General features: G+C 48.7%; 2 protein-coding genes and 1 long non-coding RNA gene across 3 annotated transcripts; all 3 read left to right on the top strand.

The window, feature by feature from the left end:
* Positions 1–6,301: 6,301 nt before the first annotated feature.
* URAD (ureidoimidazoline (2-oxo-4-hydroxy-4-carboxy-5-) decarboxylase) lies at positions 6,302–14,168 on the top strand (the record flags this gene model as incomplete). Its single annotated transcript, XM_081214968.1, has 2 exons — positions 6,302–6,476; positions 13,809–14,168. The coding sequence occupies 2 exons, from the start codon at positions 6,302–6,304 to the stop codon at positions 14,153–14,155; spliced, it is 522 nt and encodes a 173-aa protein (XP_081071094.1). The 3' UTR covers positions 14,156–14,168.
* Positions 14,169–22,678: 8,510 nt separating this feature from the next.
* Positions 22,679–28,115, top strand: CDX2 (caudal type homeobox 2; the record flags this gene model as incomplete). Its single annotated transcript, XM_081214899.1, has 3 exons — positions 22,679–23,216; positions 26,765–26,910; positions 27,885–28,115. The coding sequence occupies 3 exons, from the start codon at positions 22,679–22,681 to the stop codon at positions 28,113–28,115; spliced, it is 915 nt and encodes a 304-aa protein (XP_081071025.1).
* Positions 28,116–35,333: 7,218 nt separating this feature from the next.
* Positions 35,334–49,194, top strand: LOC308605067. The gene is made up of 3 exons (XR_014013596.1): positions 35,334–35,644; positions 36,899–37,064; positions 47,627–49,194. It is a non-coding gene; the product is annotated as an uncharacterized lncRNA (long non-coding RNA).
* The last annotated feature ends 11,754 nt before the right edge of the window (positions 49,195–60,948 follow it).

Below are 60,948 nucleotides of genomic sequence, written 5' to 3'. Positions count from 1 at the left end.
ATTTTCCATTATGGTTTATCACAGGATATTGAATATAGTTCCCTGTGCTATACAGTAGGACCTTGTTGTTTATCCATTCTCTACATAATTGTTTGCATCTGCTAATCCCAAAATCCCAATCCAAGGAAGGATGGCGTTTAAAATCCTCTTAGGGGAGCAGGTAGGGAGGGAAGGATTGGGTGTTTCGAGACCCTGCCGCCGAGCCCTTGTAAGAATTTTGCCAGTAGGTGGCGCCCTGGGACTACTGTTTTCATTACCGCAGCCAGACTCCAGGACTCCAGCCTCTCCCTGGACAGACAAATTGTAAGAAGCAGAATTAAAGAAAAGGCCAATCAGTTGATTAGAAGGAAAAATAACCCTCTATGCAGACAACGTCAATTCATTTATTCACCAACCGTGGGAATGATGGTGCATTTTATGTGCATTATTTACACATTCCCGACCGTAATGGAGCAGCCTGGGGTCAGATTCTTTCCGAGGACCTGGTATTTACCACTCTATTCTACACTGTGCATTCACCTGCGCAGGGAATGCGCTTTTGAGCTTCTTCTTGGAGCACCTTCTCTGCTTAATGTTATCTGAGCCTGGACTGGCTTCCTATACTGAAAACAAAGACTGTTTCCTAGAGATTCCCAGAATTAAGAAAAACACCCTGAGGGGCTGGCCTGCAGCAGGGAGATACCTGGGTGACCTCTTATCACAGCTGCAGCGCTTCTTCTCCCACCACGGCCGCTTGTGTTCCTTCCTGATGGAGCTTCTCTCTCTTCAGCTCCTCATGAAGGACCTTCTCAGGAACAGATTTGTCTGAACTCGCCTGCCAGGCCCACCGTCGTTTTTGTCAAGCATAAACGACGTATCAGAATTCACATGTGCTACTGTCTGTGCCACAATCACCATCAGCAACAGAAAAAAAAGGAGGAGCTCTTATCACCTATAAAAACACATCTTTTTAGCTCTTGGAGACCCAACGTGTATTAAATTTCAAATTAAAGAGGCAGAAAAGTCTTTGATGATTTTTTTTGCACTAAAATATACATAGTATAAAATTTACCACTTTATTTATTTATTTCTTGCGGTACACGGGCCTCTCACTGTTGTGGCCTCTCCCGTTGCGGAGCACAGGCTCCAGACGCGCAGGCTCAGCGGCCATGGCTCACGGGCCCAGCCGCTCCGCGGCATGTGGGATCTTCCGGGACCGGGGCACGAACCCGTGTCCCCTGCATCGGCAGGCAGACTCTCAACCACTGCGCCACCAGGGAAGCCCAAAACTTACCACTTTAGCCACCTTATAAATTGACGTATAGTTGATTTACAATGTGTTCATTTCAGGTGTACAGCAAAGTGATTCAGTTGCATATATACGTATATATACTCTTAAAAAATTTTTTTTATATTGGGATATAGTTGATTAACAATGTTGTGTTAGTTTCAGGTGTACAGCAAAGTGATTCGGTCAGTTATATATATGTATATATATTCTTTTCCAGATTCTTTACCATTATAGGTTATTACAAGATATGGCCTATAGTTCCTTGTGCTGTGAGTAGGTCTTTGTTATCTATTTTACATATAGTAGTGTATATATCTTAGCCATTTTTCAGCGTGCAGTTCAGTGGCATTAAGCACATTCACCCTGTTGTGCAACCGTCACCACCATCCGTCTCCAGAACTTTCTCATCTTCTCAAACTGAAACTGTCCCCATTAGATACTAACCCCTATTCCCCCTCCCCCCTCCCCCAGCCCCTGGCAGCCCATCCTACTTCTGCTTCTCGGAATTTGGCTACTCTCGGTACTTCATATAAGTGGCATCGTGCAGGATATGTCTTTTTGTAACATAATGTCCTCAAGGTGCGCTTGGATGAATTCTTTATATTGTTTTAATTTGTTGATAACACACTATATTCCAGAGCTGTGCTAAAGGCGTCACATGGATTTTCTCATTTAACAAATTGTGAGGTGGTAGCTTGTTCTGTGGCAGTTTAATGGTGAAACGGAGACGTAAGCCTAAGAAGGGTTAAGTCACTTACTTAGATCCGCAGAGACACTAAATGCAGGCCTGACCCGTCACCCACGCTGGCCACCTCCTCACCATCTCACCATCCACTTCGGCCCTCTGGCCTCCTTCTGCTAGGACTTCATCTTGCTTTGGCTCAGTCCTCAGCCAATGAAAGGAGTCTGGTAACAGCAAGATCCCACGAGTTCCAACTCCCAATTTGCTTCAAATTAAAAATGCATGTGTAGGGGCTTCCCTGGTGGCGCAGTGGTTAAGAATCCACCTGCCAATGCAGGAGACATGGGTTCGAGCCCTAGTCCGGGAAGATCCCACATGCCATGGAGCAACAAAGCCCGTGCACCACAACTACCGAGCCTGAGCTCTAGAGCCCACGAACCACAGCTACGGAGCCCGCGTGCCACAACTACTGAAGCCCACGTGCTTAGAGCCCATGCTCTGCAACAAGAGAAGCCTGCACACCACAACTAGAGGAAGCCCACGCACAGCAGCGAAGAAACAACACAGCCAAAAATAAATAAATAAATAAATTAGTTTTTAAAATGCATGTGTAGGAAAGTAATTTGCCTTCCTGGTATCTTATTGAGAAAACTTCTGCATAAGCTCTGCTTGTGAAAAGGTAAGGGCTACAGTTGAAGGGAGCAGATACTTGAAATGTTTCAACGAAAAAACTAAATAAAAATTTGTGCCTATTTAAGAATTTTCTCTATGTACTGCTAAAGGTCTCTTAAAAGAAAAATTATAATGAAGTCTGATATAATATATTCAGCAGCCAAAACATAAGAATCATAGCTTGTATGGTTAAACACAAATTACGAGGCTACAACTCTATATCAATTAACGTAAGAAAACAATAGCTTTATCGATACATAATTCATATGCCATACAATTTGCCTGTTGATAGTGTACGATTCAGTAACTTAACTTTTTGCTTGGTTTGCTTGGATGAAAATTGCCTGACTTCTGACCACCTTACATTTCTTTGATTTGACTGGGAAAGAGTCAAATAGGATTCACTGAGCACCAGAGTGCTTCAGTGGCCTGGCTTGCCAGGTTCCGTATCAGGAATTTTTAGTTAGGTTTTTTTTTTTTGCTGGATGTTGCTTCTCTATCCAGGACTATTTAATACCTTAACCTTCTGTGTCTTAAAGGTTCCTCTGTTAGTAGTGGGCTATTTGGAGTTCCTACTGTTATGCAATAGATAACACAGAATAAAAGCTTAGGCTCCTGGTCTCCTATCAGTGGCAAGGCCCTTCCCACCGTGGTATCAGCATTTCCATGAGCAGAGCAGTTTCCACTTGCAAATGCAGATGTCTATCTCTCCCGCAGCTCTCAGAGGACCTGAGAACCGCCAGGCTCCAGGTCCAGGCTGGAGCGCCTTGGGGGAGGGAGACCGTCCACATGCAGAATAAGAGGAGAAGGTAGGTAAGGGTCGCAGGGGACGAAGAGCAGTGGAGCCTGGACCCCTTCTCCCTTGGTTTCTGCTCTGCCTTCTGTTCCCCCTCATCTGCTCATCCGAGAGCCTGGGACCAGGGAGGGAATAAGGCTGAGGGGGAGGCGCTAGACAGACCTCGCCTTCTCTTCCTCACGGTTCTGTTCTGAATTGCGATGCTGCATGGTCAGCGCTGGAATGAACCGAGGCTGAGGGAGCTGGTGGAGGGAGAAGGGCAAGCAGTGGACGTTGGCCATTAACTGGGTCTGCGGAAAACCTGCAGGGACGGGAAAGGGCTGTGTTGACTCTGGTGGCAGAAGGAAGAATGGAAGAACACTCTGTGGCTGGTCCACTGCAGAGACTGTGCACAATGTTATATTGGCCGACACCTCTGCAGTGTTTTGTAACAGGAGCACTTTGGTACGTTAATTCACTTCATCTTTGCAAAAATCCCATGAGGTCAATACTCTTTTTAGCCCCGTTTTGCAGACAAAGAAATTGAGGTGCAGAAAAGTTCGATAACTTGACAAATGCCAGTCTGTAGGGGGCAGAGCCTGGACCAGAGCTCTCCCGGGTCCATGCCCTCCACACTGGGCCCTTTGCCTGAAACTGCAAACACACTACAGGATCCAGTGTGTTTTCACATACCTATGTGAGGTATACGATGTGCAAATGTTAATCATATATCTATACCTTTTTTCATATTTGAAGACATGGCCTGTAGTGGTGGTACTTCTGGCCCCAGATTTACCCCCTTTGAAAAGCAAATTTCATCAACTTCTTTTCTGTCAGTCCTTCAATCATGACCCTTTGGCCCAGGCAGTCAGGGTGAGACCCGGGATGGGAAACGTCACAGAGTCAGGACAAAATCTGTGGCTGCTGATAGATTGTCACCTGCCTCTCACAGACTGTGCGGGCCAATGTGACTGATATATTAATGCTAATGTGGTTGCCCTCTCATGGAATTTTTTTTCTTTTTTTTTTAACATCTTTATTGGAGTATAATTGCTTTACAATGGTGTGTTAGTTTCTGCTTTATAACAAAGTGAATCAGCTATACATATACATATATCCGCATATCCCCTCCCTCTTGCATCTCCCTCCCACCCTCCTTATCCCACCCTTGTAGGTGGTCACAAAGCACCGAGCTGATCTCCCTGTGCTATGTGGCTGCTTCCCACTAGCTATCTATTTTACCTTTGGTAGTGTGTATATGTCCATGCCACTCTCTCACTTCGTCCCAGCTTACCCTTCCCCCTCCCCGTGTCCTCAAGTCCATTCTCTACATCTGCGTCTTTATTCCTGTCCTGCCCCTAGATTCATCAGAACCTTTTTTTTTTTTAGATTCCATATATATGTGTTAGCATACGGTATTTGTTTTTCTCTTTCTGACTTAACTTCACTCTGTATGACAGACTCTAGGTCCATCCACCTCATTACAAATAACTCAATTTCGTTTCTTTTTATGGCTGAGTAATATTCCATTGTATATATGTGCCACATCTTCTTTATCCATTCATCTGTTGATGGACACTTAGGTGGCTTCCATGTCCTGGCTATTGTAAGTCCTCTCATTGAATTTTGATTCAGATGAAAGCCAGTGTGGAGTTAGCATGACTCTTGGAAAAATGTTTGCATTTTCAGTTCTACAGGGAAATAGCAGCAATATCTTTATATTTTAAAATTCTGACCCCTTCTTTCCTTTGACTTTATCTTCCACAGTATTTTTTAATTTTATTTTTTTAATTGAAGTGTAGTTAATTTACAATGTTGTGTTAGTTTCAGGTGTACAGCAAAGTTATTCAGTTATATGTATATATGTATATTCTTTTTCATATTCTTTTCCATGATGGTTTGTCACAGAATATGGAATATAGTTCCCTGTGCTCTACAGTAGGACCTTGTTGTTTATCCCATTCTCTATATAATAGTTTACATCTTCTGACCCCAAACACCCAGTTTTTCCTTCCTCCACGCCCTCCCCCTTGGCAACCACAAATATCTGTGTTCTCTATGTCTTCTTCCACAGGATTTTTGTTTTGAGTATACATAAAAGGTATCAGGGTGAGAAATTTAATCTATGTGGTCATCTGGTCAACTAATTCACCCCATGGTGTTTATTACATGCCTCCTGAGGGCTCGGTTCTTGGCACCCAGGATGCAAGCAAACCAGACACACTGTCTCCAGGCTCATAGAATTCACTGTGGCTGAGAGGTGATACGAAAATCAATACAATAAGCAAGGTGATTTCAGATAAGGATAGATATATTCAGGAAGAAAATAACACATAACGGTGTCTGGGCGACAACCGAGAATGGGGCAGAATGCTTCCTTAGCCACTGCTTCTTGTTGAGTGAGAGTTTATCAGACACTTATTGTGTGAAGCATTTGAAATGCAGAGAAAGAGCAAAACGTACTACCTGTTCTCCACAGCAGTAGCAACAAGACGGGACTTGGAATTTCAAGGGGGTCGACTTGTGACCTGCCTGGGTTACCAGGGAAAACTTCCCTGGGATAGCATTGACATTAAAAGGCTAATGGCACCAAAAGTCTATCGGGCTTGAATGCTGAGAGTGAATGTGGCCCCTGCCGGCTTAGGTGGTGGGAAGAGTTTTGTTGGACACCCTCACCCCTTTGCAAGACCTCTGCTCCCTGGATTAGACCTTAAGCCTGTGTTTGTTGATTGCACAAGTACTCTGGATCGGCTTCTCCCAGAGGCGTTTAAAACATGCCAAGCTGGTGTTGCATAAAAAACAAGCCTATGCATTCAGCAAATATAACCCTGCCAGCAGAGACGCGTCTCTCACTCACCCGGAGGGGAGCCCAGGTCCTGCCGCCGCCAGTGGAACACAGGCGATGGACACTGAGAAGGTCAACTCCATGGACTCTGGAGAATTTGTGGATGTGTTTGGGAATGTCATCGAGAGATGTCCTCTGATTGCAGCCGCCGTTCGGTCCCAGCGCCCGTTCTCTGACTGGGAAGATTTAGAGCGGCACTTTTTTGCCTTTACTGATGCTCTTCCACAGTCAGGTAAGGCTTTGGTGTTAGACACTGAGATTCTCAACAGAGAGATTTCAGATATGCTTATCAAAAAACAATTGGGGAGGGATCATGTGGATTTTTTTTTAGTTTTTAATTTTAAAAGTTTTAATAGTTTTTAAAGGTTACTTTCCATTTAATTATTACAGAATATTGGCTGTGTTCCCCAATTTGAAGTGTTGTACACTACGTCCTTGATCCTATCTTACCCCCAATAGTTTGTACCTCCCCCCCTCACCCTATATTCCCCCCCCAAAAGTAACCACTAGTTTGTTCTCTAACCTGTGAGTCGGCTTCTTTTTTTTTATCAAAATAATTTTAGATATTTGAGCCCAGTTGCTTATCGCTGGTATATATATTTAGCTCTCTTTGCTGTAAGGGTCAGTAAGTTCCTTCAGACTCTGTGAATGAGAATCAAGCCCTTGCAGTGTTAAGCGGAAACTGGAGTGAGAGAACGTTCGTTGGCTCAGGTAACATGGCTGTTAAATACTAAAGCTACGGGGTTAGCAGGAAAGAGGGACAGGCAGCGGTCTCAGGCCTTGCAGCGGCTCAGGGGCCAAAGGTCAGGCTGGGGGCCCACCCTCTCCGCCGGCCGTGGGTTCGTTTTGGGAATGTCCTGTATGCAACAGAGAAGACAGCTCCATATCAGACTATCTCAGCAGCCCAGGGGAAAGAGCAAACGGCTGACATTTTTGCCAGAAAGGGCCGGTTTGGACCAGATGGCTGAGGAAAGTAAACTGCCTCAGATCAGCAACTCCCTGGGGCAGTGAGGGGGAAAAAGACAAAAATCTGAAGGACTCCCTCTGCAGAAAGGGAAAGACATTGCTGATGTCTTTTGGGTAGAGAGAGAAAAGGAGGCACTTGTGGGTGTGGAGTGGGGAGATGAGGAAGTTTCAGGTCAGGCCAACCCCAGGTGACTAGGAAGGGCACATGGCCTCACGGCGTCCAGAGGCCGAATGTTAGCGGCCAAGGCTGCCTCCTGGGCTGTCTTCACGGTCCTTGGAGAAGCCTGGATGGGCTGAGGGGACGTCGAGGGGACGGGCTGCCTTCACAGAGGGGCTTCCACAGGGATCTGGGCTGAGAGAGAAGCACTGTCTCTTCTTTTCCAAACACTCCTCACCTGTGCGCCCCGGGCTTGGACACCGGGCATGGTTTCTACTTGTCAGGGGATTCTCCCAAATAAGGAACTCATTTTAATTCACTATAGGCACATATAGATTGAGGGGAGGCTAGGGGGATAAAATCAAGCTGACAGGAATGTGGGCGCCCTGTTGATCCTCACCCACTTCTCAGGGCCTCTCGAAGCCGAACCCTCAGCTGCCCCGTGGGCCTCAGACACGAGGGAACCTCTGAATCCTGACCAGTGTCAGAACCCCACACCACCCCGTGGAGAGGGTGTTGGGACTTGATAAAGGTTTGCTGAGTGAATGAATGAAATTGCTCCTAAGAGTATTTTGAAAGATGATCAATCTTGGTATTACCCCTTCCCCACACATTTTAACTGGGATGACTTTAGTGGCAGGTCAATGGGACAAAATAACTGGAGAGAATTTGGACCACCTGGGTGTTTGTTTGCGTCTATACTCGACACAGGTCTTTGTTGGGACCTCCCTGCTGGTCGAGCCTGCTTCTCAGCCCTAGGCTGGCATCCACACTTGCCTCAGGCAACTGGGAGCACAGTCTGTCTCTAATCACCTTCATGGCATTAGACAGCTGACACTAGCAGCAGAAATAATAACAGTCACTAAAATGCATTTGACCCTTACTCTTGCTGTTTCAGGCACCTTTCCAAACACCTCACATTTGATTCATTTAATCCTTGTAATAATCCTATAAAACAAGGATTATCATTATTATCCCCCTTTTACAGATAAGAAAGCTCAGGCACGGAGGGATTAAGTAACTTGATCAAGGACACAGCTAAAAAGTGGCAGAACTGGGATTCAAAGCCTGACACTCAACCCAACAGCTTTTGAAGGATTTTCCAGAGAATCAAAAGCAAAATCTAGAAACAGTTTCTAGGGGTTGTATTTATTCATTCACTGATTTATTCAATTAACATTAATGCTTGATGTCCCAGACTTTTTTTTTTTCTTTTTACTTTTTATCCTTTTTTTCCCCACCCCCGGCCATGGATTCAACCAGGGATTGAACCGCGGCCGTGGCAGTGAAAGCGCCAAATCCGAACCACTAGACCACCAGGACACTCTCTGGTTTTTTAAATAATCAAGCAAAATGGGATTCACTGCATAGTCTAGCTTTACTCCTGGAATAGTAAGCAACAAACTGGGTGTAATAGAGTCTTTGAATCCTAAAACTGAAAGGGACCTTAAAGAGATATTCAGGATATGATGATCTAACTGGTCAGGGACTTGTTTTAGATGATCTAAGAGAACCCTCTACCATTAAAAGAAAACTGGAAACTCTGTTTCTAGAGGAAACTAAGGTTGACAATCCATTTAGGAGACGCTATGATGATTATTGACCAGTAGGTGGCAGTCCAGGACTAATATTTAGCTCCAGCACTACTTGGCAAAGTACCCTTTCAAGCCAATCAATTCTAATTCCCAAGCCAGAGGAATGGCATAATAAAGGGAAGTACACACACACACACACACACACACACACACACACACACACGGCTAATGACGAACCGATTCAATACGGATTTGTGTTAAAAATCAAAGAGCAATAACACTGTCATAACAGAGTTGATCATGCACCTCTTTGTGGCGTTTCAGAATTGCAATAATTCCATAATTCGTTATTTAATACTTATTTCAGAGCACAGTTGTTGGAAGAGTCAAAGAGTCGGATACTAATAGTTTCCTTAAATGTCGGCTATAAGGTATTTAGATGAGGCTATCAAAATGTGTTTGTTCGGTCAAAGACTACATAACACTCCTTCCCCAGAGTGGTGTGTCAGTCAATAAACACTTACTGAATGCCTGCTGTGCCCAAGGAATTGCCACAGGCACTGGGGATAGAGCCTTGAACAAGACAGTCCCTGCCTTCAGTGAGCTTACATTCTAGTGAAGTGACACAGGATTAACATAAATTAATAAGATCATTTCAATTCTAGAAACTATTAGAAGAAAATTTGTAATAGGGTGGAAAATGTGTAATAAAAGAGGTCTTTCTTAGGAAGTGATATTTGAGTTTAAAACCAAAAGTTGAGAAGGAAGCTGTTGAAGATCTGGGACAAGGCCACCCTAACACAAGGAACTTGAGACTTTTGACATTTGGGGGGCACAGAAAGACCAAGGTGGTTGGAGAATGGTGGAGAGTGGAGGGACAGGAGGAAAGAGGGGTCAGGCAGAGGGACCGTGTGGCTGGATTCTCAGGATAGATTTTAGTTAGAGCCAACAGGTGTTTTTGATGGATTTGCTGGGGGAAGGCAGGTCAGAAACAAAGAGGAATTAAGGATAAGTCCTACGTTTTTAATCTGAGCAACTGAGTGGGTGGTGGTCTGTTTTCTACAATGAGGAGGAGTTCGGAATTGAGAGGACAGGATGGAGGATGGGAGCTTGGTAAGTCTGAGATGCCTAGCAATCATCCAGATTAAAATATTGAGTGTTCAGTTGGCTCATGACAAAGGAACTCAGTGGAAAGCTGTGGACTAGACTAGATCTGGGTGTCGTGAAAGAATTGATGGCATTTAAAGCTATGGGACTAGATGAGAACGCCTGGGGCATCCGTGTGAATGCAGAAGGGAAGAGATGTGAGTACTGAGTCCTGGGGTACTTCGGTGTGAGTGGTCTGGCAGAGGAAGGACCAGTGACGAGAGTAGGTAAGCGGTGGTCATCTTCCAAGGGGAGAGGGCCAACCATGTGACATGCTCCCAAGAGGCTGAGAGAGAAGAGGACAGAGCGCTTGTCACTGGCCTGAGCCGTCCGTCATCTGTGACCTGATGCGTACAGAGTGGTTGGTGGGTGCGGCTGGAAGCTTGATGGGGTGAAGGGCGGGAGGAAGTGGAGATGCTGAGGAGACAGTTCCTTCGAGGAGTTTTGCTGCAAGAAAGAGCAGAGACGCAGGGAGGAAGTAGAGGACAACGGGGAATCAAGGGAGGGTTTTACTTTTGTTTACGGAGTGAGAGGCTCTAGGGAGTGTTTGTGTGCTGATCAAGACAAGGCAGTGGTGGGACTGATGTTTGAAATTGTAACCTTTGAGATGGAAGGAGGGGGGCTGGCTCCAAGAACCCAAGTGGAGCGGTTGGTCCAGATGATCCATTGCACCAGGAGGGAGAACACACCAGCTGGTACGGTGTGGGGATCCTGGTGGACTGTGATAGGCTTCCAGGCCAACCACCTACTCTTCAGTGGCCGCCACCGTCTGCCCTGTTCTCCTCCTGTTGAAGCAAGGAGTGTCAGCTCTGTGCCGGGAACTCTTCGAGGTGCATGGTTTGTGGTCACAGCAAATAATGCATGTCCACACCTGCATCTCCAGACGTGGCACGCCAGTGGCAGAGGCAGTACTCTCTCAGACTTTAGGAAGAAAAGGCAGCACTGAAAGGCCGTGAAGCACGGGCCACTGACCGAACCCGGCTAGGCTTAGGCATTCCAGGTGGGAGGACCGCAGGACTGAGGCAGCGAGGTGGCAAGTACCCAGGTGAGGTCTCCAGCCTCCTACTAGGGTTTAAGGCCACGGCTGGGAGTGCCTGGGTGATGCAGCGCTGGGAGGGAACCAGGGCTGTGCCGCAGGCCAGTGCTGCTGTGCCAGTGCCCTCCTGGGCAGGACTCAGGGGTCAGTGATTTGGGGCAATAAAGATGGAGTCTTTGGCTGAATGAGGTCAGGTTCTATTTCTGCGGAGCTACCACTCCCTGCCTGACTCCCACCATCTCCTTTTATCTGCAGCTGAGGGCCGCGCGCGCGTGTGTGTGCGTGTGTGCGTGTGTGTGAATCCTCTTTTCTAGTCTCTTCTTCTCTTGGCTTTGTCTTCCCAGCCTCCTTTCTTTCCTCTTCCCCTCTTCTCCCGCAAACAGTGGAAAACACATGCTCAATCCTGGGCAAACATTAACCCCAGGTGACGTTTTCAAGAGGGGAGAGAAGCCCAGCGGAGTGAGAAGCGGGGTGCCAGGGCCGGGGTGCTGGTGGCCCTGCCCCACGCTGGAAAGGAGGGTCTGGTAGGGGCGGCCAGGGGACAGACCCCACCCCTGCCGGGCCCTCCGGGCCGATAACCGCGTCCTCCATGCTGGAGCTGGGCCTCTGCAGAGTAAGAAACGGGGAAGGGAAGCCGAGAGAGGGAGGCCTGTGAGAAGGCGGGGTCTCGGGCCCCTCACCTCCTCACCTCGAGGCGTCTTTGAAAATCTGAATAAGTAAGGAGGAGGCCCGGGGCGGGCCTGCAGTTCCGGCCTGGGAGCCGCCCAGGACTCGCCTGCCCAGGACCCCGCCGCCGCCCATTTTCGCGGTCCTGGCTGGGTGGGTTCGGATCGGTTTCGGGTGCTGCTTGGCCTCAGGCCTGGGAAGCAGCCCGGCACAGCCACCTCCCGGCCCAGGGCTGGGGGCCCCCAGGCAGGGAATTTATCACTTACATTCTCGCAGCCCCCGGATCCGCTGGACGTGGGAAGTGGGAACCAACCACTTCACCTTTGCAGTGCCCCAGGGACAGGGCCCAGGAGAGGGGTTCTAAAACGGTGGTGTTACAGAGATGGGATTATTGGTGACATGAGTTTCGTTTTCAACTCCCCTTAACCTTGAAGGGGTAGCCATTGCCCCGAAGCCAGTGGTTTTGAGCCTAGGATCCTGGGCAGGCAGCTCCTGGCTCAGTGACCTTGGAAAGGTCACCTACCCCTTTCTGAGTCTCCCTTGAATCCTCTCTTCAGTGTAGATGTTCCCCCCAGTTCTCCCACCTCTCAGGACATTGGTCCACGATTAGATGGCATAATCCCAATCATTCTTTTTTTTTTTTTTTTGCCGTACGCGGGCCTCTCACTGTTGTGGCCTCTCCCGTTGCGGGGCACAGGCTCCGGACGCGCAGGCTCAGCGGCCATGGCTCACGGGCCCAGCCGCTCCGCGGCATGTGGGATCTTCCCGGACCGGGGCACGAACCCGTGTCCCCTGCATTGGCAGGAGGTCTCTCAACCACTGCGCCACCAGGGAAGCCCCCAATCATTCTTTAACTGGGCAGAAACTGCAAGATTTAAGCAGGGGAAGTTTATACCATAATTAAAGGGAGGGTTAATGATCTCCTTTTCTAGTGGAGCCCCAAGCCTGTCCCTAGCCCCAGGGTCAGATGCTTCCAGCCACATCGCAGCCCAGTTACACTGAGTTTACTAGGACACATAATATGGCTGTTTATTGAACATTTGCTAGCATTAGGTGCTGTTTGGGTAAATGAATTGTCTCTAATCCTCACCACTACTCAGCAAGTTAGGTGTCATCAGCCTCCCTGTACAGATCCGGCTCCCTGCTTACCACATCTGAAAACTTGCCCAGCCCCAAGAATTCTAATTCTCTCTTTAGAGAGCTAAGCATAATGATTGACCGGGGCTCAGGAAAACCTCGGTGGATTAGGACTTGAAATCCCAGGTATCGCACCAGGGGTTTCCAGTTTTAGGCCAATGTTAGGAGATTAGGAGAAGCTCTCTTCCGAGGAAACGTTATTCTCTGGGAGCTCTTTGAGATTTACAGTGGGAGAAGGGAAATGAGCCTCAGAAACGGTGCGTGGTGAGTGGGTGCTATTTTCCTAAAAGGTGGAAAGCCCCTTTCATTCAAAGGGCCGTAGAATTCAGCTGGAAATGGGTTTCTTGGCAGTTAATCATCTGCAAAGCTCTTTGGATGCCTGATTCCAGAAGCCCAGAACTCACACTTAGGGTCACAATTCCTGGGCATTTATTCGCCAAGCCCCACGGATGTTATTCCCATGGACCGTCCCCGCCCTTCTCCTTTGGAACAGAGCGAAACCCATTCCGTGGCTTTTGCAGGAAGTCTTCAGGCCCTTGTGTCCGGCCCTCTGCGACATCAAAGCCCCCCTGAGAGCAAAGGACTTTGAAAAGATACGAAACGCTCGGGCTCCCTTATCGCGTCCCTGCTCCCTCCCGAGCAAGTCGTAAATTCCGAGCCTCTGCGGCCTCTCCCCACCGCTCTTCTCGCTCCAAGGTCTCAAAGGACAAACTTGTCACTTCCCGCCCCGCCCCTGGGTCCCGGCCGAGGCCGAATGAAGCGGGGATGGAGGGGCGCGAGGTTTGGGATGGGTTGGAGGGACGGGTGCGGGGGGCGCCCCGAGTCTCCTGACACCCCTAGTTGCCCTTCCTCACGTCCTGGGACCCGCTTCCCTCGGGGCGCGGTACCGCGCTCCCGCCGCGTGTCTGTGCTTCTCCGCAGGCCAGGAGGGCGTCCTGCGCTGCCACCCGGACCTGGCGGGCCGCGAGCTGCAGCGGGGCGAGCTCAGCGCCGCGTCGCAGCGGGAGCAGAGCGCCGCGGGCCTCACGAGCCTGGGCGCGGCCGAGCGGCTCCGGCTGGCCGAGCTCAACGCGCAGTACCGCGCGCGCTTCGGCTTCCCCTTCGCGCTCGCCGCGCGCCTCAGCGACCGGGCGGCGGTGCCCCGCGACCGGGCGCGCCGGCTGCACTGCCCACCGGCGCAGGAGCTGAGCACCGCACTGGGCGAGGTGAAGAAGGTCGGCCGCCGGCGTCTCGCCGACCTCTTCGGCAGCCACGCCGCCGAGCCGTAGCGGCCGCGCCAGCCAGGGACCCGGGACGCACGTCGTGACGCGCGGGGGTCGCGGGCGCGCGCGCTGCGCTTGGAACAGCGTCCACACCCGCGCACAAAGGCCGGGGAGAACCGAGGCAGTCGCACGAATAATAAGCCCTTTTGTCCACCTACCCGCATGCTCACGCTTTGCCAAAATAGATAGTTTCGTGCTTTGCGCCCCCCCTCCCCGCGCCGCTCCCGATTTATCCAGCTCACTGCTCCAATTCTTCACTCCCTTAGCGGCGCGCTGACACCACCAGCTTTTGCGGATTCCAGGGCGCTAATCCACCTCTCTCTGGCCCCTCACCCTCTCCTGCCAAACCCCAGGCGCAAAGCAAAACGGACGGAAAAGGAAGCTTTTATTCCGCAGCGGTTTGTCTGTTTCTTTTTTCTTCTCCCACCTTAGTTGCTGCACGCGGCATTTACATGTGAGTGGAAGCGCCTCTCTGGCTCCGGGACACGAACAGGAGCCAGAGCTGGGACAGCAAAGCGCGGGGGAAGCAGCGTGCGGGGGGACGGCGGGTAGGAGAGAGCCCCGCAGGGGCCGGCGTTGCGGAGGCGCCCCGTGAGGCAGAGAAGGCTGGGAGCGGGGGCTCTCTAGGATGGACGGGCCTGAAGGTCAGGGCCAGCGGCCTCCCGTCTCTCCTGGAGGTGGGCCCAGGAGAGCTGGCTTGTCAGAGTCCCTGGAAACCATAAGTCATTAAACATAATTTTTAAAATAATTGAATAACACTCACTGAGTAGTGCTGGATATCCGCCCCCACCCATGAAGATGGGACCCCATAGCACTGATAAAGCGGTTGATGAGGGAAGATCTGTGCCCATAGAAAGCTTTCTGGCCAAAGGAGGCCAGACTGGGCAGCTCTGCACTGGTGGCCAGAAAGTCCACTCACACAGGAGGAGCCCACCACGTTTCTCCCCCGCGCCCCAGCCAGCCAGCCATTTGCACTGGAAGGTCTAACGAACCCCGACAAATGCTCCGTAGGCTTCTGTTGGCAAAGGAGAAACAAGCCATGCCGTCCTCCCCACCGCAGACGGGGTAAGACGTGAAGGCAGAGCTGGCCCTTTTGAAGACAAGAGCCTCCATGAGTGACCAGCCCGGGTCTGAGGGACAACAGCAGCAAGAAAACCTTTCCATAAAAAGCGGTGTGGCCGCACCCTTGGTTGGGGGCTAAATTCCACAGAGAGAAGCCACTGTGGTAGCACAGGAATTTTTTAATCACGGAAGCCCACTCCCCTTTGCCATCTTACAGACGTTGCCCGCTAGTGGTGAGGGTGAAGGCCAGAGGCTGGTCAGCGTGGTAGGTAGGGGAGCCAGGAAGTGAGCTGTGACCCCACCGAACCTGTAGAACAACTCCGGGGCCTCCCCTGCCAAGGGCAGGCGGGTGCCAGAGCCTGCTCTGGATGTAGGAGCACCAGGTGCACATCACAAAGGACCTGGATGCAAAGTTGGGGCCCTTGGGCCTGGGGCTAGACGCCGACCTCCCTCCAGCCAGGGTGACTTGGGGGCTTTCCTGACACATGCAAGAAACCTGCTGCTTGGCGAAGAGGGTTTTCTGGTCCAGGATACAAGCACCAAGGGCTGGGCCTGAGACTGAGAATAATACACTATATTGAAGGTACCTTGCCCAGCCCTGGGGTGAGTCCAGCTCTTAGACAGATGGAGCCCAAAATGCAGAGTCTGAGCTCTTTATGTAAATATGCTCAAGCTAAGATAGGCAGGGCTCCCCAAGGCAAGATTCTCAGCCGTATTTTTAGAACGAGAGGGGATGCGATCTGGCCCTCTCAAGCACGATCTGTGTCTCCAGTTACAGTTACCTTTCAAGGGCTCAAAGCTTGTCGGTGAAATTGTTTATTTCTGCAGGAGGGGATCCGGGTGGGGGAAGACGCTAGATCCGCCCCTTCAAAGGAGCTGGGGGAGAAGGGGGAGTGCCTCTTCCAAAGCCCCGGGCGCTCGCAGCCGCGCGGGCGGGAGGGCGCGGGACGCAGACGTGGGCGCCGGCGGGGAAGACCCCGGCAAAAGCCCCTGGGGGCTGCTGCTTTCTTCTCGGTAGGAGCAGAGAGGCCAGGCCTGCCCTCCTGCAGGCGGGTAACCTGAGGCTGCCGAGGTCTGGCAGGGAAGTTTGTTTCCTGCCATATCTTTGCTCAAACAGTGACTCGTCCTGGGCTTGTGCCGGCCTCGGAGATGTCTTCTGGTTTCCGCGCTCCGGTGCGCAGGACGCGGGAGACAAACCCCGACGAGCGGGGACCCTCGGACCTCAGCGTGCGCGCCAGCCTGGGCGGCGGGGTGGCCCGGAGCGCGCCCAGAGATGTCGGGGGAGGGGCGCAGAAGCGGTGGTGTGGATTCCAGGGTGAATAATTAATACTTTTACTTACTAATTCGTTATGAAAGCACGATGGCAACTCTAAGAAAAGGTGGAGAGCAAGAAGCTGATTTCAGCTCCTTTCAACCCCTCCACGCACGCTGCCTTCCGAGATGGGGGGCTGCTTCGCCGACTTTCACTCCCCCTTAAAATGTCCAAGGCCAGCTGGAGAGCAGCCCCCCCAGAGCGTGCCCGCTGGGAATTCCCGAGCCCAGTCCCACTCACCTATGTTACCGGGTAACTGAATGGGGGCCTCCTTTTCGTCACCCAGACAGGTACGCTTTAGGGTCTGTGTGTCCAAAGATGTGCACGGACACGGGTGAGGGAAGAAAGACAACCCAGTTCTTGGTATAACCTTCCGTCATTTTAAATTTGACACATTGCCAGAGTTCAGCCACAGGTTACGAGTTCCGATTCAAAAATAAAGACGAGCTCTTTTTCAGAAAGTATTTTCTGTGGGACAGGGGTGGATGGATACCTTCGTTGGCAGTTGGAGAAAAATCTGGATGGAATCAATGGAAAACTCACCATTCAATAAACTAATAAAGCACAGTTAGCAGGTGCCTGTGAAAGGGAGAAATAAATAGGACGCCCAAAGCAGTCAGAAGTGTCACAACAGCTGAATCTGGTTGTTCTGCGACTCTTTCGTGTGAGTGGTGGGGAGTTTGGGTTCCGGCAAGGATGCCAGTTGGTTTGGGGTTGAGGAGGCAGTGTTTCTAGGGCGGCACCAGCAGCCCTGTAGTAATTTACATCTTTACAGAGTGCTCTGAGTTACAAACAGTGCCCCTATAGTAGCTCACTTAAGGGCCGTGACTGGGACAGCCAGCTGTGTGACCTTGGGAACGTCGCCCAACCTCTCTGGGCCTCAGAGTTCTCCGTTGTAAAATGGAAGGGCTACAGACACTAAGTCCTCTGTGCCCCCTCTTGGGAGAGTAACTTCCCAACGGGCTCAGTGACTCAAGGAGAGCTGAACCTTTATCTGAGCCACTTCCTTCCGCCACATAAAGCCTACTGCGTAGGGGTTCCTAGGAACATATTTTCATATGACAAACAAAGGTCACTCTAGGCACGAGACATTGGGGAGTGAACAAACGGTAACTCCACGTCAAAGCCACGTGAGAACAGTTAGGTGTTGCTGGCCTGGGGGCCTCTCCTCCCCAGCTTCAGGGTTTCCCTCTGGGGTGAGATCCCAAGGGCTCCGTCTCAGGGCTCTAAATCATGCTCTGTGCTCATGCATCACACAGCACTAGAGTGTGTTATACAACAGCCACACTGTGTCCAGAGACTGATTTTAGGGGGGGAAAGAAAAAAAAAAGGAAGAAAATGTGCAACCACCATGTATTCACATAACTTTCAGCCAGTGAGCAAAACCAGATTTCTGCACCCAAATATCAGCCCCTTTCCTGAGGCTTTTTATTTTCCTAGACCTCCTGGCTTTGTGGGGAGGAAAAAAAAGTGTGTTCCTTGCTCTGCATGAGAAAGCTTGCTGTTTTCTCCTCTCTCCTGCACCCTGAGTGTTAAAACTCTAGTCCACCAATGACCTGCCACAATTCCAGGGACTTTTCCTCCGGTAGAGAGGCCCAGAGACTCAATTTGCTTGGGGGAAAACATTCTTGACTCCACTGGGTGGGAACACATCTGCTCCTGTGAACGAAGCCTGGACAGCTGTGGGCAGCTGCGGCCCCTCCCTGCTGTTCAGGATGGACATGTTTGGCTCCTTTGTGACCTGATGGGGCTGAGCAGGCAGTGGACTCTGGGGAGGCCCACAGAAAGGACACTGTGATGGATTTCCTTCCCAGAGATGTGAGCCGAGCGGGCTGTGGCGTGGCAGGGCAGGGTGTGTTGGGGTCAAACGACCCATTATAGAGCCTTCCTTTGTGTGAGGGGGTTGCCGACTGAGTGCGGTGGCCCAAGAACTCCCTGACTCCAAATTAAGTAGAGATTGAGTCGTTTTTCCACATCAGTGTAGACTGCCAAGGTGAACAATTTTATCAGACAACACTCTCTTCCTTCTCACCCTTCCTTAATTATCCTGGGAATTCAGGTCAATGCAGGGTGAAGGCTTCCTGTGCAGGGGAGGAGAGGCAGTCTGCAAGGGCTGCGTTATTTGGATAATTTCTTTGACCTAAAAGGGGCTTCAGAAACTAGGCTTGCATGCTAAGGTGGATACAGACAGCCTGCCCTATCAGGGTTACAAGGGTCACGGGTGCCCCCGTTCCAGGAACCACAAATATGGGGAAAAGCAGGGTCCCCCAAGCTGGAGCAAACACTGGGGACCTTTGAGCAGGGAGGGAGCCCTGTCAATGATCTGTGGATTCAAGGAGTGTCTCATCTGCCTGGAGGAGCAGCCCGCCCCTTCCGGTGCCTCCTGCCCCCGCCCCCCTCTGTGCCCCTGCCCTTGCCAGCGGCCGGGGTCCTGGAAGCTCCGACCCTCTCCGAGGAATGTGGAGGGGCCGCTACACGGTCAGTAACAAAGAGACGGCCTCTTGATAACCCGAGTCGTGGCTGTCCCTGGAGTCTTCCGGACCCTTTATTTACCTGGGTCTCTTTCTCCCCACCCTCTCCTGCCCTAAATAGCCTACTCAGGCTCTGGCTCCATGGGGTCACAGCTTCAGCCCCAGCTCAACCCCACCCCCAAGCGTCCCAAATAAGTTTGCCTCTCTCCAGAGCAATTCACTGAAGCTGCCCTGGAGACGGAGGTACGGGCTGGAACAGAGCCCTGAGCAGTGGAGATGGGGACGAACGTCCAAGGTGGTTCTCAGCTCGGGCCAGGGCCAAAAGGCTCTGAGAAAGCTACCACGCTCCTTGGGTCTCCACTGGGGGCCCTGCTGCCGGTGGCACCTGCATCCTTCCAGGCCCCCACCCCTGCACCCCGAGGCTGGAGGAGCTGCCTCCCCTCCCCCATCTAGAGCAGGTTTCCAGAGGATAGGCAGGTCACAAAGAGCTGTCAGAGGCTAAGCCGTGGGGATGAAAAGACACCCTGGCTGCCTTTCCATCAGCCACCTTCCACCCCTCTCTGACTGCTCCCACCACCCTGCCCCTGCAGGGACCTAGATGGGTCCTCTCCTGGCTGAGAGGGCAACCCAGAGGTGAGGGGACATTTCCACTCCAAGGAGCTTGTCCAAGGACATTGTTGTTGACTCCTTTTCCCTCACCCACAGCCCAGGGCCCAGGACCATGCGTGGGACCATGCTACTGCCAAGGGGGCCCATTTTTCCATGAGGGAAACCAATCAGTGTCCTTTCTCCAGCCCTCACACCCCGCACCCCCAAGTGAGTGTGGGCCTCACTGAGATCTGACCAGCTCCAGGGCCTGGCGTGACCCCTGGGGACAGATCAACCCTGGCCGCTCCCAAAGCATTTGGGCAGGCCGGCCAGAGCCCTTTCTCCAGGGCAGAGCACAGAGACACAGCTGGAAAACCGGGACAATTAGCCAGCGGCCCGCGGCCGGGCCATAAAAACGCAGGAAGCGGCCACCGCAGGGCGGAGGGGATGGCTGTCCCCAATAAAGTGATTGTTCCAAAGAATGCCCACATTCCGAAGACACAGGCTCAAGCCTGGGCCTTGGCTTCCAGAGCTGGAGGCTTGGGAGGGGGTTGTGAGGGGCGGAAAGAGGGATTGTGTCTCCCAGGAAGAGGAGGAAGATGTTTGCTAGATCAAAAGTCTGCAGTGCCCACCACTTAACCTCCCATATCCCCGCCCCATCAGGACTGCAGACGCCCACCCCCCTTGCATCCCTCCTCCCCATTCAGTGATTTGGATTCTGTATTGGGGTTTGCAATTTGTTTCCTATGTTATTTCTCAAGAGGTCTGATGACACCCAGCTGCCCGGGCTGGGCCCCGGGGGCCCACAGGGATGATCTGCCCCAGTCTCCACCAGCTGAGTGGCCAGTTCGCTCCCCCCCGCCCCAATTTTAACCTTCTTCCTTAGGAAACACAGAGGATGGGGGACACCAGCAAGTAGGAGATCCCAGGGCCTGATCCTGCTTGGGCCTGGCTTCTCTGCACTCTGTGGCGGGGTGGGTGTCATCTGTAAAATGGAGAACATGACTATGCCCGCTTTATTCCCGATCCAGGGAGGTGAGAGGGTCTAGGGACATAAAGGACACTGGAAGGAGCTCCAGAAATGACAAGAGGAAGTGACAAATGCCGGAGAACTCTCGGCGGTGAGAAGCGACAGGGCAGGTCTGCAGGAGAGGGGCTGCGCCCCGCTGGTTCCCAGAGCGCTCAAAGCCGCCCAGCCAGCCTGCCCAGCCCGCCGCCCCGGCTGCTGCGACTCTCAAATCCGAGTCTGGCAGCGCCGTCTGGGCTCGGAGAGAAGGCAGACGGGGACCGCCGGCCCACTCCCCGAGGTCGCCAAACCGAGATGGGCGCCTGAGGGAGCAAGTCCGGTTGCCCTGCGCTCCTATCCGTCGTGGCAGGCCCCGAGCCAGGCCGCGCAGTACAGGTCCCCAGAGCCACCACTTCCAGCCCCTGCCCCTGGGACACAGCGCTTCAAAAACCAAGGAGGATCCTTTGTCAAACCTTCCCCACTCGGGGCTTTTCAGGAGCAATCGTTAGTGATGGCCCGGGGTTCCCTTCCCATCCCCTGAAGATGAAAAACAATTTTCTCCGGAGAAATGTTTTATTTTGCAAATGAGAAAGTGATTTTAAGCCATAGGTATGATGTATGACACAAATACCTAGGTACATATTCACAGAAATTCTAGACTCCCTGTTCCTTGATTTTTAACCACGTATTTAACTATATAAACATAACTGTAACTTGCTTAATTTTCACAAACAACAAACACACCAGCACCCTGCTCAAGAAACAGAACGTTACCAGATCTCTAGCAAAAACCCTCCTGCTCCCCTGCATTACCGCCCTCCACTAGCCTGACTTCTACCACCCCTTTCTTGGTTTGCAGTTAAGACTTTTGAATCTTGAGTGTAAATGCTTTAAAAAATTTCTAATTGCTTTAAGAACTTCCCTGGCGGTCCAGTGGTTGAGAATTCCCCTTCCAGTGGGGGTGGGTGGGTTCGATCCCTGGTCGGGGAGCTGAGAATCCCACCTGCCTCGCGGCCAAGAGACCAGGACATGGGACAGAAGCGGTATTGTAGCAAGTTCAGTAAAGACATTAAAGATGGTCCACATCAACAACAACAACAACAGAAATCTAAACAAACATTTAATTGCTTTAACTTGAATCCCAAATGTGAGACGAGCTCGGAGATGCAACCTGCAGCTAGGGTCTTAATTTATCTCGTGTGGAGGGCCAGCGGTTTCCCTGGGGAAGAAAATAAATGATCAGAGGTGACGGTTGTTCGGGGCGCGCAGTCGTTGTGGCCAGGGGCGCAGAGCGGAAAGGAACCGGCCCATTTCTCCTGGCTCGCCTCGTCACCGCCCGCGTTGGCCAGAAACGTTGTCATCAAAGCAATGGCTTCCCTTTTCTTTTCTCTTTGGGATGGAAGGAGCTTCTTGACCACCCCCCCCCCCCGCTTCCCTGCAAATGCAGAAACACGACTCCTTAGTCTCTAAACCCAGATACCCACCAAGATAGCTTTCCCCCCTCTCTTTTGCAAGTCTCTTGATTTCATTCTTTGAACCTGTGATTGGAGGTTAAAGTGCACCAGGTTGGAAGGAGGAAGCTCTTAACAATAAAGGTTTGAATATTTAGCTGTGATGGGTCGCTGCCCTCTCGCGAGCTTCCCCCCGCCCCTTATCTTTTAAAATGCAAATCGTGTTTCGGGGGGTTGTGCGCCGGGTGCGCGCTGCGCCTCGACGTCTCCAGCCATTGGTGTCTGTGTCATTACTAATAGAGTCTTGTAAACACTCGTTAATCACGTAAGGCCGCCGGCCCGGGGCTCCGCACGCCAGCCTGTGGCGGGTCTTCGCCTCCTGTGCAGCCTAGTAGGAAGGAGGTGGGAGGAAAGAAGGAAGACACAGAGGGAGGGAGGGAGAGAGGGAGGAGACAGGCCAGAGGGAGGGACCGCCTCAGAGGCAGAAGCGCCGCGAGGAGCCGGCGGAGCACCGCAGGCCGGGGCGCAGCCACCCGCCGCTCCTACGCCCCCTCGCCCCTTCCCCAGCGCGGCCCCCGGCAGCCTCCCGCGTCCGTCCCCGGGCAGCATGGTGAGGTTTGCCGTCGGGCCCTCGCCACCATGTACGTGAGCTACCTCCTGGACAAGGACGTGAGCATGTATCCCAGCTCCGTGCGCCACTCTGGCGGCCTCAACCTGGCCCCGCAGAACTTCGTCAGCCCCCCGCAGTACCCGGACTACGGCGGCTACCATGTGGCGGCCGCCGCCGCCGCCGCGAACTTGGACAGCGCGCAGTCCCCGGGGCCGTCCTGGCCGCCCGCGTACGGCGCCCCGCTCCGCGAGGACTGGAACGGCTACGCGCCAGGGGGCGCGGCGGCCGCCGCCAACGCCGTGGCCCACGGCCTCAACGGGGGCTCCCCGGCCGCCGCCATGGGCTACAGCAGCCCCGCCGACTACCACCCGCACCACCACCCGCACCACCACCCGCACCACCCGGCCGCCGCGCCCTCCTGCGCCTCGGGCTTGCTGCAGACGCTCAACCCCGGCCCCCCCGGGCCCGCCGTCACCGCCGCCGCCGAGCAGCTGTCCCCGGCCGGCCAGCGGCGGAACCTGTGCGAGTGGATGCGGAAGCCCGCGCAGCCGTCGCTCGGCAGCCAAGGTAAGCGCGGCGGCGCCCTGCCGGCGGGCGGCCGGGGAAGGCGCGGCCGCGGCCGCGGCCTCGGCCTCGGCCTCCGGCTGCGGGGCAGCGAGTGCCCGGTGCGGACCGGCGTCCGGGGCGGCCTGGGGACTCCGCGCCAGGGGGGCGGGGCGGGGCGACAACGTCTGGGGGCTCCGGCCCTTGCGTCTGGGCTGGCTGGGGTCGGGAGTGACTACTGTGGTCTCGCGAGCCGTGTTCAGTGTAGGGCAGAGGGGGACGCTTCCTCTTTCCTCCCGTCCCTCATTCATAACGTCCTTAGACTCTTGGGAGAATCCGGCGAAGGTCGGCGGAGCGCGGCTGCACGGGAGCGGTATCGCCCTCCTCACTTGCGGCCGCTCGCACTCGCTCGGTGCGCGGCTTCCCTGGACCGCCCCCAGGCCGGGCTCTAGACCGTCTGTGCACGCCGTCCTTGCCCGTCCGGGCCACTCGGGATGAGTGGTGGTCTGGGGACCAGGAGGGCGGCGAGGCTGAGCGTGCGACCAGGTTTGGCCATTCGGGCCAACTCTGGGCATCGGAGCTCCAGCGCGTAGGGAGACCCGGCAAAGCTGCTGAAGCTGGAAAGAAGGTGTTGGCCCCAGGAGCTAAGTAGGGAAGGGAGGGGGGCGCCCGGGTCTTTGAACCTTTGATCTGCCAAGGGGTTATTTCAATCAAAAGCCGGAGGGCTGGGACAAGACACCCCGGGACTCCCCTCGTTTCTGCAGAGGGAGAAGGAGAGGAAGTCGTGGTGCAGATTCAGCCGCTGCTCCAGACACGGATCATTTCTCTGGAACCCTCCTTTCCAGGGTCTCCTGTGTGTGTGTGTGTGTGTGTGTGTGTGTGTGTGTGTGTGTGTATGTGTGTAGGCGTGCAGACGTTCAAGAAGCTTGCTCCAGAGATGTCTCTGCAAAGATCCTAGGTTTGCCGGACTGTGTTGGCTCGTAGGTTCCGGGTCTGCCCCTTCTGGTGTCGGAATGTGTGTCAAGGTGGGAAGGAAGTTCAGTAGGTGTGGTGAGAGAGTCCTGTTGGGTCCCTTTTACTCTACGAAGTCTTTCCCAGCCTTCTGCACTTCCGCTTTTTTCTCTTCCCTCCTTTCTGGCCCAGCCCGGCCCGCATGCAGGTTATGGACACTTTGCAGAGGTTTATAGACAATTACAGCCGTATAAATCAGAGCAGCCGTTGGAGGCTGTCTCTGGGCCTAGGTTTTTGCGTCACTGGGCACATGCCGGGACCGACCAGGTGGGAAATGCGGCGGCCCGGGGAGAAGGCCTCAGGGCCGACCTGGAACCTCGGCTGGGTCCCTTCCCCAAGAGGAGGCACCCTCGCCTGCACAGAGCGCGCTCCAAGGAAGGCTCTTTGCCACAGAACCTGCCTGGGGCGCAGCCGGCGGGGCTGGGGCGGCCTAAGGGAGACCCTTGGCCAGTCCCGGGAGAGTGACCGCGGAGCAGGGGCGGGGGGGGGGTGGAGAGGGAGGGGAGCCGCAGGAGCCCAGGCCGCGGGGTCAGCAGATGAGAGGCCGCTGTGAAGTCCCGCGCCGAGGTGGCAAGACCGCAGTCGGCGCCGGGCGCCCTTGTGATGTTAATGTGGGGAGACTGCGGCCCGCGGGCCGGAGCCCGACTCCTCTGCGGAGTGTCATCTGTCAAGGGGCGAGGGGGGGTGGTACTCCGCCCGGCCCGCTTTGATATACACCTTCCCAGCCCTGCCATTGTCTCTTTTAGGGCCCGGAAAGAGGGTGGTGACTTTCGCAGTCAATAATGAATTCTGACAAGTCCCTCTCATCTCTCCCCTCTTCTAGTCCCCGCCTTGGTTCCCAGGGGGTGCGGGGCGCCTCCAAGGCCCTTGGGGCGCTGGCCACAGGGCGCACAGGGGTCCTGGTCACCGCGTCCCCCGGTCCCTCTGGGATACGGAAAGGGCAGCCCCCGAGCCAGAGCCGCTCCCAAGTACCTCAAGGCCACTATCGCCGCTGGAGAGTTCGGCTGGGAGAACTTTGCGCCCGGCTCTCCTGCCCTGGAGGTTGTCCTTTGTGGCTCCAACCTGGCTCCGGTGCCAGCCCCGCGTTATACTATCTGCGTGACCTAGTCCGATTCTCAGTTCGCTCATCTGTACGAAGGGGCCACTACCGCTGGCAGCTCGAGTGGGTTGGAGGCTGCAGCGCAGGCTCCCAGGACGTGTCAGTTCCCTTTAATTCCTTCGCGGGCGCAGGGTCAGGGCCGCTGCGCGCATTCAAATGCTTCTGCTGGCCGTGTTGATGTTAATGCGCCTGGCGGGGAGGGGGATGAAAGCCCCGCCGCCATTTGCTCAGTAGTGGTAATTCAAACAGAATGCGGTTGTTATTAAGGCATTGAAAGGGCTTTTCTTTGATAAGATCGCCTTGTCCTGCATTGTCTGGGGCTGTGTTCTCCTTTCAGCGGCTTGGGGGAGCTCCCTCTGATCCGGCCTGTATCTTCCCAGGGCGCTTTTGTTGTGGTTTGCAAAGGGTTTTACCTGAACAAAGTCGGCCTGCGGGGCATTAAACACCTCCGAGCAACTCCCAGACCCTTTAGATCTAACTGTAGCACCGGGCACAGGGCGATTGAACCTGTTCTGCTGGGAGAAGACCCCGACCTGGGGCCGAGTGGGAGAGAACAGCTCCTGAGCGGGGCTCCACCGAGGGCTGACCTGGGACAGACCTGGTGGAGACACCAGGCTCCGGCCTGCTACGACTTGGTCGCGCTGTTTGTCAAGGCCCTTCAGTAAAACAATCAATCCAAGGTTTAATATGTTGACTCAATCCAATGAGCATAGATCACTGGTCAGGATAGCTCTGGCAGGGTTTGCAGCAGAAATAAATGGAGGATTAAAAACGAAAGAGTGCCAAATGCCAAACCAGGTTCGGCCAGGTATAGAGTGTCCCCAGAGAGAGGGATTATCTGCCTGCCAGACCCCGGCTCAGAATTCCTTCCACCCGACAGATAGGGCTGGGGCGTGTGTGTGTGTGTGTGTGTGTGTGTGTGTGTGTGTGTTTCTGGTGACTTGAGGGAACACGTCAGCTACTGCACCCCCTTACCACTTCTAATAAAACAAACAGAAAGTAACACCCCCCCCACCACCACGAACAACGCATATCCACAATCCCAGCTGTTTTTAGGGTAGGCTTCTATCTCTGGTAGGCCTGAAAATCAGAGTATTCCCAGGACTCTGGTGCCTCTGCCCTGCCCTCTTTTCCTTTGGGCCTCACCAGCTCAGGTACTGTATTTGGTTTACAAAACCGGTGGTGGGGTTCTGCTATCTTCTGCGTGTATGAATTTTACATTTTTCTTAATTTTCAAAAACTGCTTAATCCCAAGACCAGTTTAGTTGTCCCGAATAGCCCCATACCCTCCCCCCAGGACCCTCTTGGGGGGTCTCGTCAGACTCAGCAGGAACCAGCCAAACCGTGCCCCCCCAGGGCGATGGAGGAAGAGAAATGGCTCTTGGGTTAGGGAGGTTTGTCATTACCCATGACTGATGAGCTGCCTTGCCGTTCTCAGTGCTAACTTCGCCTTCCTCCACAGTGAAAACCAGGACGAAAGACAAATACCGAGTCGTGTACACGGACCACCAGCGTTTGGAGCTGGAGAAGGAGTTTCACTACAGTCGCTACATCACCATCCGGCGGAAAGCCGAGCTGGCCGCCACGCTGGGGCTCTCCGAGAGGCAGGTGGGAACCCTCCAGGGCCTGGTCACTGCCTGGGGGAGTCCAGTGAGGAGGGTTAGAAGCCAGGCCCCAGGATCCACCTAGTTCTGTGGGCAGATTAAAGCAAGAAGATGGAGAGCATTTTCCTTCCAGATGCTTTTTATAAAGACTTCTTCCCTCTCTAGTTGTCTTATATATATATATATATATATATATATATATATATATATATATATATATATATATATATATATAGTTGAATTTTTTTTCTATTTTGGGGGACCTGGGAGGTACAAGAAAAAACTGAGTATGGTCTAATCCAGAATTCTATTTGGGTCAATAAAGACGTAAAGGCTTACTCTCTCTGTACCCAGCATGGTACCTGGGCAAAAGAATTAATATAAGACCCCAATCCCTGCCCATAAAAACTAGAGGGTTGAGGCTTGGCTCCTGAACACTCTGTGTGGTCTGGGAGGAAAGAAAAAGAAAAAAAAGAAAAGAAAAAGGTCAAATTTGCAGTCAGGAAACCCCACATTAAAACTCATTCTCAGCCCCAAGGTGAGGAATATTACATTTCAGTTTAGCTTTGAGAGGCCAAAGGTTGTTATTTTGAAGTACATCCAGCCCTGGCCTCCTCTTGCTTGGTGTGAAAAGGACCTGGCAGTTTCTGTTTTCCTTGCTTCTGAGACTCTGAACTTTTCCAGTAAAGTTGTAGATAAAGGTTGCTTTGGAAAGAAACCTGGGGAAAGAGGAGGGAGGGGGAGGCTCTTCTCTCTCGAGGCTGAATTGGGCTTGGGAAGGGCTCCCACAAGCACTCCAGCACCGGGCCATTACTGGATAGTCCATGAAAAGCTGTGCGAAGGGCTGGGCTCCTTCAGGTCCAGAGGGCACTTCTTTGGCCGGAGAAGGTGACACTGGTGTTCGTGCCGTACACTGTCCCTTTTGTCTTTCGCAGCCGCTTCACCACCTTCTGTTTTTCTCCGCCTTTCCATTTCCAGGTTAAAATTTGGTTTCAGAACCGCAGAGCGAAGGAAAGGAAAATCAACAAGAAGAAGCTGCAGCAGCCGCCACCGTCCCAGCCACAGGCTCCCCAGCCGCAGCCAGGTCCCCTGAGAAGCGTCCCGGAGCCCCTGAGTCCCGTGTCTTCCCTGCAGGGCTCGGTGCCTGTCCCTGTCCCTGGGGTTCTGGGGCCAACTGGGGGGGTGTTAAACCCCACTGTCACCCAGTGACCCACAGTGGCCTGCGGTAGCAGAGCAATTCCAGGCTGAGCCATGAGGAGCATGGACTCTGCTAGAATCCTCAGGAAAGACCCCTCCCCTCCCACCCACGACCGTTCACCAACCGACCTAGCCCTCCAAGGAAAAATGGGGGCCTGGGGGAAAGACAAGTGTGGTTGGAGGCCTCAAGGAAGACGTTCTCCCAGATTTTGACTTTTTCCGGTCTCTTTCTGCCACTGAGGAGATGGGAAATGGCCACCGGGGCTTCCTTTAGTACTGGCAGAAACACTGCCTGGAGTGGCTAAACAGACCTGCCTTTCAGCCCCTTCCTCAGCTCTTCGCCTCCAAAATCTGCAGGATGCCTCTCCGGTTGGAGCTGAGGAGGGAGAGGGGCTCGGGACCGCCAGGGATGGAGCCAAGATGGCTGCTGCCCACTCACTGCCCTCCAAGGACCCGCTGGCCCCTCTTGCCTCAAGGACAGGCAAGGTTCAGACCGCAGAAGCCAGAGGCAGCCGAAATGGAAACCTGGACCCACTGAAGAGTGCAGAACCCCCAGGTCTTTGTCTTTCTTCTCTTCCCTTCCCAGGCCAGGAAAAGCTTGGCTGGTGCATGTGCAGTGTATGGTGTGAGGGGGAGGTTACTGGACTCCAGGCCTGACGAGGGGGCCCGAGACAGGGCCTTGTTTAGAAAGTCTGTCACCAGAGCTTCTCTGGGCTGAATGTATGTCAGTGCTATAAATGCCAGAGCCAACCTGGACTTCCTGTGATTTTCACAATCTTGGGGCTGATGAAAAAGGGGAGTTTTTGTTGTTGTTGCTGCTGTTTGGGTTATTGGTCTGTGTAGCATCCAAGCCAGCATTTTAAAAGCCTTCTGGATCCATGCGGAGAGAAGTGATACGGTGAAGGGAAGTTGGGGGGGGTGGTATTTGAACACAGTTGAATTTTTTTTTTCTAAAAAGAAAAAAAGAGATAAAGGAGCTTTCCAGATTTCAGATTCTGTCTTTATCACCTTCAGATTTTGTCTGCAATTATTATTAGTAGTAGTATTTTAAGTAATGAAATATCCTCTCTACTTGCCAACTAGAATTAGGAAAATCAAGGAGGGGCGTGGAGAAGGTTATCTACACAACCTCATTTTACCCCAGAGCGGCAGAAGCCTGAGGGAGCAGGTTCTGAGACCTACCCTGCCCCCAAGCCCGAGCCCAGCCTCGGATTGTGGAATGTGTGGTTCTCCTGGGGGTGCCTGTGGGCAAAATGCACAGCTGAGCGCTCAGCTGCTTCTCAGCTGGGGGAATGACGGGGAGTGAGGGTGAGAGAGCCCGCTCACAGCGTCGCGCCGAGTCCACACTGAGGGCAGTCGCGCACACTCCCTTCATCGGTGAGTCCCTTCTCCCCAGGATGCCTCCCCCATCCAGGTAAACACAGGCATTCAAGTACGAATGTTCGATTTTCGATTTCCCCAAGGCAACGTTTCCACGAATGTGGTCTCCAGTATATCGGTTTCCGTGAGGCCTTTCTGACTCCACCCCTTGCCTTGTCCCGCGCTGTTTCCCTTCCCCGCTCCTCCCTCCACCTCCCCCCACAGACAAGAATTCGAGACCCAGCAAAAGAAGATCCTTTTAAGTGATGGTTGCTTGTTATCTGGCTGATCCGCTGGGGACCGGGCTGCCGCCCTTGAGGTTTCTGGTCCTGGAAGCCGCCGACCTGGGCGCTCTCGGCGGGGCCTGGGGAGAAGGGCTTTGCCCTCCGTTGCGGTCTTTCCCACAGGCAGCCTGGAGTCCTAATCAGCGCCTCCACCGAGGGAAGGGGTGCCCCGAGGGTTGGGCAGGATGAGCGGAGCTGCGAGACAGAAATAGCCCCTGGAGCATCTCCCCGATTCCGCGGCCCTTCCGGGTGGCGCCTTTCACTCTGGGATTGGGAAAGGGCTCCGGGGCTGGGCCCGCGGCTCCCGAAGTCAGAGGGAGCGGGCCTGGCCCGCCTCTTGGGCAGGAGGCGGCCCGGCCGAGGCGGGAGCCGCACCTGGGTCCGCGGAGCACCGTGGGGTCCCCCGGCGCCCGGCTCGGGGAGGGCGGCGCGGACCCCGTGCCCGGCCGCGCCCGCGTGCCCGACCCCGGGCCGCCGCCGCGGTTGCTATGCGTTGCTGTGAAACGCCTGTCAATAAACCCTGTTTGGACAGTGGAGCGAGAGCACAAGGGTTGTTTGCTTAGTGGTTAGAGGTTCAAAAGTCGGCATTGTCCCGCTGCAAGCGATTACAAGTTCTTCCCCTTCCCGGGGCTCGGCCCGAGAGCGCTGACGCCCGCGCGCGGCGCGCATCCGGGCGCGGAGGGGCGCTTGGCTGCTCTCGAACCTGCCAGCACCCTGCTCTGGGCGGCGAGCGGGCCGCCGGCCACCAGGCCGCGGAAAAGGCCAGGAATGAGGGCCCCCGCCGGCAAGTGAGGCCACCGCGCCTCCGACGCCAAGGCACCACCCCTGGAGCAAGCCCGGGGGAACGCGGGGACAGGGCCCGAGCGGGCGGCGCAGCCTGGAGAGGCTTAGGGAGGTCGGCGCCGGACACCCGTGTTTATTTTTAACGACAAGACCTAGCGGCTCCGAGCGCCGCCCGCACCGTGCCGGGGGTCAAGGGGCCCCAACCCCTCGGGCCTCCCGGTGCCCTGTCCCGGGTTCGGGCCGCCAGGGGGCGCGCGCGCGCGCGCTGCTCGCCGCCTCTGGAGGAAAGGGACGCAGTTGTGACCCAGCTGCGAGGTGCAAACTCCAGGGAGTCTCCGACTCCGCTGCTCCCAGACCCACGCGGCGAGCCTTCCCCGCCACGGTCCCGGACCTGTTGAAACTAAGTACAAACTAGGTCAGGTGCAGAAGATTCTTGGGTCTGGTGAATGTTTAAGAAAAACAAATTTGGGGGAGGGGAGCTATCCACTAGGAGTCTTTTTGGGGATTTCCCTGGCCATCCAATGGTTAAGACCCCGCGCTTCCACTGCAGGGAGCGCGGGTTCGAGCCCTGGTCTGGGAACAAGATCCCGCACGCGGCAGGGCGCCCCCGAAAAAAAGGAGGGTCTTTTTGCACAAGACGTTTCTTTTAAAAAATTGCAGAAATATGGATACGATATTAATATAAGGAAAGAATGTACCAGTATTGTGGAACTCATGTCAAGAAAAGGGATATATGGAGAGAAAACAGGCCTGGTCTTTTTTTTTTTCCTGTAAACAATTCATAACTTTATCATATCCATCTAATAAAGTTAACAAGATGGACTGCTAGTGGAAGCAATGACAGTTTCAATGAGTTTCACTTCTTTCTGATACTATCTAGCAAGAGGCCTCCGACTAGAAGGCCTCTTACTAGATAGTCAAGTATCTAGTCAAGAACACTAATCTTAAATAGAAATCTAAATATATAAACAGCAGTATTCTGGCTGTTGTTATTCACAACCACCCAGGAAAAGATAAGAGAAGGCAACAAGCAGAAATAAAGAAATCTCAGCTACAGAATCCTTATATGTTTTTAAGAGCACTATTTGCACCTTGTTTTAGAAATAGGCTGCTGTTTGTTAGTTTAAGGACCTTGGGGAGATCACAACCTCGCAGCCACAACTTCCTCATCTGTAATATGGGGATCAAATGAGGTAATGTAAGCAAATGCCAGTTACAGTGTACACTTATGATGAGACCCCAATAATGACATGAACTCCTCCTTTTAACGATGAATCATCGTCTCTGAAGGGCTCAAGGGTGCTTAAAGTGAATTTTTGAACGAGGATGATTTCTCACATCATTAGAGAATAACTCCTTCCAGAAGTTTTTCTAATGTATTCAGCTCTGCTTACTTTGTCAAAATAGCCTCAAGTCTGTTGTCTTCTGATTTCCAGTGCCTAGGTGTCTGCACAAAATCTCAAGTGGCAAAGCCCTAACATTCCAGAGGAGATGAGTTACTGCTCTGCATAGCTTACCTGCCCTTTTATCTCCCAGGAAAGATACTGTATCCCCGAACACTTCCAGTTGTATTTAGGAGACTCAGATTAGTTGAGGTTGTAGTTGGGAACCTCACTATCCATCAGGATCCTTTAACCCAAAGGAGGCAGAGAGGCAGATACTCTACCTAGATGGTATTACAAGGTTCTTTATTTTGAAGCAATTTCCATTTCAACACCTCAATTCCGTACTCTTCCGGGAGCCGCCCCAAAAAGCTGCTGCGGATTGAATTCTTCAAGGCTGACTCTTCCCTCGAAGTCATTTTAAGGCAAGCATTTTCTTCTAGCCCCCATAATTCTTCCCTTACATTAAAACTATAGCAGCAGATCTTGTGTTAAATTAGTTTTGCTTTGGAGGATAAGGAAAACATACCTAAATAACGTAGGTTACCTGGAAATATTTTAAATTAACATTTAAAGTATATTCTTGAATCCCATTTAGACTATACAATCTTCCAACCCCCATAATTCTCACATTTAGTCTATTTTTTTCTTTCTCTTTTTGCCTCCTCCTCTTCTTCAAGAGATGACTATGATTTTAGGAAACCAAGCAGGTTTTACTGATAACTGGGACAAGCCCAGTGATACTGGGCCAGAACAATCACTAAATATTTTCTTTACTTAGCTACAAACCAGAGGGAATATATACTTCTTATATCATTCATTTCTTGAAGGTTATGAAATTAGATCTAGGAAAACCCCCTCAAATTCCAAATAAGGAAAGTAGAATCTGTCAATTCCAGAGATTATAGCAACATTTACCTTGACATTCTTCTTGGAGGTATCAGTTTAGAGAAGCTGGGGGCAAGTGTGTAGGTGACCTTTTGGGTCTGTGTCTCTAGTACCCAAACATTTGTTTTAACAACAGCTCTTTCAAATTGGAATTTGTCACTAACTTCAGTTTATATGGATAATATCAACTAAGTTGCCAGAGGCCCAGAGTTAATGACCAGTTTGTTCTTTCTCCAGGATCTTGGTGATTCTGTGCTAGAGATCTAATCCATAAACCAAAACACAACCAGTTTTGATCCAGGAAGAAGAGTTCCCTGGGATTCAGTGATGACCAAACTGTCCCTTTACACAAACACACACACACGTACTTAAAAATAATATTCAGGTCATGTATTGGGTCTATGCCTCAAATAATTTTATTGGTAAGTAGGAACCTAGGCATTTCATGGCCCCCCACCCTTTTTTTCACAATCAGTATCAGCACATCTTTTTTTTTATTTCATGTCTTTTAATATTTGTGTTTTAATTTCTAGGAAAGAAATTATTTTCTAATTGTTCATTTGTTATCTCAGAACTTTCAGGACAGCCTGCTCTCATAACACTTTGTATCTGCAGTATGACAATAATAGGTTTTATACAAGTGGTAGTTGATAAATTCTTCTCCAACCTCAGGAAAGCAAATAATGAAAAACAAAGTAGGAGCTAAAGTCACTGTAGTGTAAGCATACAATGGCTTGTTGGGTGGCACTTAAATAATTTTAACTCACTGACAATTAGTAGAATCAGTGACAAAGGTTAAGTACCTAAACCACAGATTAGGAGTTGTTAAAAATGGTGTCGCCAGGCTCTGTCTTTTATTCATGAAAGATACAGTATATGTTCTTTCACTTTGTGTATCTAATATATTAAAAGCAACAACCACAACAAAACTCAGTAGATCTAGATTCTATTTTCAGCCCTCCCTCCATTTTCTAGGCACAGCTATGGTAGGGTGTATGTGCATTGCCAGAAGCAAACAGAAGACAGACATACCTAAGCCAGAACCAGGGACCATTGTCCAATAAATAGCAATATAGAAGCATGCAGGAAGGACAAAAAGAGAGACTGGTCGTAAGGAATCCACACATATTAAAAAAAATAATAATGTTCCCCCTCAAATCACTTTATTGAAATAATGCAAATTTCAGAAATCCAAATTCCTCTAGTTATTTTCATGTGTTCCTGTTATAATTTTCATCGTGTCTATGAATTTCATATAACCATCTTTATACTTTTAGACATCTGCTAGTGATATATTGTTAAAAACAACAGACCCTGTTTCAGAGTGACAGTTCTTGGTCATGATCTTCAGCCCACAGAAAACCAACAAGCAACATTTATTCCTCATTTCTAGGGTTAAGAGTCTTGAAATGCACCTACAGTGTTATGATGGCTGCTCTTGGGTGGACACGTGGCCAGGACGGAGAACCACAAGGCCAAATGACCACACAATCGGGCCGTCACAAGCTGTTCAGGGAGCAGATTTTTAGATGGGCTTGGATTGCTGCACAAAGCTGGGTGCTACGTTCTCAAGTGTAAAGCCAGACAAAACAGACAGGCAGCAAGCTGCTCCCTTGGCGGGAACTTTTAGTTTGCCGCCACCTCACACCTCTATCTCGGAGAAACTACTGCCTGGATTCGAGTCTTTGAATGTTTTAGACAGAAGAAATGAAAGCATGCTTTGCTCATGTCCAGACATGCCGGTTGTCTACGACAGGGCTGGGGGGAGGGCACTCGGCCTGGTATCGAGGCGTCTGTGCGCGGCCCCAGCCTGCAGCGAAGATGCCGCTCAGGTGGCAGCGGCCTCCCCCCTCCCCCTGCGGCCTGGCCCACGGATCAAAGGACCGGACTCTCGCCACGGCCCTCAGGGCCCACCGCCCAAGCGCCACGAGCCGCAGGGGCGCGCCGCGGGCGCCGGGGCGCAGGGGTCGCGTCTCGCCCGGCCTCGGACGCCGCGCCGGCTCCTCGCCCGACGGGGAAAGGCCGCGCTCGTCTCCGGGCAGCCTGGCGCCTCCCGAGGTGGGAGCGCAGCGAGGCCCCCGTGGCAGCCGCGCCAACCTGGCGGGAAGCCCGGGGGGGCCGCCGCCGTCTGACGCCCCGGAAGTCGCGCCTCGAGATCCCGGGCACGTTCCTTTTCCTCTTCGGAGCAGCTTGGTTTCCACAGCTTCTTTTTGTCATCACGGTTAAACGTACTCTGACTTTTTCAACGGCGTGCCCCGCTATGCGCAGCGGAGGTGCCGGGAACCGGGCCCCGGGCGCCCACGAGCCCCGGCGAGGAGCGCGGCGGCGGCTTCCACGTCGGGCTTGAGCGCCGCGGGCGTTGGCGGCGGCGGCCGGGCGGGAGGGAGGGACTTGACTTTGAAGGGGAAGCGGGAGGTCTGCGCGCTCAGCCCCTCTCCCTGCCGCCCCTCCCGCGGCCGAGCTTGCGCGAGGTGCCCGGCAGGCGGCGCTGCTGCTCCGGCGGAGCGGCCGGGTCCCCGACTGTCCGAGGACTGGAGAGCCGGAACCAGCGAGGCGGAGGGCGGGGAGCGGCGGGGAGCGGCGGGGGCAGCCGACGGAGGCGCCGCAGGAGCGGCCCCAGGGAGAGCCCGCGGCCCTCGGCTGCTTCTCCCTCTTCCCCGCCAAGGGCGAAGGGCTGGGGTCCACGGCAGGAGGTGTCGCCTGGCCCAGCGGGTGCGAACAAGCCCACCCCTTTGCGCCTCTCCCGGCCGCGCTCTGGCACTTCCGACCTCAGCCGCCTCCCTCCATCGCCAACAGGCGCGGCCTGCCCTGAGGAGAGGCCACGTCCCCCGGAGCCGGGGGCCCGGTGGGTGCCCGCCGCCCTCGCGCCTCGTGTCGCCGACAGACATCTCCCTAACCTGCCCCTCACCAGACTCCAGGTGTCGTCCAGCTGAAACGATTAGTGGCGGTTTGAGGGCTGATCCCCAGCCTGGGCCCGCTTTGCGGGTGGGGGAGGGGAGAGGGCGGAATCACTCTTAATCTCGCCTCACGGCTAAATAATTTACTCAAGGTTTTCTCTTCCTGCCAATTCCCTTCCCTGCACCCCTGCCCTTGGCTTCCTGCTTTGTGAAGCCCCAGGGAGAGAAGGGCCAAGTCTTAATAAAAGTTAATATTAATAGTGGTGGAGGCGCCGGTAGGTGCTTCTCCACACCTCATCTCCCCCTCTCGCCCGCCCCCCCCGTCCTCCTCCAAGCCCGGCCCCCTCCTCTGGGTTTCCTTTGAATATTGGAGATGGGCCTTGCGCTTGGAGGGACCATTTCGGAAATCAGGGCGCTGGAGTGAGAAGCCTCGGTCCACGTGTTCTGTAAACCACATCCTCCTGCAGTTGCCGTGAGCGCGGAAGGTGGCAAAGGTCGGGCGTGCACACGGTGCGCGGGTGCCGCTGCAGAGCACGGGGTCAGATAAGCGCGCAGGGGGAGTCGGCAGGTTGGACAGGAAAGATACCCGCAGGAGGGGGACGGGCTGAGCAAACTCGCGGGGGGGGGGTTGTGTTGGGGGGAGGGGCACAAAAGTCAAAAAAGCAACAAACCAATACTGTAAAAAGAATACCTAGTAACGCCAGGGACCTGTTGCCAAGGACCTGTTTCCCTAACGCGGGGGCAAAGGACTCAAAGAGGTTGTCCTTCCCATAGCAAAGCCTAGTCTGGTTTAAGTTTTTATGAACGCACGTTGAGGCCTTCCACGGAACAATTCCTTCCAACAAGTTTGAACAATGCAGAGGGGTGGAAAAAGTTAAAACTTTGCCCCTTCTTTCAGTCCCATCCCTCTGGGGTACCAGTGTTAACACCCCGGTCCATATCATCCCAAGAATTTTTTGTGCTTAGACAAATGTGTAGCACTTATCTTGTTTTTTCCTTTTGTCTCTCCTTAAAAAAGAATGAAGTCATACTTTTCGTTGTGACTTGCTTTTATCAGTTAATAATATATCATGGCCATTTCCCCAGGTCATTCCATATAAACCCAACTGACTTTTTAATGGCCACTGCATTTTATAAATTTGGGTATACCAGAATTTTATTCATTTACTCAACAATTTCTTTGAATGTTTATTATGTTCTAGGTGCTGGGAAAACAGCATTAAGATCACAGATAAAAATCCTTGTTCTTGGGAAGCTTACATTTTAGTGGGTAGAGACCGAAAAGAAACACATTTATTCAACTGCTTTTCTACTACTGATGGATTTTCACGTTGCTGTCAGCATTTTGCTATCATAAGTGGTCCAAAGGTAAGCATCGTTTTACATATATCCTTTTGTATCTTTGTATTTTTAAAGGATAGATAACTCAAATAGGAAATCCTAGGTCAAAGAAAATGCTCAATTTTAAAACTTTTTTTCACCTTTAAACTTTAATAAATATAGGCATTGCTTTCCAAAAAGGTTTAGCAATTCACAGTACCGCACAGGTGCCTATAAATGAGTTCCCTTTTCTCCATGGCCTCTTTGCACTAGAGGTTATTGCTTAAATTTTTGTTAATCTGATGGACAGAAAATGGTAACTAACTTAATTTTATGTTCCATGGTTTACTAAGCAGGTTGAGCATATTTTCATATTTTTTTGGCATTTGCATTTTTTGTGATCTGCTTGAGTCTATTATTTTCTAGGAAACAGAAGGAAAGGAAACAGAGGGTTTACACATCCCAGGCCTTGTGCTTGATTCTTTAACTTATTTCATTTAATCTTTGCAAAAACCAATACCTAACCCTATGAGATAGATTATGACCCATGCCTTTCTGATGTCGAACACCATGCTATTTCAACCATGGTTGAGTCTGCCCTCTGAATGTGGTAGACTTTCTAAGTATAAAAGCAAAGTAAGAATTATAAGGAGAACAGTAGCTGTCAGAACTGTCATCTTCAAAATTTAAAAGCAAATTAAAAATGACAAAAAAGCCTTTGCTACAAAAATTGTCAGAGGATTATTTTCCTTAATATATAAAAAATTCAGTGCAAAATGACAAGACAAATACCAGACTTCTAATGAAATATCATCAAATAACATAACATTTAAAAAAATCCAATACTCAATCTGGTGATGGTATGATAAACAGGCACCTCCTACACTGATGAGGCTGTAAATTAATATATTTTTGAATGGCAATTTGGCAGTATTTTAGAAGTCTTAAAATACACTCATTAAGTTTAGTAATTTCACATCTAGAACTAGTCTAAGGAAATAATCAGAAGTAGGGAGTTGGAAATAAGTGTCTGATATTAATATTTTGGGTAACTAAACTATGGTATACCCATTCAGTTGAATATTACATAACCATTAAAGCTGCTATTTTCAGAGTGTTTAATGATCTGAGGAATACTTATGCCTTTTGTCTCATAAAGAATGTATACAGTATGATGCAAAAGAATATACACGTACAGTATGATCTTTTGCATCTATGTATCTATGTATTTATGTATCTAGGCTGAAAAATGGCCCTCTGAAAGACATCTATAGCCTAATTCCTGGAAGCTGTGACTGTTACCTTGCATGGCAAAAAAACCAAACAAGCCAAAAAAGGGACATCAAAATCAAAACCAAACCAAAACACCAAAAAGCAGAAAAGCAACAATCCCACCCCAACCAGTTGTTACAGATACGATTAAATTAAGGATCTTGAAATGGAGAGATTACCCTGGATTATTCATGTAGGCCCTAAATGCCACCACAAGTGTCTTTATAAGAGAGAGGCAGGGCTTCCCTGGTGGCGCAGTGGTTGAGAGTCCGCCTGCCGATGCGGGGGACACGGGTTCGTGCCCCGGTCTGGGAAGATCCCACATGCCGCGGAGCGGCTGGGCCCGTGAGCCATGGCCGCTGAGCCTGCGCATCCGGAGCCTATGCTCCGTGACGGGAGAGGCCGCAACGGTGAGAGGCCCACGTACCGAAAAAAAAAAATTAATAAATAAATAAAATAAATAAGAGAGAGGCAGAGGTAGATTTCACACACACACACACACACACACACACACACACACACGCGCGAAAGTGATACGAAGGAGCAGTGAGAGATTTGATGTTGGCTGGAGTGATGCAGCCACAAGCCAAGAAATGCCAGCAGCCACCAGAAGCTGGAAGAATCTAGGATGAGATATTCTCCCACAGTCTCCAGTGTGGCTCTGCTCACATACTGAATTCAGCCCAGTTTTGGACTCTGGACTGAAAACTGTGAGAGAATGAATTTATTGTTTTAAGCCAGCAAATTTGTGATAATTGGTTACAGCGCTCACAGGAAACTAATACGGTGGTGTTTCTATTGCTGTATAACAACTCCACACTCAGTGTCATACAACAAGCACGTCGTTATGTCCATGGATTCTGTGGGTCAGGAACCTGGACAGGGTACAATAAGAATGACTTGTGTCCACTCCACAATGTCTGGACCCTCAGGAAGACTTGAGTGGCCAGGGCAGAAATCATCTAGATGCTTCTTTTTTTTTAATTTTAATTTTAAAATTTTATTTATTTTTTTGGCTGCACCGCACAGCTTGTGGGATCTTAGTTCCCCGACCAGAGATTGAACCTGGGCCAAGGCAGTGAAAGCGCCAAGTCCTAGCCACTGGACCGCCGGGGAGTTCCCTAGAGGTTTTTTTATTCACGTATTTGGTGCATAGGCTGAAAGGACCCCAAAGTTGGGATCATTGTGGATTGTTAACCAGAGCCCCTCTTCCGTGTGGCTTGAGCCTGCTCCCAGCATGGAGGCCTCAGGGTTGTCAGACTTTTTACATTGTGGTTCAGAGCTCTGAAAATTTGTGTTCCCAGTGAGCAGGCGGGAAGCTCTATGGCCTATTATGATCTACCTTCAGAAGTCACAGTGTCATTTTTACCACCACTTTTTTTTTTTCCTGCGGTACGCGGGCCTCTCACTCTTGTGGAGCACAGGCTCCGGACGCGCAGGCTCAGCGGCCATGGCTCACGGGCCCAGCAGCTCCACGGCACGTGGGATCTTCCCGGACCGGGGCACGAACCCGTGTCCCCTGCATCGGCAGGCGGACTCTCAACCACTGCACCACCAGGGAAGCCCACCACCACTTTTAATCTATTGATTGAAGCATTTACAAACCCTCTCAGATTCAAGAGGAAGGGAATAAATCCACCCCTCTATGGGAGGAATGTCAAAGAATTTGCAGCCATATTTTAAAGCTGCCACAGTTAGTTCCATGCCCACAAATTATTTACATTCTCCATGTCCAAGTTCTCACCTCCTAAAGTTTTATGTTACTTACTAAGGCATTGGGCTTAGGCTTAGGTGACAGGTCTCCTAATATAAACCAGGTCCAGGTGGATGTCAGGCACCTGACTTAAGCTCTTTGGGTATATGGTCCTGCTTGATCTGTAAACTGATGAATTCAAGAGACAAGTTTTCTGCCACTCCTCCCTCAAATGAACCCAACATACAACAGTAGGATGAGTGTAGGATAACTGCTAAGATACTCCTGTTCCAAAGTGGAGAAAACAGAAATGCATAGCAGTCATTGGTTTATATTAATTTTGAAATCCATCCCAGTATGTGATGTTCGCTTATTGATTAGAACTCTGTTCTGCTCCCTGGGAGGGACTGTCTGGGACTTTCCCCTCCGTCCTGTGGGTCTTTGTTCCCATTCTCTGAATCATCCTCCCTTCCCCCATAAAAAGTAGCCAATGATTGTAATTTTTTTCAGTCTGCCTTCTGCCTAAGTTTGGGCAGCCAAAGGCCTCATTTCATTTTTTTGTTTGTTTTGTTTTTTAAAATATTTATTTATTAGTTTATTTATTTGGCTGTGCCGGGTCTTAGTTGCGGCATGCGGGATCTTCGTTACTGCGTGTGGGACCTTCGTTGTGGCATGCAGGATCTTTTAGTTGTGGCATGTGGAATCTTTAGTTGTGGCATGTGAACTCTTAGTTGCAGCACGCATGTGGGATCTAGTTCCCTGACCAAGGATCAAACCCAGGCCCCTTGCATTGGGAGCACAGAGTCAGCCACTGGATCACCAGGGAAGTCCCTCATTTCAGTTTGTACCACATCTGTTCCTGTCTATTCAAGCTGATACAATTCCCTCAAAATCTCTGTGGATTTCTCATATCGCAATTTATAAAAAACCTGCTCCGTTAGATAAAGTCGCCCACAAACCTCTGAGATTCCTTGTCTGTCTTGAGCCCCCATATGGCTGTCGTGTAGCAACGCCTTTAGATCTTTAGAAGGCCTACTGTTTAACAGAGATTGCTTGTAAGGTTTTCCCTGAAATTCTTAGAAGGCAGAAGAGGTCCAGAATGTGCCATCTCAACATGTGCCACTTTGGCTTGGGCCGTAGGCAGTTGAGCGTCAGCAGATCCAGAGAGAGTTCTCTGTCCTTCTCTTTCCTGCCTAAAAGTAGGGCATAGAATTCCCTTTGTGAAGGTGTCCTCCTTCTCCTGTACCGGGAAGTGGAGAGCGACTTCTCTCACTGGAGGTGGGGAGTCAGCGCTATGATGAGCCTGCACAGACACATCTTTTACTAAAGTGACTGTCAGTGGCCTTCCGTTTGCCTCATATATTTCCTAGCCGCCTCCCACATGTGTCATTTCTCGAAGCCCAAACCTCCTTTCCTTTGTTTACATGGTATACAAGGCCTTGAGTCTAGTTACTTCTTTGAGTTTCACTTCTTTTCTGTGAACTCCCATGCAGGTAAAATATTAATAAAATGTGTGTTCTTTTTCTCCTGTTCACCTGTCTTTTGTCAGTTAAATTGGAAGGCTCCCAGGTACTGAGCCTAAGAGGAAAAACATTTTCCATCCTGACAAGGCCTTTTGTCTAGTCGAGTCTATGAAGCAGCACCTGTACCTTTCTTAGGTGCTAACAGAGGGCTTTAAAGTCATGCCCTTGGCTTCATTTTTATTCTGAAAACACTTTTTTTTCTTTTTTCTTTTTCCTGTGTCCTGGATTTGCTCTTTGCTCAGAGAATCCTTTGCTGGCTACGTTCCAGCTGCATTTCCTCTTAATCCTCACTGATACCTGAATGGTGCATTCTTTCTCTTCACCCTTTCACATCCCCTATAGGCAGCTAGAACAAGTTGGTGGCCCCTTTGATATCCCATCCAGAAACCTCCGCAGCCAGATGACTGAGCTTATTAAGTACATTTCCTATTTTCCCCGGTATCCCAGGTGACAGCGTTGCCAAACGTTCTGCCGATACCTAACATGTATCTCCTTTCCTTCAGCATCCAATAACATTTTCCTCACTTTGTTCAAACCCTCACCATCAGCTTTCCCAATGCCTGCCTGACTTCTCCCTGCCAGCCAGTTCCCAAACAAACACCACATTTTAGGCATTTTGATGGCAACAACCCATTTCCAGGTACCAAATTCTGTCCTGTCATCTATTACTGTGTAGCAAACGACCTCAAACAACAACTATTTCAATATGTTCATGGATTCTCTGGGGCGCAGGAGCTGTCTTTTCTCCACTGCCTGGAGCCTCAGCTGGGCAGTCTTGAATGGCTGGGGGCTTCTTTATTTACATATCTGGCACCTCAATTTGACATGGCTCAGCTGGAACTGTTAACTGGAACCTCTGCATGTGGCTTGGGCCTCCTCACAGCTTGACAGCCTCAAGGTCATCAGACATCTTACGTGGTGGCTCAGGCCTCCAAGAGCATGTGTTCCCAGCAAACAGTGTAGAGGCCACATGGCCTGTCGTGACCCAACCCCATGGAGTGACTTCCTCCATATTATATTGTATTGGTCAAAGCAGCCACAAGCCCATCCGGATTCAAGGAGGGAGGACATATATTCCACTTCTTGATGGGAAGACTGTGAAAATGTGGTCATGCTTTAGAATAGCCACATGCACACACCTGTGTTTATATATATATGTGCACAGACTACAGACTGAAAGGAATCGTACCAAAATATGAGTGATTAAGACCACTGCTGTAGTGTTAGGAGCAATTTTGTTTTTGTTTTTTCCTTTTTCTTAGACTCTTCTGTATTTTTCAGATTTTCTATAATTATATTTATTTTGTAATAAGCAATTATTTTATGTTTTACTTTTTTATTATAACAAATTTCAAGAACATGAAAAAGAAACATAGTATAAGAAACTCCCATCACCCAGTTTTAATAATGATCAACTCATAGCCAATTTTGCTTCATTCACATCTCCCCAATATTCTGAAGAAAATGCAAAATATATAAATGCATCTCTAAATTTTTAGAATATATCTTTAAAAAATATGAATACTTTTATCTTTATCATACCTTAAAAATAGCACTTCTGCACAGCAAAGGAATCCATCAGCAAGATGAAAAGGCAACCTACTGAGTGGGAGGAAAGATTTGCAAATCATGTATCTGATAAGGGGTTAATATCCAAAAAATATAATATACAACTCAATAGCAAAAAACCCCATACAATCTGATTTTTAAAATTAGGCAGAGGATCTGAATACATATTTTTCCAGAGAAGACATGCAGATGGCCAACAGGTACAAGAAAAGATGCTCTACATCATTAATCATTAAGGAAACCCAAACCACGAGATAATCACCTCACACCTGTTAGAATGGCTGTTATCAAGAAGACAAGAAATAACAAGTGTTGTTGAGGGTGTGGAGAAATGGGAACTCCTGTACACTGTTGGTGGGAATGTGAATTGGTGCAGCCACTGTGGAAAACAGTATGGAGGTTCCTCAAAAAATTAAAAATAGAACTACCACATGATCCAGCAATTCCACTTCTGGGTATTTAGCCAAAGAAATAAAAACTACCTTGAGGGCTTCCCTGGTGGCGCAGTGGTTGGGAATCTGCCTGCCAATGCAGGGGACATGGGTTTGAGCCCCGGTCCGGGAAGATCCCACATGCCGCAGAGTGGCTGGGCCTGTGAGCCATGGCCTCTGAGCCTGCGCATCCAGAACCTGTGCTCCACAACGGGAGAGGCCACAGCAGTGAGAGGCCCACATACCACAAAAAAAAAAAAAAAAAAAAAAAAAAAACTACCTTGAAAAGATACATGCACCCCCATGCTCACTGCAGCATTATTTACAATTTCCAAGATACAGGAGCAACCTAAGAGTCCATCAATGGATGAATGAATAAAGAAAATATGGTATATATATAATGGAATATTATTTAGCCATAAAAAGAATGAAATATTGCCATTTGTGACAACATGGCTGGACCTTGAGGCATTATGCTAAGTGAAATAAGTCAGACAGAAAAAGACAAATACTGCATGATCTCTCTTACATGTGGAATCAAAAATAAAAAAGAACAAAAAACAAAACAGAGCTCACAGGTACAGAGAGCAGATTGGTGGTTGCCTGAAGTGGGGGTGGGGTGACAAAATGGGTGAAAGGAGTCAAAAGATACAAATTTCCAGCTATAAACTGAATGTCATGGGGATGTAATGTATAGTGTGCTGATTACAGTTAATAACACTGCATATCTGAAAGTAGCTGGGAGAGTGGATCCTGAAAGATCTCATTACAAGAAAAACATTTTTTATAACTGCGTATGGAGATGGGTGTTAATTAGACTTATTGTGGTGATCATTTTGCAATATATACAAACATTGAATTATCGTGTTGTATACCTGAAGCTGATACAATGTTATTTCAATTATACCTCAATTTTTAAAACAGCAGTTCTTCTTTAATATCATCGAATATCTAGTCTGGGGCTTCCCTGGTGGCGCAGTGGTTGAGAATCTGCCTGCCAATGCAGGGCACATGGGTGCGAGCTCTGGTCCGGGAACATCCCATGTGCCGTGGAGCAGCTAAGCCCGTGCGCCACAACTACTGAGCCTGTGCTCTAGAGCCCGGGAGCCACAACTACTGAGCCCATGTGCCACAACTACTGAAGCCCACGTGCCTAGAGCCCGTGATCCACAACAAGAGAAGCCACCGCAATGAGAAGCCTGCGCACCGCAACGAAGAGTAGCCCCCACTCGCCGCAACTAGAGAAAGCCTGGGCACAGCAATGAAGACCCAATTCAGCCAAAAATAAATAAATACATTTATTAAAAAAAATTAGTCTGTGTTCAAAGTTACAATTGTCTCATAAATGACACAAATGTCCTGTGAATGTTTTTATTTTATAGTTTTGTTTTTTAAAAATGAGGTACAAAAAGGTTCACAAATTATGATCCATTGCTATATCTCTTACGGCTTCATTAATCTATAGTAGAGATTAAGTCTTCAGTCTCTTGGTTTTTTTTAATCTTACAATTTAGTTGTTGAAAAAAACAGGTTTAGGGGACTTCCCTGGTGGTGCAGTGGTTAAGACTCTGTGCTGCCAATGCAGAGAGCCCAGGTTCCATGCCTGGTCAGGGAACTAGATCCCACATACATGCCACAACTAAGAGTTTGTGCGCCGCAACTAAGTAGCCTGCGTGCCACAACTAAAACCTGGCTCAACCAAATAAAAACAAACAAATAAATATAAAAAAAAAGAAAACAGGTTTATTTGTCCCATGGAGAAGTCTGTATTCTGGTTTGTTGATTATATCATCACAGTATATACTCATATTCATAAATATATAAATATATTCTCCCTTTCTGAGATAAATGATAAATGGATGTATACTATACACATAAAGAGTTATTTTGAAAACATGATTGTAACTGTGGCTGAAAGGAGGAATCCAAAGAGGTCTCCTGAAATTTCACCAGAAATTGTATTAAAGAGGACCAGAGCATAGAAGTGGTCAATTAAATGAAAAGTATAAAGAAATCCATGGAGGATGTTGGCATCAGGGGAGGGAAAAGAAAAAAGGAATCAAGTGCATTGGGAAATTATAATCTAACAATGAAAAACCAGGGCTTCCCCGGTGGCCCAGTGGTTGAGAATCCGCCTGCCACCGCAGGGGACACGGGTTCGATCCCTGGTCTGGGAAGATCCCACATGCCGTGGAGCAACTAAGCTCGTGTGCCACAACTACTGAGCCTGTGCTCTAGAGCCCGTGAGCCACAACTACTGAGCCTGCGTGCTGCAACTACCGAAGCCTGTGTGCCTAGAGCCCGTGTTCCACAATGAGAGAAGCCACCGCAATGAGAAGCCCGCACACCGCAACGAAGAGGAGCCCCCGCTCGCCACAACTAGAGAAAGCCCGCGTGCAGCAACGAAGACCCAACACGGCCAAAAATAAATAAATAAATAAACTTTAAAAACATAATAAAAATAAAAATAAAAAAAGAGAGAAAAACCAGTAAGAGGCATGAAGGACAGGATGGGAAGAAGGGAGATGCTAGTTGCCGTGAGCTCACTGATGCCTTCGTTCCTTCCGTGAGTCATGCCCTGTTTACTGAGCACCCGTCCAGCACAGGGCTGTAGTTTGTGTATTATAGCACTCACACAACTATTAGAGGAAAGTCAAAATGGAAGAAGGAAGTATGTGGAAAAGAAACGTGGAAACTCTTTATATAGTTTCCTGGATATTTGTCTGGCTTAGCATGTCCCAGAATTAGGTCAGAGGAATTGGGATGCAGTCGGCTTTCTCAGATGATGGACCTTTGTCGGGGTTGATATGAGAGGTGTGACATCCATGCCTGGCAACCCTCAGAGGCAGAGCCTTCAGTTTTAGGACTTGAAAACTGACATTTGCAGTGAACAAATTTAAGAAATTTTTGCAAACTTTATTAATTTATTTAAAAAATATATCTATTTTTTTCCACCCAAATGTGACACAGTTATTGTGAAAAATACAAACCATCAGAAACATAAATTATTAAAAGTGAAGCCACCCAAACCACTAGTGTCTACTAAATTTTTCTAGATTCATATCATTCTTTTTCTCTACTTGCAAACATAAATTTCTGAACTTCTTGACACAGAATAATTTCTTCCTTGGAAACTAGCTAATGACAGCTAACATTTATTGAAAGAAGCTAAATAATTTGCCTCAGGTCACACAGCCAGTAAATGGTGGACCAAGGATTCAAACCGAGACAGTGCAGCTTTTAGAACACATGCCATAAGGGCTTTCTAGAGAAGTGGTATCCAATAGAAAGAGAATCCAAATCTCATATGCAATGTAAAATTTTTAGTAGCCATATTAAAAAGAAACAGCTGGAATTGATGTTAACATATTTTGTTTAACTCAATATATCCAAATTACTATCATTTTAACATGCAAACAATATGAAAATTAGTAATGAGATATTTAACGCTGTTTCACACGAAATCTAAATTTAACGTGCATTTTGCACCTCCAGCACATATCAGTTTGGATTAGCCAGATTTCAAGTGCTCAGCAGCCGTGTGCAGCCAGTGGCTACTCTACTGGACAATGCGGGCTACGGAGTTTGAGTTGTTCATTCACAGATGTTGACTGTGGGCCCACTATGTGTCATGCATCATGCTTGGTGCGGGGGAATCAGTGGTGAACGAAACACAGGGCTCACACTCTAGGGGAGGAAGCAGAGGAAAAGCAGTAAATAAATAAAGAAGTACACACCACAGGGAAGTCATGTGTTTGCGATCATTGCTATGAAAAAAGGAGAACGAAAGAGAGAGAGGGAGGGGGAGAGAGAGAGTAAAGAAGGAAGGAAGGAAGGGGAAAGGAAGGAAGGAAAAAGGAAGGAAGAACGGAGGGATGGAGGAAGGAAGAGACATGTAAAGGGTTACTAGGGGGCCTACTTTAGGTAGGGTGGCCAGGAGAGATGTTTTTGCAGAGGTGACATTGGAATAGAGACCTCGGTGACAAAAGGAGCAATAACAATGACAACAATAAAAGGCCAGTTTTTGCGGAAGGTGCTGCTGTGAGTGCTTTCCATACACTAACTCTGTAGCTTCACAAAAAACCGGATTAGGCTGGGTCTATTATTATCTCCATTTTCCAGATGAGGAGACCGAAGTGCAAGAGGTGAACTAAATGGCCCAAGTTTACACAGCAACTGGGAAGGAGCCACTGGAGCAGACCCAAGGAGGAAGAGCTGTCCGGGCAGAAGAATTCATGTGAAGCCTTAGGGGGACAGTAGCGGGCTGACCAATGGCCCTAAACATCGCCAGGTCCTAATCCTGGAACCTGTGGATGTTGCCCTGCAGGGCGAAGGTACTTTGCAGGTGGGGAAGTTCATCCTGGCTCATCCGGTGGGCCCAGTGTCATCACGAGAGTGCTTACACGTGGGGGGAAGAGGGAGATTTGGCATCACATACGTGATGCCTGTGGAAGCAGAGGTTGCTGTGTTGGGTGGAAGGGCAGGAACCAAGGAGTGCAGGCCCTGCCGACAGTTTAGACTTTGACCTTAGAAGTGTAAGACGATAAACTTGTGTCGTTCAAAGCCACTAAGTTTGTAGTAATTTGACGGCAGCGATAGGAGCCACCCGTGCGTCTTTTCTCTGTGCTCTTTCTGGCCTCCAGTTCTTCTTCCTGGCTCTTCTCTCTGCAGAGAACTCCCTCCCTTGGTCCCCTCTCTCCAGCTCGCCTTCTTCAAACTCTGCTAAGATTCCCCGGAATCCCCCAGGCTTGGTGTCCCCTTCCTCTGTATTCCTTGAACACTTCGTGTAAATCTGTGTTCCAGCACTAATCACACTGTATTATAATGTGCCCTTTCACTAGTCTGATTCTTGCTTTTGATTTGATGTTGGATTTCTTGAGAGTGGGGATCCTATATTTTGCCTTTTTCTATCCCCAGTAATTGGCGCAGGGTCTGGTAAAACTGTAAGCAGTTCATCCAAGTTTATGGAATAAAAACCAACAATTAAACAGAAAACTGCAATAAGGAATCACACCATACGAAGTCCCATAATAAAGGCGATTCGCTCCACAGTCCTGGGATTCTCCGGCCAGGGTCTAACAGACACAAAAGAGTGGGACTGTGTCTTCCTGTCCCCACACCCTCACACCCCCGGAGCCGTCCCCTTCCCTCCCCAGTCAGTCTGACCTTGACCTGTCTGAGGCATCCTAAGTCCCACAGCTTCCCCAGTGCTGTGCACTCTGACCCTAGCCTATACTGGTTGTTGAGGCTAAGAGCTCAGCCAACGATGAATGAGGTGGAGAAATGTTTAGGGCTTCTGAGAGCTGCCCCAGCTGTAACTTGATACATCTGTTGCACTTTCTGTAGGAAAAGCAACAATTTAGTCAATGTTCTTTTAAATCATGCCCATTTCTTCTAGACATAAAGTAAGGTTCAAGTAAGAAAAAGATTTAAAAATCATCTGTAATCTCTCTACCCACAGTTAATCATTAATAACATTAAAAATAGTATTATTAATGTTAGAATGAGTACATTGCTAATTAATATATAGAATGAAGAAGAACATAAAGTGAAATGTAAAAGAATACCCACTTCCACTCCCCAGAGTTAACTACTATGAATATTTGGTTGTACTTCTGTCTAGCCTTAAAAAATATATATATAAAGCAACTAAAAAAAAAAGCAACAGTATTATAAACAAATAATAAAAATTCCACAAAACCTACTAAGATGAATTCCATTTCTTTAAAAAAAATCTTAGTCTTGTTTTTACAAATGGCTAAACTACTCTAGTGGCAGACGTGCTTGTAATTGTACATGAGCCGTATGGTCTCTCAAACCCTCTCAGATACTCAGTGTACAGGATTAAGGAGGACTATCGCAATATGTGTTTGGTTACCCATCAAATACCTGCGTTTTATAAATGGTGAAAATAGCACAGCTGAAAACGAGCTCTTAACCTGCCTTTACTAGTTACTGGCTGAACTAAGTAAAGAAACCTTGGAGTCTTGAGTTTCTATTTCTGGTCTCTGTTCCTCATCCCTGAGGAACTTACAGCTACATGGCACCATAAGTGACAGCCTGGATAAATAAACAGTACGTGTGAAGTGCTTTTATTTAACCTCCAGAGTTAAATAAAGTTCAAGGTGAAGCCATAGAGTTTACCTGTCAACATGGGCCTAGTTTTGACTATTTTCAAGAATCTGGCCTTTGTGGCTGATTTATTTTCTTTAAACATGCTTTATGTTTCTGGAATCAGCTACAAGGCTGGCCTTGGAAAAGCAACCTCCTTACTTCCAGGAGAAACTGGTTTGCAAAACAGTTTGAAAAGTTAACATCTGAAATGGATTCTGTATTTGTCTATTTACTTTCATAACAGGGCAGAAGATACAGACTCCACAATGAACAACAGTGACAACCTTACAAAAGTCACTCTCGTGTTCCACCCTTGCCAGGGCTCAGTTCTACGCTCAGATTTTGCTCTTGGGAAATTTTTTTTTTTTAACCATATATTTACCGTTTCCTTCCCAGCATCTAATGCAGGAAAGGGTCCATAACAGGCCTATAATTGTAGGCTAGACTGAATGATTGATACAATAGTTAATTTGTATTTTATTTTCATCCATTCATTCAACAAGCCTATCCTGAAGACTTTCCACTTGCCAGGGCATTGTGTTAGGGGCTGGGAAATGCACACATGAGGTCCATTGGCCTTCATCACCCACCTCTAACCTTGTGAGTCTCCCCTGTTTAGCATCAGCTGGAAGCGGAAACCTACATTTCCCAGAAGTCTTAGCAGCAAGACTTCCGGGTGCAGTTAAGGTTCTGCAGTCACGTAATGTCTGGAAGACAGAAAGAAGGCAGAAGTCATTCTTCCTGTGATAGTCGTGGCTGACTGATTCTGGCAGATGTGAGTATTTCCATGGCCAAACTCCACATTCCACTGTTTGGCCATCCTCTTCTTGGATGTGGGGCAGCTGTGGAAAGATCAGCAGTTTCCAGACCTCTGATTACAACCATGGTAAAATGACCCTGAAGCCAAAGGTCTAATGGTAGCTTATACTCCAATGACTTTGTAAATGCTGAATCACCATTTGCTTGAAATACCTCAAGTGGTTTCTATTTTCATACTGAATCTTTTCAGATGAAAGAAATAAGTAGGATTGCCCTTAAGAAACTTACCATCTATTAGAGGGGAGAGACAATGCAAGATGATTAGGGAGATAATAAAGGTATGAATGCAACAGGTATTATGGGAGTATAGAGTGAGAGCAGGGCCTGGTGAAGGGGTGTCCTAGGTGTCTATTACTGCACAGCAAACGTAGGGGTCCATGCCTCTCACAGTTCTCTGGATTGAGAACCGGACTTGGCTGGGCAGTTCCGCTGGCCTTATGCAGTTGCAGTCAGATGGTGGCTGGGACTGGGGTTTTCCAGAGGCTCCACGGAGACACTGCGATGCCAGGTCCTCCCTCCGTCTCCACATCTCCCAGGGCTTCTCCTCTCCACACAGCCTCTTCATGTAGTCTCGCCAGCAAGGTAGCTCCCAAAAGCACACACAAGTCAGGCCTTCCTTTAGGCCCAGAACTGGCGTAGCAGCCATTTTGCTGCAGTTTTCTGGTTTGAGTCATAGACCCAGCCCAGGTGTAGTGGGCAGGGACTACTCCAAGATGCAGAGACCAAGAGGCATGATTTATGGGGGCCATCTCAGAAACTAGCTAGCCATCACAGAGGGACACTCTGGAAGCTGGGGAAGGTCCATGGAGAACGTCCAGTGGTTGATGAGCTAGCAGGCTTGAGAGAGGACCCAGGGCCTGGTCCAGAGCCCAGCAGAGCCATCACTCAATAAACCTCAATGTGGGGAAGGCTGGAGGAACAGAGGGAAGGCAGGCAGGTACAGAAAGGGTAAGTCGGTAGCCCTTCTGGTTTAGAGGCAGCCCAGTGGGTGAAGGACCTGCACGTATACTCATGGGCTCAGAGAATGGAGGTCCCTGAGGGTCCAGGCTGGGGGACTTGGACGCGACCCTTCAGATGGTGGAGGCTACTGAGCAGCTCTGGGTAATGGAGGGGCACAACGACATCCCCATGTTAGAAGGATCCTTCTGGCCTGAGTGAAGCAAAGGGGTGGACGGGGGAAAATGGAGCTGGAGATAGTGTGACCGGTGAGGCTCCCGCGGTGGGGCTGGTGAGAAAGGAGGCGGGTGTGAGGAAACCATGGTGGTGGGGAAGCAGAGGCAGAAATAGACTGGAGACGGTCCTGGAGGGGACAATGAACAGACCCAATATTCTATGATTTATGGTGTGACTAAGAGGATTTGAATACATATGAGGACATTTATCTTAATAGGGGGCATTTCCATATATATATATATATATATATATATATATATATATATATATATATGTTTTTTGGGGGTTTTTTTTTGTTTTTTTTTGCGGTATGTGGGCCTCTCACTGCTGTGGCCTCTCCTGTTGCGGAGCACAGGCTCCGGACACGCAGGCTCAGCGGCCATGGCTCACGGGCCCAGCCGCTCCGCGGCATGTGGGATCTTCCCAGACCGGGGCACAAACCCATGTCCCCTGCATCAGCAGGCAGACTCCCAACCACTGTGTCACCAGGGAAGCCCTCCCTCTGTATATTTTTATTATAAAATAATACATTATATAAACATACACGTGTATGTGTGTATATATATGATACATATATATCATATATATATATGATTTAAAAATAAACACAACATAAGGAAGAGTACATTCCCAATGCTTCTGAAGTAAAACAAAATGTGAACTTTGTGTAACATTATGTTTTAACTTAATGATCCAGATTTCCCCCATCTCATTCCTTAATAACATGTCTTCGGAGACAAAAGACACCCTATCTTTCTTCACAGGGATCCCATCTCACCAAAGCAGTATAAAAACATAACTTCAATAACAATTCAAACTCAAAGTCCAGGCCTTAATTGGATAAGCCAAGTAGTCGGATATTTCCATATAGATAGTCTATATGGGGTCTCCAAGGAGCCAAGAAGGGATGCTCAGCGAAACTTTTGGAAAAGACGAATGTAAACCGCACAATTTCCCCCTCCACGGTTCAGCCTTACCCTTAAAACACATTGACTTGCCTCCTGGTCCAAGATCTAGTCAGGAGACAGAAGAGAATCAAGTGACTCAGCAGGGAGAGGAATCAGGTCCATGAAAACTGAAAAGGTAAGAAGGGCCACTAAGGTGTCCAGGACGTAGTAACTGCAAAACCCAGCTACCACCCTAGGGCTGGGGCGACACAATAGAGGTTGTAAATTAAAAGACCTTAGAAACCTGAAGGAGGCGGCCCCTGGAGCTGAGACTCACATCTCTGAGGGGGGGCTGCCTGCCAACAGAGGTGACGCCTTTGTGAGGTGGTTGATGCCTTGAGGCGGTGCTGACACTGGGAAAAGTGCAAACGATTACGCCGCTGCTCATGGAATAAACCACCACTATCAGAAGACGCCTGGCCCAGCTCTCAGGAGGTGAACAGGAAGCAGAAAGGAGGAAACAAGTCCTGCCTTCAGCCCTCAAGCCTCCCTGCAGCACCTCCTCCTGACTGGCAGACCTGAACCAACAGCCAGATGCCGAGGGAGAAAAGCACTTTTCCTGTGTCGGCTCAGCTCCTGCATCACTAGGCAGAGTGTGGAAGGGTGGGTTTGAGGACGAGAAGTAAGAGCTTAACCATTGTAGCTGGAGTGAGGAATATTTGACATGAGCTCTACCCCACCGCCCTGCTCTCCCTCCTCTTTCATTTTTAGCCCAACTTTCTCCCTCCAAAGAGAATTTGAGTCACTTTCCAATACAGGCACATACTTAATAGGACATTAAAAAAAAAGGCTTAAAAGAGATAAGAAACACCAAACACCAATTCAACAGTGTTTTCCAAACTTTGTATGGCAATCAAAGTAGAAATATATTTTATACTATGATTTATTAGACATATACACACATAACTGAAAAAGTTTCATGAAGCAATCCTTATCCTCACTATGCATAATGCACTCATATTTTCTATTTTATTTTGTTATACATTTATTTATTTATTTATTTATTTATATTTTGGATGTGTTGGGTCTTCATTGCTGCGCGTGGGCTTTCTCTAGTTGTGGCGAGCGGGGGCTACTCTTCGTTGCCGTGCGCGGGCTTCTCATTGTCGTGGCTTCTCTTGTTGCGGAGCACGGGCTCTAGGCGCGCAGGCTTCAGTAGTTGTGGCACGTGGGCTCAGTAGTTGTGGCACGTGGGCTCAGCAGTTGTGGCTTGCAGGCTCTAGAGCGCAGGCTCAGTAGTTGTGGCGCACGGGCTTAGTTGCTCCGCGGCATGTGGGATCTTCCCAGGCCAGGGCTCGAACCCATGACCTCTGCATTGGCAGGAGGATTCTTAACCACTGCACCACCAGGGAAGCTCCATAATGCACTCATATTTTCTATTTCATTTTATTTAATTAAAAAAAATTTGATAACAACCCAGGACACTGACATCATCAATGGCTAATACGTTGCAACCTCCTCTTTTAAAAATGCTGATTTAGAGGAAGAAGAGATACAATGTTTTATAATGACATATAACATTGAGGGCCCATTTCCATACCAAAAAGTACTTTTCACATACATTATTTAACCCTCACAACAGTCCTGTGAGGTGGGTATTTCTCCCAATTTACCAATGAGAAAACAGACTTAAAGATACAAAGTCATTTGCCATGTAGTTCAGAAGAGTGATGAATGGTGAACGCAGAAATGGAAGCCCACTTTTTCTGATGGAAAACCTCAGTCTTCCTCAATCTGCTTTGCCAGGCTGAGAGACACGGTTGAGTTTAGTTTTGAGCTTTTGAGCAGACAAGGCAAACAATACCTTGTACAGTGTTCACTGTCTGATGAAAGTAAGCATGCACATTTGTTGGAACAAACTTCCTTCTTGCACTAAATCTCAGCACATGGGTTCCACAATTGGGCTATGTATAATAATAAGTATTGTTTTCATCTGTGGCTTTTGCAGAAGGCACCAACTTATGATGAAAAAATTTTAAATACAGACTCTTGGTAACAGTGGTGGAGACAGCTAGCTGTCCCCAATATCCATTCTACCCTTCCTCCTTTAATGCTGTTCCCTCCCATTAAAAACATTTTTTAGTTATTATTTTATTTATTTTTTTAATTAAAAAATTTTTTAATTTTTTAATTTAATTTTATTTTTTGTACAGCAGGTTCTTATTAGTTATCCATTTTATACATATTAGTGTATATAGGTCAATCCCAATCTCCCAGTTCATCCCCCCCCACCCCCCCGCCACTTTCCCCCCTTGGTGTCCATAGGTTTGTTCTCTACATCTGTGTCTCAGTTTCTGCCCTGCAAACCAGTTCATCTGTACCATTTTTTCTAGGTTCCACATATATGCATTAATATACGATACTTGTTTTTCTCTTTCTCATTTACTCCACTCTGTATGACAGTCTCTAGATTCATCCAAGTCTCTACAAATGACCCAGTTTTGTTCCTTTTTATGGCTGAGTAATATTCCATTGTATATATGTACTACATCTTCTTTATCCATTCGTCTGTCGATGAGCATTTAGGTTGCTTCCATGACCTGGCTATCATAAATAGTGCTGCAATGAACATTGGGATGCATGTGTCTTTTTTTTTTTTTTTTTTTTTTTTTGCGGTATGTGGGCCTCTCACTGTTGTGGCCTCTCCTGTTGCGGAGCACAGGCTCGGGACGCGCAGGCTCAGCAGCCATGGCTCAAGGGCCTAGCCACTCTGCAGCATGTGGGATGTTCCCGGACTGGGGCACGAACCCGTGTCCCCTGCATCAGCAGGTGGACTCTCAACCACTGCGCCACCAGGGAAGCCGGCATGTGTCTTTTTGAATTATGTTTTTCTCTGGGTATATGCCCAGTAGTGGGATTGCTGGGTCATATGGTAATTCTATTTTTAGTTTTTTAAGGAACCTCCATACTGTTCTCCATAGTGGCTGTTATCAATTTACATTCCCACCAACAGTGCAAGAGGGTTCCATTTTCTCCACACCCTCTCCAGCATTTGTTGTTTGTATATTTTCTGATGATGCCCATTCTAACTGGTGTGAGGTGATACCTCATTGTAGTTTTGATTTGCATTTCTCTAATAATTAGTGATGTTGAGCCAGCTTTTCATGTGCTGCTTGGTCATCTGTATGTCTTCTTTGGAGAAATGTCTATTTAGGTCTTCTGCCCATTTTTGGATTGGGTTGTTTGTTTTTTTAATATTGAGCTGCATGAGCTGTTTATATATTTTGGAGATTAATCCATTGTCCGTTGATTCATTTGCAAATATTTTCTCCCATTCTGAGAGTTGTCTTTTCATCTTGTTTGTAGTTTCCTTTGCTTTGCAAAAGCTTTTAAGTTTCATTAGGTCTCATTTGTTTAGTTTTGTTTTTATTTCCATTCCTCTAGGAGGTGGATCAAAAAAGATCTTGCTGTGATTTATGTCAAAGTGGGTTTTTCCTGTGTTTTCCTCTAAGAGTTTTATAGTGTCCAGTCTTACATTTAGGTCTCTAATCCATTTTGAGTTTATTTTTGTGTATGGTGTTAGGGAGTGTTCTAATTTCATTCTTTTACATGTAGCTGTCCAGTTTTCCCAGTACCACTTATTGAAGAGACTGTCTTTTCTCCATTGTATATCCTTGCCTCCTTTGTCATAGATTAGTTGACCATAGGTGCGTGGATTTATCTTTGGGCTTTCTATCCTGTTCCATTGATCTATGTTTCTGTTTTTGTGCCAGTACCATATTGTCTTGATTACTGTAGCTTTGTAGTATAGTCTGAAGTCAGGAAGCCTGATTCCTCCAGCTCCATTTTTTTCCCTCAAGACTGCTTTGGCTATTTGGGGTCTTTTGTGTCTCCATACAAATTTTAAGATTTTTTGTTCTGGTTCTGTAAAAAATGTCACTGGTAATTTGATAGGGATTGCATTGAATCTGTAGATTGCTTTGGGTGGTATAGTCATTTTCACAACGTTGATTCTTCCAATCCAAGAACATGGTATATCTCTCCATCTGTTGGTATCATCTTTAATTTCTTTCACCAGTGTCTTAGTTTTCTGCATACAGGTCTTTTGTCTCCCTAGGTAGGTTTATTCCTAGGTATTTTATTCTTTTTGTTGCAATGGTAAATGGGAGTGTTTCCTTAATTTCACTTTCAGATTTTTCATCATTAGTATATAGGAATGCAAGAGATTTCTGTGCATTAATTTTGTATCCTGCTACTTTACTAAATTCATTGATTAGCTCTAGTAGTTTTCTGGTAGCCTCTTTAGGATTCTCTATGTATAGTATCATGTCATCTGCAAATAGTGACAGTTTTACTTCTTCTTTTCCAATTTGTATTCCTTTTATTTCTTTGTCTTCTCTGATTGCTGTGGCTAAAACTTCCAAAACTAGGTTGAATAATAGTGGTAAGAGTGGGCAACCTTGTCTTGTTCCTGATCTTAGTGAAAATGGTTTCAGCTTTTCACCATTGAGAATGATGTTGGCTGTGGGTTCATTATATATGGCCTTTGTTATGCTGAGGTAAGTTCCCTCTATGCCTACTTTCATAAATGGAGGATTTTTATCATAAATGGGTGTTGAATTTTGTCAAAAGCTTTTTCTGCATCTATTGAGATGATCATATGGTTTTTCTCCTTCAATTTGTTAAAATGGTTTATCACATTGATTGATTTGCATATATTGAAGAATCCTTGCATTCCTGGGATAAACCCCACTTGATCATGGTGTATGATCCTTTTAATGTGCTGTTGGATTCTGTTTGCTAGTATTTTGTTGAGGATTTTTGCATCTATTTATTTATTTTTTAAATTAAAAAACAATTTTTAAAGAATGGTGTTTTTTAAAAATATATATTTTATTTATTTATTTATTTGGTTGCACCAGGTCTTAGTTGCAGCTCGCGGGCTCCTTAGTTGCGGCTCTTGCCAGCTCCTTAGTTGCGGCACTTGGGATCCTTAGTTGTGGCTTGCGGGCTTCCTTAGTTGTGGCTTGCTGGCTCCTTAGTTGTGGCATGTGAACTCTTAGTTGCAGCTTGCATGTGGGATCTAGTTCCCTGACCAGGGATTGAACCCGGGCCCCCTGCATTGGGAGCTCAGTGTCTTAATCACTGTGCCACCAGGGAAGTCCCTTTTTAAATTAAAAAAAAACTCCTCCCATTTTTAATTAGACAAACGACCATCCAGAATAAAGACTACACTTTCCAACCTGCCACCCAGCCACGAGTTTTCATGTAACTAAGTACTGTTCATGAAGTGTAAGCAGGTGTGGTGTCACTTCCTTGAAGTGTCATTAAGAAAAGGGGATGGTATTCATTTTTTATTGCTGCAAAGACAAATTACTACACAGCAGCACAGAATAACAAAAATGTATGCTCTCTCAGTTTCTGCAGGTCAAGAGCCCCCCTTTGGCTCAGCAGGTTTATCTGCTCTGGGTTTCACAAGGTCAAAATCAAGTTGCTGGCCAGCTGAGCTCTGCTAGGGAGGCTCTGGGAAGAACTTGGGTTGCTGGCAGAATCCAGGTCCTGTGGCTGTAGGACTGAGTTCACCAATTCCTTGCCAACGGTCACCTGGAGGCATCCCTTAGCTCCTGGAGGCCTCTCTCCAGTCCTGGCACGTGGGTCCTCCATCCCAGAGCCAGTAATGGCACCTGGAATCCTCTCACACACAGAATCTCTCTGACTTTTCCTTCTGCTGAGCTCTTGGATTCCGGCTGGAGAAAGTTTTCTGCTCTTAAGGGTTTGTATGATTAGATTGGGCCCACCAGATAATCCAGGATTAAGTTAAGGTCCCCAACTTAACTACATCTGTAAAGTCATTTTTGTCCTATAACAGAACATACCCACAGGTTCAAGGGATTACGAGGTGGACATCTTTCAGGGATCAGTATTCCACCCATCATAGGGGCCTACCCTTCTTCCTTTGTTTCTTCCCTCCTGCTGCTTAGAAAGTGGGTGTCATAGCTGGAGTGCCCTATGGGACCGTGAAATGAGGGACAAATGTAGGGGTAGCAGAAAGGGAAGTCAAAGTAACCTGGGCCCCAGGCAATTCTGAAGCAGTATTCCAGGCCTGAATCACCTGCCTCCAGACTTCTGTGTAGGAGAGAAATTAACTTCACTCTTCAGCCTCTGCTATTTGGGGTTTCCAGTAGTCACAGCCAAACCTAACCACACAGTAACATCTAAGGAAATGACTTATTAAGGAGGTTAGGGACAATCACCTATTTTGGGGAGCCTATGGACCCCTAAACAAATTCCACTTTGTAAAGAGACTTTCTATCTTTGGTCAACAGACAATCCCTAAACTAGTTCAAACATGTATACCTTTCATATAAAGCTAGTTGAATTGGGGCATCAGTGCTGTCTGAACTGTAACTTCAGCATGACTGGCTTTGCCTCTTTATTTGACGGAGTTAGTAGTTTATTTTTGCTCCTGCTAGGTCAGCACCAATGTGGTTTTTCAGCCCAGACACTCTCTTGTGAAGATACAGGACAATACCTAGCTACCCCCATCAGAGGGAGGATCTGAGGACCCAGACAAAAGGGCACACATCCATTTTGTGTCACTTGTTGTCAACTCTGAGGTCTTCTGAGCGAAGTGCCGTCCCTGCTCTAGCTAGACGAGAAAGACCTCAGTTTTGTGTCACTTGTTGTCACCTCTGAGGTCTTCTGCGTGAAGTGCTATCCTTGCTCTAGCGAGATGAGAAAGACCTCAGTTTTGTGTCACTTGTCAGCTCTGAGGTCTTCTGAGCTAAGTGCTGTCCTTGCTCCAGCGAGATGAGAAAGACCTCAGTTTCTGGAGGAACCGCCCCACCCACCCGTGTATGTGCTCTTACATACATGATTGTATTTAACCCTCACTCAATCACATGAGATCGCATTTCCGGTAATTCACAGGCGAGTAGACAGGCTCAGAGGGATTAAGTTATTTGCCCTTGTTCAGAAGACCCATAAATAGTGGATGCGGATGGAGAAGTTAAACCCTTCCCAGAGCGCTGAGAACCAGCACTGTTAATTTCTGTATTTGTCCAGAGATCCTCCTCTCTCTTCTCCACTGGATCTCAGGACAACAGGTGTCATGAAAGTTGGCTTGTGCTTTACAAAGTCTGCGTGTTTGTGTGTCTCTTCATCTAGAGGAGAAATAATCTGTACTTCTGGTCTAGAAAATTAGACTTTCAACATTAAATTAAAATAAACCTGCATTTATTTATTGCAATAAATTCAATTGTACAGTATTTTTGATTTGTTTTTAAATCTTGGAGATTATTTTGTACATTTTATTGTGTTTCTAGAACTACTGAAGTGGAAATAGTTCCATGTAATATAGCAATTTCAAATTGGCAGTATATCCAGACATATCCAGATGTGTGAAACTTCTGAATTTTTTAGAGCATGTATAAGTAGGAGAAATGATTTTTCAAACTCTCATTACCTTGGACATAAGACTAATTGAGAATTCAGGAAAATATTAGAACTTATTCAAATGATATAAATTACAGCAAAAACACAATTTTGTATGTGTAATTATGACTAGATGTGAGAGTTCAGTGTATTCTTTAATGCAGACAAGAATATTGACTGTATGCTGATGAAACAGCATATATTTAAGGTATTTATATGTTCTGTGTTTAGGGAAAGACTAAACAATTCAACTTGAAAGTGAATTATAAAATATTGCTTAAGGCTAGAGCGATCTATGCTTTCAAAAGCCATAGCATTTCACTTATAGAGAAAAATAATTTTAGTTAAAAAGGAATAAAATGTTATTGTCCATTCTATCTCATGATATATAAATGTAGCATACTTTAATATGGGAACCTGGCATTGGCAGGTAATCACTAGGTAGCCTCAAAGACCTGTATCAGTCACTTTCACTCTCTAAACAGCTACTGGTAGCTACTATTTGTAGAGCTTGACCTCTTCTTCCTACTCGGAGTCACCCGCAGATCCTTTCCCCGCAGCTGTCCACAAGCTGCTACAAGCTGTCCACATGTAGCAATTTCCTGAAGGCTGGCTGCCAGCTGAGTGGCTCCATCACTCCCAGTTCTTTTTCAGGGAAGCCTTTCTGCTTCCTGCTGCCCTGCCTCAGTTTCCCATTAGGTTTATTGCTCCCCCATCTAGCTTGTCAGAATGGCTTTGAGTAAAATTTGATTGAGTGTTAACCCAGAACTTCCCTCTTCTGACCCTTCTAAGTACTTGATTTTCAGGAGGGTTTCTAGGTGATGCTGTTGAAGTATGAAAGACCTCAGTTGTGAACTTTTTTCTTAGAAAAACAATTTTAATTCCTTATGCAATCGTGCAATACTTCAGCAATCAGCCAGCTTCTACCAAAGTTCCAACTTGTGTTCTTCTAAAGACAGCTTTTCCTGCCTGCAAACACTGTGTCAACACAAAGAATTGAGACAGTTACCTGAGTGG

Source organism: Mesoplodon bidens (assembly GCF_964165515.1).
Source record: "Mesoplodon bidens genome assembly, chromosome: 17".
Classification (NCBI taxonomy): Eukaryota; Metazoa; Chordata; class Mammalia; order Artiodactyla; family Ziphiidae; genus Mesoplodon; species Mesoplodon bidens.
The sequence above is the reverse complement of the archived record's forward strand: the minus strand, read 5'-3'. Positions and strand labels throughout refer to the sequence as shown.